General features: G+C 37.1%; 3 protein-coding genes, 1 long non-coding RNA gene and 2 pseudogenes across 4 annotated transcripts; 4 read left to right on the forward strand and 2 right to left on the reverse strand.

The window, feature by feature from the left end:
- Nucleotides 1–13663: 13663 nt before the first annotated feature.
- Nucleotides 13664–15619, reverse strand: LOC113279190 (annotated as a pseudogene).
- Nucleotides 15620–15878: 259 nt separating this feature from the next.
- On the reverse strand, nt 15879–17001 carry LOC113277541. The gene is made up of 3 exons (XR_003324975.1): nt 16702–17001; nt 16154–16211; nt 15879–16055 (listed from the first exon to the last, which is right to left on the reverse strand). It is a non-coding gene; the product is annotated as an uncharacterized LOC113277541 (long non-coding RNA).
- A 4772-nt stretch (nt 17002–21773) lies between these two features.
- LOC113281945 lies at nt 21774–23739 on the forward strand (annotated as a pseudogene).
- Nucleotides 23740–27291: 3552 nt separating this feature from the next.
- Nucleotides 27292–31649, forward strand: LOC113281946 (ribosomal RNA small subunit methyltransferase nep-1-like). The gene is made up of 7 exons (XM_026530861.1): nt 27292–27663; nt 27768–27860; nt 29503–29647; nt 29779–29889; nt 29962–30044; nt 30169–30226; nt 31334–31649. The coding sequence occupies exons 1-7, from the start codon at nt 27373–27375 to the stop codon at nt 31411–31413; spliced, it is 861 nt and encodes a 286-aa protein (XP_026386646.1). The 5' UTR covers nt 27292–27372; the 3' UTR covers nt 31414–31649.
- Nucleotides 31650–35529: 3880 nt separating this feature from the next.
- LOC113279191 (amino acid transporter AVT1J-like) lies at nt 35530–40751 on the forward strand. Its single transcript, XM_026527894.1, has 5 exons — nt 35530–36033; nt 36124–36607; nt 39058–39164; nt 40234–40518; nt 40605–40751. Exons 1-5 carry the CDS (start codon nt 35545–35547, stop codon nt 40749–40751), a joined length of 1512 nt encoding a protein of 503 aa, XP_026383679.1. The 5' UTR covers nt 35530–35544.
- An 11287-nt stretch (nt 40752–52038) lies between these two features.
- LOC113277542 (amino acid transporter AVT1J-like) lies at nt 52039–53520 on the forward strand. Its single transcript, XM_026526611.1, has 2 exons — nt 52039–52336; nt 52497–53520. Exons 1-2 carry the CDS (start codon nt 52120–52122, stop codon nt 53216–53218), a joined length of 939 nt encoding a protein of 312 aa, XP_026382396.1. The 5' UTR covers nt 52039–52119; the 3' UTR covers nt 53219–53520.
- The last annotated feature ends 18569 nt before the right edge of the window (nt 53521–72089 follow it).

A 72089-nucleotide genomic window follows, 5' to 3' on the forward strand; every position in this document is an offset into this window, starting at 1 on the left:
TTTAATGCAAAAACCAATGAGAGACTGGCTCAATGAGTGTTTTTCTGACCATGAGAAGCTAAATTAAGGAACTAAGCGGCTGGTGTTTATCCGCTTGGAGAAAAAAAAATCTCTCCAAGCGGTTGAACATATGCCTCCCCGCATTTTTTTTAATAATAAAACCTAATTGTGGGTCTCGCTTTCAAGAGTTTTAAACTAATAAACTCCAAAAATAGGCTTGTGCGGCAAATTTTCAGCCGCTCAAGGGTGTTTTTTTCCAAGCGGCTGATTTTCAACCACTTAGTGTCCACTGCCGCCCACTCACTCGATCCAGTGAGTGTATGAATGATTATTGGTGAATGAGTGTGTGTTCTCACTCCATAATATCACCTAATTTGAGCAAATCCAGTAAGACTCATTCATATTGAATTAAAACCCCCACTCCGTAGCTCTTTGAATTTGAGTAAATATGTATTTCATACACTGATATTTTTGCTCATCCTACTACGAAGGCACCTGTCATCTATTTACGTCGGCCACCCACCGCGCGCAGTCATATAGTATAGTCTAGTGCTCCATTGTAATAGGGGAATCACATGACAATAAAAATAAATATGAGGCACATTTTCCCATTTGTGGTCAAACTATGTTGAATTGGTCAAATGGTTAAAGGGGCAATCTTTCGGCGTCTACTTGGGCATCTTTAGTGTCAGAGTAAGCTCTGCCGATAACCTTGTAACTTGAAAGTGAGAGACTCTACTGAAAGTTAAGACTAACCGACTGTTAGTATAAATGGATTCTTCTTAAAAGCTAATTTGGTTGTAGTTTTGCCATCGACAAAATTGCAAAATTAATAAAAAAAAAGAATCTGATAAACAGACAGAGAGATTTAGGGGTGCACATATCCTACCCTTACACGCCACCCTATCCTAACCGTCACAATTTTTACCCGTATCCTATCCTACCCGATAATTGACGGGTAGGGTGACGGTTAAACTTTATCTTATCCGTCGTCAAATGGGTAGGGTGACGGATAAAACCCGAAATTATCCTACCCTACCCGCTTACCCGCCTGATATATTTAAAAGACCAAATAATCCCTATTCTTTATTTTGTCTCGTGTCCATTGTACCGTTATTTTAAAACAAACAAGGGGTAAAATGTTAACTCCATTTCTTTTGTCAAGTCGATCTAAATCTAAACAGAAAATTATCATTTCTCGTTTTCTCCTTCAACCATTTCTTCCACCCTGTTCTTTTTCAATAGAATCTCAGGTAAATCTTTGAAGTACCCGAAATCATCCATGGCTTTGAGATTAATAGATAGGGTTTGAGGATGATTCTTGTGAATTCATAACACAGAAGCATAAAACCCTTTTTTGCTACACCTCTCAAGTTACATATCAAATTCAAAGTTGTTAACGGATCTCGTTGAGAACCCTATGCTCGGTTGATTTAAGGTAAGATCTAATTTCAAAGTTGATTTTGTTCATTTATTTTTTTGTGTTAAATTGATTGACAAAATCATAGGGTTTTACGATTTCATGCATGTTGCTGGATACGATATTAGGTAATCTTAATTGATTAGGACAGTTCATATATATGATTGATTGGAAATAGTTCCAATCATAGCTAATCTTAATTGAGATTATCGATGTACATTGTTTGATATGAATTTGTTGCAGAATACGATGAATCTGAGAGTGCAAAGCTAATGAAGGGTTTAATAAGTGGTTCTTCCTCCTCCTCCTCCTCGATTAATTCCTAATTTGAAATCCAAACTAATTTTCAGGTGAAAATTCACTAAACCCAGATTTCCTTTTCCATTTTTACATAGAAAATCGATCCGGGTATCTTTAATTTTGCATTTTGATAACATTACTTGTGGGAATTATGCATCTTATTTTGATTTTAGGAATTTTGGGTAGAAATGCTTTTATTATTATCAATTACCAATATTTCTGTAACTTACCACAATCAATATTTCTGTAGCTTTGAATGTGTTGGCAGGTTTCTGCTCATAGTTGAGAACCCACCTCCCTATTAATATCTTGCATTTTCCTCCCATGTTGAATGTGTTGGCAGTATAATCTACTAGTTTAAGTGTAGGCTAATATTGCAGTAATTCTTCAACTTCAATACAGGTTCAAGTTCAATCGGTGTTACTTTTTAAGGTCAAAGTAGTCTATTTGTGGATTCTTTTCTGCGGAGGGTCCTTATTAGTTTAGTTTTTCGATTACCATGTGTAACTAGTATAGGTTCAGTTCAAGAGTTGACAGGGTCTGCTTAAACACTAAGACTCAAATAATCGAGCTGGAGTATGTGTTTGAATCATGTTATTGTTACATCATTTAATAATCCTGTTATCATTTGCCATATAGTACCTGTTATTAATTGTTTGTTTCGATATCAAATATGTACCGAAGCTTCAATAGAGAATTTTAAGTGATTACATTTTGGTGCTTCAAGTATTAAGCTATACCAACTCCTACTTAGTTGTGATTCTTTATTCCATGATCAGGTATATCCGGAAGCAGCAGTTAGTAGATGTAACTGAGATCTTCAACTTACTCAACTGGTAAAAGAAGCAACGGCTTGTTAAGTCTATCTGGTTCTTGTCCTCTTTTTAACCCTATTTTGGTATGTGACTGACTCGCCTGCTTTTCAGATAGTCTATACATATTGCTCATAACTATATGTGATTCCTGGAAGAACAAGGGGTTTTGTAGTCTACTTCAAAGTTTGCTTACTCACTGCACTCTCTACAGTCTACATCACCCCAAACAACTGCATGTGTCTAGAACCCATCTCACTATGAGATGTGATTGCTCATAAATATGTCATATGTAGTCATCTATGTCCAACTTATTTTTTATTTTTTTTTGCCTTATCTTGAATTTGATTTGTTCAGTATGGATAGTAATTACTTCTTTTTTCCCCATTACTTTTGGATAAGTAATAACTTGCTATTATTTGAAAATGATCTCTTGGTTTTTTCATCTACATTTTGGATGGAGTACAAAACTACAATGATTCTGAAAATATAATTACAGATTGCAAGCATGTGAATACACACTAAGGCTTAGCAAACCAAAGCTTGAGTTTATTTGAGATTAGTCCCGCTGTTGATTTCAGAAATTCTAACCCTTATTAAGAACTCTTTCCTAACAACAGTATTTATTAGGTCTCCATAAGTTAGGATCTTTACATTTCCCATCAGCAGAAAGAAAGCAAGATAGACTAGATTATAATTAAAACGTCATTTATCATTTAAAATAAATCCAAGCTACTGCAACGTAATCCTTACTGATACATTTTATCTTCCCCGGGTTTGGCAATTCTCATGATGTTATGCTTTTATTTGTAAAGCTGTGTGCATTTGGAATTTCGTAATTTGTTTAGAGCTCGATCGGTGTGTTCTGCTGCGTAAGGCTGATAATTTTTCTTCACATCAGGAAAAGTCACTAAACATGGTTTAGTTTGTGCAGGCTTAGTGTGAGGAAACATGGTTGAGATTACAGAAGTGATGTCAACGAGACCTCTTATTCCCTCTTAAGTTGCATCTCAATCTGTGCAACGAAGGGCCAGTGCAGTTGCATCTCTTCCACCTCCACCTCCACCATCTTCTCAAACTGAGGTCAGAGAAAGTATGAGGCGGAAGAGAACATCTTGGGTATGGAATCATTTCGAAAAGAATGTTGATGAAGTTTGTATTACATGGGGGAAGTGTAACTACTGTGAAGGTGGTAAATATAAGGCTGGTGGTAAGGAGTATGGAACATCTAATTTGAACTGGCATTTGACTAAGTGTCAGAAGTATTTGGATACACTAGAATCTGCACAGTTGGGACAACACTCTCTCGGTCAGCCTAGCAATCTGGGAGATAAGGAACGTATGGTTGGGGATACATTTTGTCAAGAAGCATGTAGGAGAGCCTTGATAAATTTCATAATCACAGATGAACAATCTTTCCGGATGGTTGAAGGTGAAGGGTTCATAGCATTTTGTAGGTATCTTGAGCCGAGGTTCAAACTTCCATCTCGGATGACCGTTTATCGTGATATCTGCAGGCGGTTTGTGAATGAAAAGGCAAAGTTGGTAAAATATTTCAAGGTGAACAAGGTTAGAGTTTGTCTCACAACAGATACTTGGACGTCCATTCAGAACTACAACTACATGGTAGTTACTGCCCACTTTATCGATAACCAATGGAAATTACACAAAAGAATTATATGTTTTTGTTTAATCACTAGTCATGGAGGTGAACATATTGGAAGTACATTGGAGAAGTGTTTGATCGAGTGGGGTCTTGAGAGAGTGTTCACCATCACTCTCGATAATGCATCTGCAAATAAAAAAGCAATAGAATATGTCAAGGAGAGAGTTGTAAGTTGGGGATCATCAATTGTTGGAGGTAAACATTTGCATGTTAGATGTGATGCCCACGTATTAGCTTTAGTTGTTAAGGATGAGTTGAATAAGTATAATACTTCAGTAGCCAGAATCAGATCAGTGGTTAAATACGTCACAGCCTCTCCTGCTAGGATGAATAGGTTCTTAGAAGCTGTATTTAACGAAAGAATTGAGTATAAAAAGGGATTAATGTTATACGTGAAAACAAGATGGAACTCCATTTATTTGATGTTGGAAGCTACGGAAAATATGAAAAGGCCTTTATAAGGCTAGGACGGTCGGATAAAGCATTTCGTGAGAGGTTTGTCTTCGATATTCCCGGTGAACCAGAAATGGGTGTTAATATTGATGATATTGACTGTACAGACGTTCCTGATGAATATGAATCTAGTTCTTCTGATTCTGATGCTCCTGAAGAACCCGTAGATGGTCGGAGAAAATCCAAGAAGAAAAAGCCTCGCGTGCATGCTCCTGAAAAGTATGATTGGGATAATGCTCAAGTCCTAGTTTAGTTTTTACAGGTATTTTATCTTTCTTTATCAACCATTTTAGAACTGATTGCATGAAACAAAACAAAGTATGAAACTTAGATTACTAGTCATATGTTTTAGAGTAGACCTTTCTTACCAAATGTTTGGTAGTGACTACTGAAACAAAGTAAACTGACTACTGAAAAATACTCCCAAATTTTTGTGAACTTACTGCTATTTTTCATTTTAGATAATCTGAAGTTAAATTTAAGAATCCAACATATCCAATTGGATGCTGTTCCCTAACCAGTGTGGTAGGATTTCATTCTAGTCCTCTAACCGAAGTAAAGTAACGGAGTGGTGGGCTAATAATTGTGCAACATTATTTTGTCTCTCTTGGAGTGAAACTGCACACCCAATAATCAAAACATTTTAGAACTTGAATATAATCTTATATATGTTCTTATGAATCCAGTTCACTGCTTCCATACGACTATTAAGAGCAATTACATTTTTGTTGTTACTCTGTAGTATTTGTACATTTGTTTGGAATGACGCAAGTCAAGTAGTTAAGAAATCAAACTCTCGTTGTTATGAAATCCAGTGGGAACATAGTTCATAGGCTACTAGTACTTAAAGGTTCAAACATGGAGAAGTATTGTGCTACTCTCCTATTTTCTTTATTGTTTTTCAATCTTAATTAGTTGTAGTATTTGAGTTTTCAGTACTTGCTTGGTGTTCCGAGCTATGTTGATGATTGAATTCACAGACTCTGTTAGAAGTACCGTTTTATCTCATATATGTGTATTCTTTACAAGTTGTTGAATGAGATTGTCCAGACTTTGAAATATGCATCGTAGATATTACTCTATTGGAATTTTGAAATTTCGAGAAACTTACTTAGATAACAATTAAAACTGTTTCTACAGGTATTTTTTGAAGCCACTGTTGAGTTTTCTGGTTCTACGTATGTCACTTCGCATACATTTTTGGAAGAAATTTGTGATGTACGTGGAGAGTTAAATGAATGTCAAAAATATCATTATGATCCTCACTTAAGCCATATGGGTGAGAAGATGTTACTTAAATAAAACAAGTATTGGGGTGAGTATAAAGACATGAATGCTTTATTGTTTATTTCTGTGCTTTCTTGATCCAAGAGAAAAAGAACGTAGAATGCAAGTAATACTAAAAGACTTGATTATACATGATATTCCTTGAATGAAACAAAGATTGGTAAAAAATTGGTTAGATAAAGTGAAAGAGGATTTTAATGAAATATATACAGCTTACAAGGCAGAATATTCAGGTGTAAGAAGTGTGTTAGCCTCGTCAGAATATGTAGGTGAAACTGGTGGTAGTCCTAGTCAAGAGAGATCTAGTTCTAGTTCTACGTTACAAGAAAGAAGCTTCAAAGTTTGATATATTGACTTGGTGGAAAAGCAATGCTGCAAGGTTTGATATTCTGTCACTTATAGCAAGAGACATACTTGTTATTCCCGTCTCTTCAGTTGCAAGTGAATCTGCTTTCAGTACTGGAAAGCGAATACTTGGTCATTTCCCTAGTTCTTTAAGACCCCGAACTGTGGAAGCATTGATTCTCCTACAGAACTGGTTGAGGACGCCGATTGATATGGATCCATCTACACTAGGAGCTGAAGAGAAGGAGGATGACGTCTTAGAGTCAGGTATGGAACTTGTTGTTAGTATATTGCATGAATAAATGTATGAATTTGAGTGCATTCAATCATATTCATTGTCAAATGGTAGTTTCAGGGTTTATCAAAGATACATATGCATCAAGTAGACTCGTACATTTTTTCTCAACTGCTCAATTCATCCATTCAAACCATCTGTTTCACATTGTAAATCAGATTAAAAACTCAAATAGGTTTACTTGGAATGTTGTTATGAACTGAGTTCGCCTAATATTGATCACTGTAGGAATATAACAGGTATTGGCTTTCTAGGGTGTGCACAGTCTTTGACCCTTCTTGAAGCACGCGGGTGCGAACTTACACCAGAAGGGTTTCATTTTATACATCTAATGAATAGTTGTTTTTCTGGATTTTAATGAATTGTCACAGGGGCTTTACCCCATACATTTAGTTAAACTTTCCCCCTATGCTAGTTTAGCGTACAGCAAGCACCAGGCACATAGTACAATTTCAAATAGAACATTGGTAAACATTAGTCTGCAGTTCCTGTACCTCCTTGAGAAGTTTTCAGGTCTACCTACCTTGTCAAAATTACTGTCTCAAATTTTTTTTTTGCAATTTGTACAATTAATCACTTCCACATTGTGTTTCATGCTTCCCTTGCTTCAGCCTCTTGTTGTTGATGGTCTTTGGATAAGCTGTAGTGTATACAATGCAAAAAATTAGAATCTCCCTTAACTATGAATACTTAGCCTTAACCACTCATGTTTCAACTGTTGTTATGCAGATTTATTTGGTGATCTTAGTATGTATTCCATCCTCGTAGATGATGATTGAAGAAGAAGGTCATATGAAGAGCTTTTGGTGATGATACTTCTATATGAAGAACAAGGTTATGTAAAGAACATGAAATTATGCTGGGATTCATCGTCGACTTTGAAAAGAATGGAACTCTTGTTTCTTGAGACTACAAATTGATTTGTGCCTGGCAGGATGTTTTTGTCTGTTCATTTTTCCCTAGTTAGATTGGAAGTACCATTGGGTACATATTTAGATAGGCTGTTGCAAGATTATTCTTTTTCTATTTTGCTTTTTGGGAAACACTTTTTGTATACACAGTCAAGGTAGTAACTATGAACCACAAAGTCCAGAACATAGTAGAAAGTAGGAACCATAACATAGAAGGAGGAAAAAAACGATTATACCCGCTACCCTATCCTACCCGACCCGCCAAATAATGGGTCGGGTAGGGTCTTACCCGTTTAATGGCGGGTAGGGCGGCGGGTAAAAAATTTCTTACCCGCAATTTAGCGGGTAGGGTGGCGAAATAGGCCATATCCTACCACCCTACCCGTTGTGCAGCCCTATAGAGATTTGGAAGAGTCATGTAGTTTCTTCAGAGTTTTACTACAACATGTAGCGAAGTAGTTGCAGTGATGCAGTACATGGGTCCCACGAAAAAGTCATGAGTCAAAATGAAAATTTTGCTACCTTACTTCACCTGCCCAAATTGAAGTCCGAGATCATTTTGAAAATATATTATTTCATGTAGAAAACACGAGTAAGAATTTTTTTTCCAAGAAAGTAGGAAGTGATATTATGGTTTCCATTTTCATTTGACGGCACGTGAAGAAACTAGAAACAAAATGATTTGCTTTCCTTACCTTAAAGTGGGTCCATTTAATTGGAAAGTACCGTGGGAATAAAGAGACAAAACAATTTTGTTTGCTTTGAGAAGATTTTATTTCCATATGAGACAATGGCAGAGGATTTTAAGATTGACTTATGATGTCGTCATGGTTTTTGGAAACCAATATAAAAGATCGAGCAGTAGAAAAGGAAGGGAGTTAATTTGTCTAACGACCATTTTTTGTCCGAGTATGAGCAGTAGACAGTTTTTCTCTTTTCTTTTGTAATGAACTTTATTTCTCTCTAGTAGTGTCGAAGATGAAATCATATTTTGTGAGAGAAATTTTACTAGTTTTAATAATAATTATTCCTTGTCCTATATTCATCTCTTGTCATGATAATAGTTCTTCTTCATGTGTCCTCATACTTTTTATAATTTATATTCTCTTTCCTAGAAGACAGTATTTTTAAGTGAAGAGAACTATTAGTATTTTGAAAATACATAGAATAATATAGCACGACGAGTATTTACATGTTACAAGTTTATAGATAGATGTTTCAATAAACCAGCTGATAAGCTAGCAAAACATGCTAGATTTTTTAAAATTTCTAAAGACTGGGAATCAAGTCCACCGGGTTTATTATTTCGGCATCGCAAGCTGATAGAAACGGTGTAGCGATCTCCAATATCTAATAAAATAGCTTTCTTTTCTAAAAAAATAAAAAAGAAAAAGAAAAAAAATGTCAAAAAGAATGGAAAAGGAAAAAATAAACATGGTTCGGCATTAATGACCAACATCCACGGGCTAAACCCCGTAAAGTGAAATATTATTGATCTTATTATCTTGTTTGACTAGGTAATATATATCTGTAATACTATTGCATAACTATCTAGATAATCCAAGACTTAGTCTTCATTTACGTACAATAACTGCACAGTCATTCAATCATTTCTTCATCTGTACAACCTTCACGGTCACCTCGGATCACTGCTCGATCCTCGTCGTATATGGATGAGATATTCCATAACCTAGAGACTTAAAAGTGAGAGACTCCATGGATAAGACTAGCCGAAAAACAAGAAATAAATGGAGAAAGAAAGAGATTAACGTGGTTTGACACTAAAGACCTATATCCGCAGACTAAACCTCATACGATGAAATATTATTGATCTTCAGTACCGACTGAGATGAGTTGCATTTACAATAAAAATTCTTATTTATAGAGTTTTTTTTTTTTTTGATCAGCGATTTATATAGTTATTAATAAACCTAGATCTTATTATTTTGTTTGACCATGTAGTATATATCTAATAATTTACATTACTATCCATATAATCCTTGATTTGATCTTCGTTTTACGTACACCAACTAGACGGTCATCAAATCTTTTCTTCATCTAGATTTCCTTCACGGTCACCCCGACTCACTGCAGGATCAGTTGTATATGGGCGAGATATTGTAATAACCAGTGTCGCACTGAGGCGAAGTACCCAAAGTACATCTTTGGGAAGCAACTATTTGGGGCTTCAAAAAAATCTTTTTTGTCCGTTCTTAAGTACAAAAAATCAACAATATCAGAGTTGGTACAGTTCATAATACTTATCTCTGGTACAGTTCATAATACTTATCTCCCAGCGTAACTTACAAGGGTCTAAAGTAGTACAGTGACCTGAGTACAGTGGTTAAGCTTTTGGGTGATGATACTAGTGATCTTAGTTCGAAACTCGCCAGCACCAAATTTTTTACCGATCAAAAAAGAGATTTTTTTATAGAAGTGGCAGCAAATGGAAAAAAATTTCCTAGAGAGATCTAGGTCGAGACCGTGATCGGTTTTTGAGTTTTTGAAAACCGTTCAAATTTTTTAAAATAGTGATTCTTTTGACAAATCAAGGGAAGGATGTTATTTTCTTGTTTTAAATAATTAATGAGAGCAAGGGATCGGAATGAGTGTTTTAAACACTAATTTACGACCAAAACCGATGAGAGACTGGCTCAATGAGTGTTTTTATGACCATGGGAAGCTAAATAAAGGAACTAAGCGGTTGATGTTTATCTGTTTGGAGGAAAACAATCTCTCCAAGCGGCTGAACATATGTCTCCCTGTATTTTTTTTTTAAAATAAACCTAATTGTGGGTCCCGCTTACAAGAGTGTTAAACTAATAAAACTCTAAAAATAGGCTTGAGCGGCAGACCTTCAGCCGCTCAAGGGTGTTTTTTTTCCAAGCGGCTGATTTCCTGCCACTTAGTGTCCATCGCCGCCTACTCATTCGATCCAGTGAGTGTATGAATGATTATTGATGAATGAATGTGTGTTTTCATTCCATAATAGCACCTTATTTAAGCAAATCCAGTAAGACTCATTTATATTGAATTAAAACCTCACTTCGTAGATCTTTGAATTTAAGAAAATATGTATTTCATATACTGATATTTGTGCTCATCCTACTACGAAGGCATCCGTCATCTTTTTTCGTTGGCCACCCACCACGCGCAGTTATATATTATTGTCTAGTGCTCCATTGTAATAAGGAAATCACATGAAAATAAAAATAAAATATGAGGTACATTTTCCCGTAGTGGTCAAACAATGTTGACTTGGTCAAATGGTTAAAGGGGCAATCTTTCGACGTTTACTATGGACATCTTCAGTGTCAGGGTCGGCTGTGCCAATAAACTTGTAACTTGAAAGTGAGAGACTCTACTGAAAGATAAGACTAACCGACTGTTAGGATAAATGGATTCTTCTTAAAGAGGAGGGATCCCCTCACACTTTTATTATTACACTATCTCACACGTTGGGTGTCATTTTTGCGAATTAAAACCAAACCGTAACGGATTTGAAGCTAACATTTTGAGGATATGTTCCTCTTACCAAGTTATACACGCCTACCAAAAATGAGCGTATTCTGAGGCGTATAACATCATCATCTACTACTTTGAAAATGAACCGTTGAAAATCTACGGATTTCTGACCGTCGAAATTAAGACCGGTAGATCATGAGGTTTATATTTCGGAATGTGCTCATTTTTGGTAGGCATGTATAACTTGGTAAGAAGAACATATCCTCAAAATATTAGCTTCAAATCCGTTACGGTTTGGCTTTAATTCGCAAAAATAACGCCCAACGTGTGAGATAGTGTGATAATAAAAGTGTGAAAGGATACTTCCTCATTAAAAGCTAATTTGGTCGTAGTTTAGCTATGGGCAAAATCCCAAAATTAATAAAAAAAAGCATCCGATAAACGGACAGAGAGATATGGGAAAAAAAAAGAAGAAAAAAAAAGGAAAAGAAAAGAAAGACATAGTGATATGGAAGAGGCGTGTAGCTTCGTTCAGAGTTTTCTACAACATGCAGCGAAGTTGGTGCGGTGATGCACGTGCACGCTTTCCCTAAACACTTACTCCGAAGAAGATACGTGTAGATTTAAATAGTAAGCCGCCATGACATGACAGTGACACGTGAAGATAAAGTGACCTGGCTTCACCTGAAATCAATTTCATCATGGCGCCGACATGTGTGGTCTTGGCGTTTCTTATTTAATGGGGGTGCTTACCCTGAACAAAGAACTTGCTAACCTAAACTCATTTTCTCATTTGAAGTTCAAAGCTTGGTAACATTACAATGAGCCCTCATTACTACTACCATTTCGTCATTCTTCTACTTGTTTTTGCTACAACTTTGTTGATGCTGTTACTGAAACACAAAGCAAGAGAAGGAAAATGCAGACTACCACCAGGTCCGATGAGTATTCCTTTAATTGGAAACTTGCACCAGCTAGGCAATGACTTGCCACATATATCACTTCAGAAGCTTTCCAATGAATATGGTTCTTTAATGTTTCTTAAACTTGGCTCACTTCCGACTCTTGTTGTCTCTTCAGCGGATATGGTTAAACAGATCCTCAAAACGCATGATCTTGCGTTTTGCGACAGACCCATGTTTTATGCTCTCACAACTCTTTTATGGTTGTTCTGATATTGCTTTTTCTCGTTATGGTCTATACTGGAGACAAGTCAGAAAGATAGCAATCTTGGAACTCTTAAGTGCCAAGAGAGTCCTGTCATACCGTGCAGTGAGAGAAGATGAGGTTGCCTCTGCAATTCATTTCATGCGTGCATCTTCTGCTTCTTCAGTTCCTATTAATCTGAGTGAGGTTCTGGTTTGTCTTTCAAGCAACGTAATTTGTCGAGTTGCTTTTGGTATGAAGTATGAAGCTAAACAAAAAATAAGGGTGAGAATACATTTTACACGATGCTTCAAGAAACACAGAGCTTGCTTGCTGGATTCAGTACTGCCGACTTGTTCCCGTGGATGAGGTGGATTCACAAGTTGATGGATTGAACACAAGATTACAGAAGAACTTTAAGTATATGGACGAATTCTTTGATAAAGTAATTGACGAACACATCAACCATGGTAAGTTGTCGAAAACCGGCACAAAAGACTTTGTTGACGTTCTGCTTCGTGTTCAGGAAGATCCTAGCTACGGTATCAACCTCACTAGAGATAATATTAAAGCCATTATCATGGTTGGTTAATCTTCCCTTAACTTCATTTTTTAGTCTTTCAGTTATCTCCCTCTTGCACTTTGATCACTATTAACATACGTGTTCTCCCCAATGGATTTTACAGGACACGTTCCTTGCTGGAACTGATTCTTCTGCGGTAACACTGGTTTGGACTATGACAGAGCTTATTAGGAACCCATCAGTCATGAAGAGAGCACAAGAAGAGGTCAGAACAGAAACAGGAGCCAAGGGTATGGTAGAAGAAAGTGATCTTGATAAACTAAGTTATATGAAATTGGTAATTAAGGAAGCATTGAGACTGCATCCTCCTGCACCATTGTTAGTTCCCAGGGAAACCAGAGAGAAGTGCACCATCGGAGGATATGACATTCCAATCAAAACATGTATTCTCATTAATGCAAAAGCAATTTCGACGGACCCAAAATATTGGAAAGAACCAGACGAATTCCGACCAGAAAGATTCTTAAACAATAATATCGAGTATATGGGTTAAAACTTCGAATTCATACCATTTGGGGGTGGACGAAGAGGCTGTCCCGGTATTAATTTTTCCGCGGTGCTTGTTGAACTTGTTCTTGCAAATTTACTGCATTGCTTTGACTGGAAACTGCCTTCCGGGATGAAAACTGAAGAAGTTGATATGACTGGAACTTTTGGACTTGCAACGCATAAGAAGATTCCTCTCTGCCTTGTAGCTGATATCCGTAAATGATAAGCGCAAAACTGTTTCTAAAGAAAATCGTGAACTTTTTTACTTCTATGTATTTGTAGTTTTTCTGTTGTTGATGTAAATAGTTTCCGAAGATGGGAAAATGTTGAGAAATAATCCCACACGGACAATAAGAGCCTAGTAATATTATACTACTTTGTATTATTATTTCTAGGGAAGAATTGGTCTGCCAGACCTCCAAATGCAGAAAACGAATTACAAAAACTCAGAAAAAAAATTAAAATAAGGGGGCAAAAAGAGGGAGACGAAGGAAAAAAAAAACAGGATCAGACTACAGATTTCTTAGCTCATCTGCCGAGAGAGTTTTCAATGAAAAGGAAAAAACAGAATCACTAGGTACAAATTCTTTTTCACACATCTTGCGAAGAAAATGCAATGCCCTGTCAGTCTCCTTGGCTATTAGAAAAGCCTGAATGATGATATCATATGTTCTAGCGTTTGGTAAACAACCCTTCTCTTCCATTTCGAAGATTAGTTTTTCAGCTTCCAATGACATCATGTTGTGAAAGAGGCCATTGATCATTGTGTTATATATTACTACTCCTTTATTAGGGATTTCATTAAACAGTTTTCTTGCATCTCCCAACTTGCCGGCTCGGAAAAAGCTATGCATTAGAATACTGTACATATATGCATTAGCCAACATACCTGTATCCTCCATGGATTCAAACAATTCCACTGCCTCCTCCACCTTTCCATTCTTGCAGTACCCATTTAACACTGTACCGTATGTGACAGTATCTGGAGATGGACCAAAAGCTTGCATCTCATCAAACATATTATTTGCAGCCCTAACTTTTCCATCACGGTATAGTCCCCCTAATAGTGTATTGTAAGTGACTGTTGTTGGTTGCAATCCATTTCGTTTCATTTTCTTGAATAGCTGCATAGCTTCATCCATCTTACGATTCTTGCAATACCCATCGATTAACACATTGTAGTTAAACACATTTGGCTCAAGGCCCGTATCCACCATCGAGTCAGACAGTTTAACCGCTTCTTCCAGATGACCTGTCAAACACAAACCATCCATCATTGAATTATAAGTAATCTAATCAGGTTGAATGTTCAACTTGTCCATTAGTTGAAATAACCCCCAAGCATCTTCCATCATCCCATCTTTACAATGTGAATCTATTAATATATTAAAAGTTACCGTATCAGGTGAAATCCCCCGACCCATCATTTCATCAAAACATTTTCTTGCTTCTTCATGTTGACCATGTAGGCAATGACCATGGATTATAGAATTATAAGTTGTTAAATCTGCAGAGATTCCTCTATCAGCCATCTCTTCAAGGAGTCTCTTTGCCTCATTTAACCGTCCTGAATTACAAAACCCGTTAATCAAAGAAGTGTAAACAACCACATTCGGTACAACACTCGGATCGTCAAGCATTTCAGAGAAGAGAACCACAGCTTCATCAAGTAAACCTCCTTTACAAAGAGTATCTATGATTACAACATATGAAACCACATTTAGTCTGCAATTCCATTCCGACATCTTGCTTTTTAACTGAATAGCAAGACCCACTTTTCCAGTTCTACAAAACCCATGAATCAGAGTATTACATGTGAAGGCATCAGGTTGAATACCTGTGTGAGCCATTTTAGCAAACACATCAAAGGCAGTTTCAATCTCATCCTTAATACACAACCCTTTAATCAATATAGTAAATGTGACTTTATCAGGATGATAACCTCTCTTTAGCATTTCTCCAAACAAACAAAACCCATAACTCAGTTGGCCTAATTGACAGCAACAGTTGATCAAAATGCTGAATGTATAAATATCTGGTTTTACTCCCACCAAATTCATCCTCTTGTAAAACAACATAATGACATCTGAATAACATTTAATTTTCGAAACTGAACTCAAGAGATGATTAAATGTTCTTGTAGTTGTAGATGGTAATGGCCTTTCTAGAATCAATTGATCAAAGTATTTCAAACCATCTCCAAGCTTCTTAATTCTTCCAGATTTACACTCATCCTTCACATACCTCTCAAGTCGTGATATGTTATAATAGTTTCTCACAAATATTTCATAATTGGATATTGGTCTTGTGTGCAGTAATCTCTGCACCAAATTCATTTTCTCAGTTATTACTTGAGAGAATATGTCCCAGTTATTACTTGAGAGAATATGTCCCTTGGGAACGTCATACAGATTTATCTGTCTATGAGTAGAGCTAGGGCTGCACATGGGTCGGTTTGGGTCGGTTTTGGCCTCACCCACCACCCGACCCACTGATGGCGGGTAACAGAAGTTGTCACCCGCAACCGACCCAACAACACAATGGGTCGATTGTCACCCGATCCATTGTGACGGCGGGTTTGGTCGGGTGGGTGGTGGGTTACCCACCATAAAATAAAATGACATTAGTACATTACATTAACAAGGAACAGAGTTATTGAGTATAAGTGTATAACTGTATAACAGTATAAGTGTATAACAAAGTTGATAAAGCTAACAATAAAAAGGAACAGAGTTCAATTGTTCAAAGCTCAAAAGATAAAAGAGTGCATTACTATTGAGTATTGCGTACTATACTAAAGCCTAATATCATATAAAGCGACCAACAGCGAGTCGCTGCAAGCCTGCAAGTTTGTGGATGTTTTACCTCCGAATGGCTGAAAGCCTGAAATAAAACGAAGTCTGTAAATTAGTTACAGTAACAAAGATGAACTCAGAAATATCAAGCTACTGACAATGACCCTTGGGCCTTGGCGTCATTACCTTGTCTATGAGTCTATGACGATAGAAGAAGAAGCAAGGTCACTGAAACTGAATAGCTCTGCAAGCGAAATGATTCAAATGAACAATTAAACTGAATAACTCAGCTTCATCATAATCTCAACATCCAAATTCAACTATAAGAACATATAAAATATCCTAATACTAAGAACATCAAGATAACAGACAATATACAGATCAAAGCAAAATTTGAAAAGCCAAATTTCAAGATTCTCAAACCATAGAAAACAGTATAACAAACATCAAACAGATAACTGAATTTAAGAAATCCAATTGATATGAGGTACACGACATTGTGACAATGCCTCTGACATGTTGATATAGAGATAACTATGAGTGATCTTCGGATTTCAAAAGATTTTTGTTATAGATTACTAACATAACAGGGCAGTTAACATAACAGGGCAGTTAATCTATTCACATAGCATGCATTATGTTTAGTAAACCATGTACTTTCATGTAATAAACATGCTGCAGTAAAACTCACAGTGTCATGAACAACAATAGAGCCAAGGAAAATTTAGACATACCAGACTCAGCAATATCAATCTCCTCCTCCTCGACTCCAAGGGTAGATGAATCCATGTCTATTGGTGTTCGTAACCAATTTTGTAACAAAATTAAGGCCTCAAGTGTCTTGGGCTTTAAGGAGCTTCGAAAAGGATCCAAAATTCTTTTTCCGGTACTAAATGCTGATTCTGAAGCAACGGAAGAAACGGGAATAGCAAATATATCTTTAGCCATAAGTGGCAAAATGTCAAACCTCGCAGCATTTACCTTCCACCATTGTAATATATCAAAAGTAGCATTTTCATTTGTGGGTGTGTAGATCGGTTCAGCCAAGTACCTTTCTACCTCAGATCTCCCAATGTCCTCCACATTACTCAATTGATGCTTTCGTTTATTCCTTCCCGCCATATACTTGGCCTTGCTAGAAATAGTACTTCCAAAACTCGAAGAACTTTGAGTAGAAGTGGAATTAGTCTCGCCCACAGATTCTGATGAAGATACTGCACATCTAACATTTTCTACTTTATAAGCTGCAAACAGCTCCACAAAATTTTTCAGAACTTCTTCAACCCATTTTTCTACAAGTTTTTTCTTCATTGCTGGGTCATAATGCACAATTAAATCTTCAACAGTCACAAATAATCCATGTTCTTTCTCTCGTGGATCAAGAAGTACAGCCATAAACATCAACGAATTCATTTTTCGGTATGTTCCCCAATATTTGTTGTACTTGAGCAACATTACAGCACCCATGTGGCTTAAGAAAGGGTCCTCATGTGTATTTTTCCATTCTTCTAATTCTTGACGAACAGTGCCAAGTTCCAATAAGAAAGAATGAGAAGTAACATAAGTAGAAGCTGAAAATGCAACAGTTGCTTCATAAAATACTTGTAGAAACTTAATCAGAACTCTCGCGTTGCACCAATCGTATCATTCAGGAGCATGCACTTTTGGCCTGTTTTTTTTCTTGGCTTTCCTGACAGCAGCAAAATCTTCTTCTTCAGTAGTATCAAGTTCTTCTTCATTGTCTGATTCCAGATCATAATCAACATCAAGATCAACAGTGTCATCACCATCACCTATAATATTATCTGGTACTGGAATATCAAAGCAAAACTCTTCACAAAATGCCTTATCCAACTCACGTAGCCTTTCAAATGCCCTTTCATATCTTTCAGCAGCAACAAGCATTAAGTAAGTAGAATTCCACCGCGTTCTCACATCTAATATCAGACCCTTTTTACAATCTATTCTTTCCGACTCAGCAGCCTCCGTAAACCTTTTATATCTTGCGGGAGATTTCGTGACATATTTTACCACTGCCCTGATCCTGAGAAGTGATGTATGATACTTCTTCATACCGTCCTTCACAACAAGTCCAAGTACGTGAGCCGCACATCGAACATGTAAATGTTTAGCTCCGAGTAATGCAGAACCCCAACTCTGAACTCTCTTCCTCAAATAGTCAACAACAACTTTATTTGCAGACGCATTATCAAGCGTCACAGTGAAAACCTTTTCAAGTCCCCAGTCTAGCAAACATTTCGCCAAAGCCTCTCCAATATTTGTACCTTCATGGCTATCAATCAAGCAAAAACAGATAATTCTTTTATGTAGTTTCCAATGATGATCAATGAAATGCGCAGTCACTACCATATAATTGTAATTCTGCGATGACGTCCAAGTGTCAGTAGTAAGGCACACTCTTATCTTGTTTGCTTTGAAATAACTTTTCAGATTAGCCTTCTCTGTCAAAAACAGCTTGCACACATCACGGTATACTGTCATACGACTTGGAAGCTTAAATCGAGGCTCAAGATACTTACAAAAAGCTATAAAACCTTCACCTTCAACAATTCTAAAAGCCATTTCATCGGTAACGATAAATCTAATCAGCGCTCTCCTGCACGCATCTTGAGAAAAAGACACCCCAACCAACTGTGGTTCCTCTCCAAGCTTGCAAGGCTGGAATTCAAGTGTTTGTTGTCCGTCAGCTCTAGCCTCATTCATTTTATTCTTATACTTCTGACACTTATCCAAATGATGTTGGAGATTAGAAGTCCCATGTTTCTTACCATCCAAATTTTTCTTACCAATCTTGTAATTAGCCTTTTTGCAATATTTACATTTCGCTCTCTCACCATTTTCATAAATATCATAGTGATCCCATACCTTTGATCTCTTCACACCAGCATTAGGATTATTATCTAATGTTTCACCTGCGGCACAAGCATGTGAAGGTTCAGAAGCTGGTGTAGATGAGCCAGCGGTACTCCCTGTCCCTGCTGATGGTCCATGCACTTGTCCAGAACGCGGTGGACGTGGAGGGGGAGGTCCCATTTGTGATGCCACTCCATGTATAATTGGAAGATTAGAAGCAGAATCATCTTCTGAGATTTCAACCATGGTAACCTGCACAAAAGAAACAATTGAAAGTACTAACACCATACTGAATTGAACAAAATACTCATGACTTAGTTCAAATACCAAATAAATTAACTAGGTTGTACTAAAGAACTGAGATTGATTTAAAAAATCAATTAGAACTTGCTAGGTAATCAATTCAGTCCATATAAACTAGGTAATTCTAACATGTAGCTTCAACTGAGTCCTAGCGGTAGGGTTGCCGAAGGCCTTATGTTAACGACAGAAACATCCTCTCAACAAAGAGAGAATGAGCTACAAGTAGCTTTTGCGATTCACCGCTAGGACCATTTTTATCATGCTCAATGAGATTCTATCAAACTTCACCTAAACAATATAAAAGGAACCAAAATAAGCAAAACAGTTGGATATACCTTCTTAGTTTTCCTAAACCAACTCTGATTAGTTGAATTTGTTACATAAGTCACTACCCCACTGACACCTTACAGCATAGATACACAATACAAAAATTCTTAAGTTCAGACCATACAACTTATAAAAACTTCTAAGTTAAGAGATTATACAAAATTTATTGAAGTACACCAATTTAATTCTAACATGTAGCTTCAACTGAGTCCTAGCGGTAGGGTTGCCGAAGGCCTTATGTTAACGACAGAAACATCCTCTCAACAAAGAGAGAATGAGCTACAAGTAGCTTTTGCGATTCACCGCTAGGACCATTTTTATCATGCTCAATGAGATTCTATCAAACTTCACCTAAACAATATAAAAGGAACCAAAATAAGCAAAACAGTTGGATATACCTTCTTAGTTTTCCTAAACCAACTCTGATTAGTTGAATTTGTTACATAAGTCACTACCCCACCGACACCTTACAGCATAGATACACAATACAAAAATTCTTAAGTTCAGACCATACAACTTATAAAAACTTCTAAGTTAAGAGATTATACAAAATTTATTGAAGTACACCAATTTAATTCTAACATGTAGCTTCAACTGAGTCCTAGCGGTAGGGTTGCCGAAGGCCTTATGTTAACGACAGAAACATCCTCTCAACAAAGAGAGAATGAGCTACAAGTAGCTTTTGCGATTCACCGCTAGGACCATTTTTATCATGCTCAATGAGATTCTATCAAACTTCACCTAAACAATATAAAAGGAACCAAAATAAGCAAAACAGTTGGATATACCTTCTTAGTTTTCCTAAACCAACTCTGATTAGTTCTTCTTCAAACTCTAATGAACTGAATTTCAGTTCTTCAATCTTGACAAACCCTACCATGGAATAAAAAAAAACATTAGATTCAGATAAACAACAAAGTGAACAAACCATAAAATGGAAAGGACATATAAAAGGAACCTAAATAATCAAAACAATTTCATAGTTGGATATACCTTCTTAGTTCTTCTTAAACCAACTCTGAGTCTCTGACCAGTTCTTCTTCAAGCTCCAATGAACTGAACTTCAGTTCTTCAATCTTGACAAACCCTAACATGGAAAAATAAAATAAAGGGTATTAGATTCAGATTCAGTTCTTCAATCTTGACAAACCCTAAACACATAAACATTCAAGAATCCTTTGAATCTACTGATTAAACTCTTCATTACTGAGTTCTAACATAGTAACATCATACCAATTCATTCCAAACTGAAATTAAAAAACAACACCCTAAACAGATAAACCCTAAATTGAAAATTACTGAGTTCCTAATCTTACCTTCCGTTATTGGTTTGCTTCTGGTGATGCCGATGATCCACAAAGAGAATCTGAGACTGAGAGAAGAAAAAAGAATGGAGTTGGAGACTTGGATGGAGATGAGTCTGTCTGAGAAGGAGAGAAGACTCAGAAGAGGGAGAGGCCGCAGAAGAGAAGAGAAGGAGATTGCGATTAGGTTAGGTTAAGTTAGGTCTTTTATACATCAATTCAACGGCTCTGATAATCCATCCTAGGTTAGATCTAAGGGTCAGGATCCTACGTTAGTTTTGGGCGGGTGGGTGGGTCGGTTCGGGTGACGGAAGTTTCTACCCGCAACCGACCCAAAATAGGTGGGTTCTGGCGTGCCTCACCCATAGTCGACCCATGCCTCGGCGGGTTGGGTCGGGTGCGGGTATTTTTGGTCGGGTACGGGTTGGGTCGGGTATGTGCAGCCCTAAGTAGAGCCACCCATATGTGTGCTGGTAATTTTATTTTGGGGTGCCAAAATACTTATCCAAGTACAATGTGTGGTACACACAACCCAATCAAGTATCATGCAATATGCATTCTTATTTTTGGATTCAAAGACTCTACGTCTAATATAAAAAAAAAAAAAACAGTACTACTTCAACTTACGTAACCTACCAAGACACACGCACATTAAAGAGTTTGTGATGTTGTGCTGCAACTATGTTCATCCCGAGTCCCGACGGGAATTCCTTCTTCAGAAAACAGTCCATCTGCATTAGCTGACCTGCTAGTGAGCACGAAGTTGTCTACGTCTGCCATATTGTGTTACACATGGGGGAAGTTTAGGAATCAAGACCAGAATTCTTGCAGCCACAAGATTTGATCTTTCCAAAAATTTCTAGAAATGGTCCTCGCGTAAGGTAACTCTAGGATGTGTGATTGGGTCACGCAATTTCTTTTTTTGTTTGTTTGTTTGATATTTTCGTATTCCATCCAACAAATTTCTTTATATAAGAAGTGGTGTAGCCTGTGATCAAAGAAAAGACACCAATCTGCTTCTTTCTAGTTCAAATGTCGACTACTACAGTAAGATCTCATCACTACTTTTACTACCATTTCATGATTCTAATACTAGCTTTTCTGTTATCTTTAACGGTGTTGTTGCTCAAACAACAAAGAAAAAGTCCGAAATGGAGTTTGCCACCAGGACCCAGAAGAATTCCTATAATTGGAAACTTGCACCAGATTGGCAGTGACTTACTGCACATATCACTTGAGAAGCTTTCTCAGCAATATGGTCCTCTAATGTATCTTAAACTAGGCTCAATTCCAACTTTGGTTGTTTCTTCGGCCAATATGGCGAAAGAGATAATGAAAACACATGATCTTGTGTTTTCAGGTAGACCCACATTATATGCTGCAAAGAAAATCTTTTATGATTGTTATGATATTGCTTTTGCTACTTACGGCGAGTATTGGAGAGAAGCCAGAAAGATAGCAATCCTGGAGCTTTTAAGTTCCAAGAGGGTTCTATCATATCGAGCTGTGAGAGAAGAAGAAGTTGCCTTAGTGATTGAATTAATTCGTAAATCTTCTTCATCTTCTGTTCCTATTAATCTAAGTGAGATTCTGCTTTGTCTTATGAACGACATAGTATGCCGAGTTGCTTTGGGTGTGAAGTATGTTTCTGTAAAAGGTGAAGGTGAAGATACTCGCAAAAGCGATCGAGTTTTGCTTGATGCTTCAAGAAACACAAAACCTGATTGCTGGATTCAGGATTGCAGACTTCTTCCCATGGATGAGTTGGATTCACAAGTTTGATGGATTAGACACCAGACTAGAGAAGAATTATAGGCAATTCGACGAATTCTTCGACAAAGTAATTGAGGAACATATCAACACCAGTGAATCACGGAAACCTGACGAGGAGGACTTTGTTGATGTTCTGCTAAGAGTTCAGAAAGATCCAAGTCAGAGCACCAGACTCTCTACGCACCAAATAAAAGGAATTATCATGGTTTGTCTTAGTATCTCTCATTTTATTTTTTCTTTAGTAATATTTTGCAAATGCTTCCTGTAGTTACTTTTCAATAAGCGCATAACCTATGGCTTGCCTTGATGCTAGTCAACCTGTTTCTAAACATTTTTGGTTTGCATTGATCTTACAGGATATCTTTGTCGCTGGGACTGATACATCTGTTGCAACACTGGTTTGGACCATGACCGAATTAATAAAAAATCCAATAGTAATGAAGAGAGCACAAGAAGAGCTTAGAGAAAATATCGGAGCTAAAGAGTTGGTACAGGAAAGTGATCTTAATAAACTGAGTTACCTGAAATTACTAATAAAGGAAGTAATGAGACTTCATCCTCCTGCACCATTACTCCTCCCAAGGGAAGCTAGAGAGAACTGCACAGTCCAAGGTTACAACATTCTTGCCAACACAAGGATTGTCATCAATGCAAAAGCAATTTCTATGGACCCAAAGTATTGGGAAAACCCGGACAAGTTTCAGCCGGAGAGATTCTTTGATAATGATATTGATTATAAGGGTCAAGACTTCGAATTGATACCATTTGGGAGTGGAAGAAGAAGCTGTCCCGGTATTCATTTTTCTGCGGTTCTTGTTGAACTTGTGTTGGCAAATTTACTGCATTGTTTCAACTGGGAATTGCCTTCGGATGGAAATAGAGGAAGTTGATATGAAAGAAGCTCCTGGAATCACAACACATAAGAAGATTCCTCTCTGGCTTGTAGCTAGTAACCACAAATGATGTTTGCAATATGAATATAAAAAAACTCAATAGTCTGAAGTGAAAATGGATTCTGTAAGCGAGGGCAAACGAGAAGAAAATAGTGTCAGTCATGTAACTAATAAAAATCAAAACAATTTGAATGCGTCTGCCAGGAGTCGAACACTTGCGTCATTGAGTTGTGCTTGTGTAATTATGTAATCTCCCCCCTCTTTAATGCAAGCAAGCTAAATCAAAAATCCTTACCCATTTTTGGTTCACCTATCGGATTTTGGTTCACCAAACGGAATAGGGACCAAAATGCTTAACGGAATACGGACCGTTTGGTTAACAAATCTCAATATGGACTGAAATGTCTAACAGAATAGGGACTTAAAAATAATAATATGTGAAATCGTTTATTTACAAAAATGCCATTTTTATAAAAATGATGATAAATATTTTAAAAGTTCGTATCTTCCATATGGTACGTCGGATTTTTGTGAATTTTATATATTTGGAAAGCTTTTTGAATCACCTACGCAACGAGTATAAATAACTATATCAAATTCTTAATTTTTAATATATTTGTAGTTCTCCAAAAAAATAGCTATAATTTAAAGGTAAATTGAGAGAGCCTATATACTTTTTACATGTTGCTTATATGATGCTCAAATACTTCATTGATATACTATAAAATTACTTATAGATTTAAGTTTCGGATACGAAAGATTGCCATTGTTTCATTAAAAGTGATATTTTTATTTCTTTACCATTAGATGAAAACCTGATTTAGATTTAAGCTAATATCTTTCAACCGTTAGATCGAAAACTAGCTTGTTACGCACAAATGAAATGCACGTTTCTAGGCTTGTTTAACCGTACCCAAACTTGTACATCTGTTGGTTCAACAATAATCAACCAAATGGTTAGCCATATGATCCCTTTCATATCAACCATATTCTTCTTCACCATAACTAGTTCAAGTGACTCAAATGAACTAGTTAGAGAGTTGTTCAATTGCAAGGAAATCTTATGTAACCATACAAGACAAAATCGAAGCAAAAACGATTTGATTCACTCGAATCGGTTCATGAACTATATAGCCACGTTTTGCATTTGCATTCCTTAGTTTATATAAGAATAAGTTCACAAACATCGTTTTTAGATATAACCTACTCAAGTTCGCGGACTGGGTTCGCGGACTTAAGTTCCCGGACGGAGTTCACAAATTCGAGCAGAAATTCCCGGGACAAGAACTTCCGCCAGTTCGCGGAATGAGTTCGCGGACTTGGCTCACGCCACCATGCCGGTTCTCTTGATCAACAAAGTTCGCAAAATTCGGTTCAAGGAATAAGGACTTATACATATATGTGTTTCCACAACAATTCTTATATCCTCCAATGGTTACATAATATAAACTCTCATTTCAATCATTGGAACATTCTTAGAGGACGTTGATATTCTATAGTTGTTATTCACAAACTATTTTTCGTCAAAGTAAGCAATTTCCAAAGTGATTGAAACTTGTCATGACTTTCGTCACTAGGTAAAGATGAACTTGGTTAAAGCGAAAGCTTACCAACATCTATTTCGAGAAATAGATAGGCGAGATAAACTCGGCTCAAAATAGCAGATGTGTATAATCTAAGTCTATATAGCAAAACGACTTTTGTCTCAAGATAGGAGATAAATTGACTTTTGAGTGATAGATAAGTTCAAGTCTCCACATACCTTTTAGTCGATGAAGATCCACCGGTTCCTTGAGTAGTCCTTCGTCTTGTATGATGATTGCCATGGATTTCTTGAGCTCAACTACACTTTCTATCCTAGTCCGAGACCTTAGCTATAGTAGACTAGAAATCAAGACTTATAGTTTTGATCACTAACATTGACAAACATGCTTGAGATAGCAACGCATGCGAGTTCGACCGAGCAATGCTCCAACACAACTGCATTCCGTTTAAGTCTGATAGTAGGATAGTGTCTATAGTGAGTTAATACAGTTTAAACCTAATATTGTTAAGGACCTATAATTATATGAACATCTAATGCTTAGATCATATTTGGCAATGTTTAACAAGGCTAGATTGACTCGTAATTTCTTTTTTTCACTAAATTTACTAGAAGCCATACGACACAGTCTCAAATAGATAGAATGGTAAAGCTTGTGAGTAAATAGAATGGTTCAGTCTTCACATACCTTTTTTATGAAGTTCTCCAAATGCCTTCGTCGATCTTCAGTCGTCCACGGTGATGTTTGACACTCAACCACCAAATTTTATGCCTGTTTGAGGCTTAAGTTAGTACACTAGAAATCAAGATATAGTTTTGTTCATCTAACATTGACAACAAATTTGAGATAACAAAAGTTGTGGGTTCAACCGAGCAGTGTTCTAACAGTTTGTAAACCTTTTTTAACTTTTGAGTATGTTTCCTGCTATACTTCATAGCCTTTATTAGGCTTGTGAAGATCCCATGTTGTCGTTTGCTTACCTCTTTGAACTTGTTTTGAAAGTCGAAAGACAATTTTTTTAATCCGCAAGACTAGTTTCAGTTCAAAGTGTTGGCTTAGTTTTGTTGGTGGTATCCTCTCTTATTAATTTCATCCCATTGCCTTATTTACTTTTATTTGTGGTGCAAAGTTCAGTGTGATTTTAATTTTCGGAATTATTTGCGATGATTCATTTGATTACTTATTCTAGTTTTATTTGTCACAGTTCTGGTCCTTTTTTGTAGTTTGTTTTCGGTTATTGATTGAGTCCTTTTGGAGGCCTTTCATAATCCGGTTATAACCTTCTTAGTCTTTGGGAAAAATAACATCATGTTTTCATGCCTCAACATATTTTCACTTCTGCACCATTAATCATTTTACTTAGCTAAAGGATTTCAGTTCCCACATTCAACTAGATTGATAATACTTATCTTCATCTTCACAATTAAACTCATATAAACTTTAGTGCATTATTAGTGAAACTAGTGGCAAGCCATACTCTCACTTTGATCCTCTTTTAGATTTTTCAGTTCATCGTAAGTATTGACGAAGGTGACATATCTATCATTGCAAACAACATAATCATCACCTCCACATGTTGAAATCTTTGATTGTCGAAATCTTAGGATTGTATCACAACTTCACCTTCACTCTATCTATCAGCATAAAGCATAAAACCTAATTGGTATGTGAATCGACCAGTAAACTCGAAAAGTTTTTTTCTCAATTTAGTGTTTTTTTACTTTTCAAGCAAAGTTATCCTCTTTCAATCACCTTAGTTTAAATTAGTTTAGTTTGTAGCCCATGTTGTATATATATTCATTTTTAGTAATTGCAGTAACTTCAGTGCTAGTAGTGATTATCAACCACACTCAAATATAAAAACTCAGTTTGAATTTATGGATAGAGCCGTTACGCAAGAAGATACACGAAAATCATTTGAGAAGTACTCCGCAACATCTGGAGCCAAATGCCTAACTAGTATTGCGGATCAATTTCAATGAACCACATCATCAATAACTAAGTTCTTATGGATACTGCCATGTCCATCAAAAGTACAACTTCTTTTGTGGAAAGTTTCGCCGAAGCCCCGCGGAGAGCCTTGGAAACCTCATCCCGATCCACCTCGCCAATTTCAACCACTACCCGGCTGCAATTCGAATCCGGATAATACTACTCGCATTTCGCTCCGATGTCATGTTACTGTAATTTATAAGCCCTACTATCGGGTGCCTGTTGAGTATTCGGGCTGCCCATTGAAAAACATAGCCCATGGCCCCCTTACTTAACAAACGCTATCGGGAATTCCCCACCTCCATTTCAGTTTTTTGCCCTAATATTTTTGCTTCCTTCCTCCATTTAGTGCTCAGGAAACCGCTGCTTCTTCGGTCGGCAAAGAGAGAAACAAGATGGTAAGACCTTACGCAGTGAAAGGTGGAGTTAAGAGGAAGAAGAGGGAAGAAGTATACGATGATGAAGATATTGAAGCAACAATCTCAACTTTAGAAAATAATACTTACAAGGAAGAAGAAAAAGAAAAAGAAGCAGAAAAAGAAGAAGAAATAGATAGAGATGAAACAGGAACGGAGAGTGAACTTGCTGGTATTCCAATTGCACCTTCTTCTTCTGTTAAAAAATCAAAGTCTGGGATTGTTTTCGTTCTTGAAAGAGCTTCTTTGGAAGTTGGCAAAGTTGGAAAGGTAATAATTTGGGGTTTAACGGGGTTTATTTACTTATTGAGTTTTAGGGTTCAGTGTCTATTTTTGTTTATCTGGATAAACTGAGTATAATTTTTTGTTCGCAGACCTACCAGCTCTTAAATTCTGATGAACACTCTAATTTTCTGAAGAAGCATGGTAAAAATCCAGCTGATTACAGGCCTGACATCGCCCATCAGGTCAGTGAATATCTCCATTTTGCGGTTTCTGATGATTTAAATTTTTTCTGCCGTGTTATTATTTATTTAATTTTTTTGTAAAAGGAGATTTATAGTGAATCAATCAGAGCATACATTAGTCTTACATCTGTTTGATAGATTCTGTACATGTGAGACATTTACTCTATTTAATTTTACGTTTACCTTATCAGCGTATCTATTTAAGTGTCTATGTATAAACATAATAGTGAAGGAATGGAAAAAATCCTTCAAATCCTCATAATAGCTTAAGCACTCCATGAACAACAGTTAGAGACTTGTCCTCACACATGTTGAACTACATCCTTGCTATCACATAAATTAACTTGTCCTTCCTTCTTGTGTTTATCCCACTGAGTAACCAGTTGAAGAGCCATTGCTCCGGTTACATCTGCACCTGTGGCAATTCCTGAATCAAAAAGAACATTATCAATAATCCCATTTTTCCAGTGAATGATGCCAGTACCATATTCGCCTGAACCTTAACAAAGAAGGCATCAATCTGAAAGCAATTAGTCTTAGAATGAGTAAGCTCAATACAAGCTAGACTGGTTTTTCTAACCCTATTATGCTGCTGTCCATTTCTAGAAAGGAACTCCTCAAATCTTCCTCCCACTAAGGTTCTTCTTGAGTCTCCTAATTAGACTAACAGGATTTGGTCTAAAGAATCAAATATCACCCTGTTTCTATACTTCCAAATCAACCAATTTTAAGATAAAAGCAATTCTGACCGCAGTTTAATAAATTTCCTTGATGAACTGGCATTGGAACACCAATTCCAAGCCAAACTGTCCTAGTCTTACGACAATTTGTGAACAAATGGCTACAAGTCTCTTGTTCACCAGAATGCAGAACACGCATACACATCTGTCTTGGAATAAGTAGCAATTTTAGCTCTGGTGGGGAGAACATCAGTAAACAAATTCCAGTTAAACGTGGCAATTCTATTTTTGAATCTACTTTCCATAACCTTTTCCAGAAAATTCCATCTTGTCTGTTATTATCACCAGAAATCAGGGAATAAGCAGACTTAGTTGTCAAGGGGCCTTGATTCGTACCTGTCCACTTTAGCATGTCACTACTAGCATTAGAAATGTAAACAGAGTTAATTCGACGAACAATGTTATCATCAAATAAGGAGAGTTACTTTCGATTATCCCATTTCCTTTCACTAGTCATGAGATCCTGAAAATACATTGCAGGGTCCTGCACAATTACAGACAATAGGATTATTACCTGGACCTAATTGCCAAATGCTAAAATCTTCTATTACATGAATCCTTTTAACTATACTTTTCCTACGATGGATTATGAACTTATCTTTATGTGATTGATGACTGGTCAGAAAGTATTCTCCTTTCAAGAATTTAGCTCACAACTGATTAGGGTTTTCAATAAGTCTCCAAGCCAATTTGGCTAGTAAAAGACTTGATAAACATACAGGGTTTTAGAATACCTTTGATTGGATGGTGACATGGTAGGCATAGTTAATAGTTTATACCATTGCTGCTAGACACAAAAATCCTTAGTCAAATCAGTGTATAGCTATATCGACCCAAGGTTTGTATGTAGATGACATGTTATTCTCTGTTTAATACTAAAATCCTCATTTGGCGATCTGCAGGCACTACTTGCAATATTAGATAGTCCACTTAACAAGGCTGGGAGGTTACAAGCTGTTTATGTGAAAACGGAGAAAGGAGTGCTTTTTGAAGTCAAACCTCATTGTCGTATGCCAAGAACTTTCAAGAGGTTTTGTGGTATCATGTGTAAGTAGACAGGTTTTATGGATTTATATAGATGCTTCTGTTATTGTTATTGTTATTATTACGTATTTTTTTCCTTTCTATGATTGTTCAAGCTGAGTTTTCTAATGTGCTTGTGTTAATGACCACTGCAGTGCAGCTACTACAAAAATTGAATATAACTGCCACTGGAAAGCGGGAAAAGCTTTTGCGTGTGATTGCGAATCCAGTAACTCGGCATTTACCGTTTAACTCTCGTAAAATCGGTGAGTTCATTAGATGTGGTGCTTGCCATTTTTATGGGTTATTGGATTTTTACATTTTTTTTTCGGTTTCAGGTCTCTCGCATAGCTCATCAAAGTTGGTTCAATTAAGGGATTACGTTAATGCTGCTAGTGATGATATGAACCTTGTGTTCGTGGTATGTACCAGCCTATTTTGTATTGGGTGTCACCTTTTTGAGGGCAATCTTTTAACGCAGATTTAGTTATTTTAGTTTTTGAATCTGATTCCAGTATCCCGTCTTGTAATGTGTATATATCCAGGTCGGGGCAATGTCTCATGGGAAAATCAATAATGACTATACCGATGATTTTATATCAGGCAAGTATAATATCTTGAACTGTGGATGTTATGTACCACTTTAGCTTATAATTTAAAAACAGTGGGAGAGAAGGCTGAATGGCTTTCTCAGGAAGAGTATTTCAAATCTTGTTAATATCATGATATAGTCAGATTGGGTATTCTGCTTCTCGTTATCTTGTCTCGTTTCATATTGTTCATTCATCTGTTCTCATTCCTCACTCGGAGATTTTATAATGCTCACTTGATTTATTAACTGATGTCAATTAAGATGTCTTAGTTGTCATATTTAATTACACAAGTACACGTGCTACACCAATGAACTGTTCTCTAAGTTTGCAGCTAAGCAGCTTTTAGTAGTTTCACAGCATTTTCTTCTAGCTTGAGTGTTTCATTGAGGTACTAAATCTTAGCATACATTTGTATTACGGATTGCCTTTTATGTTGTTGCATCTACTGCCTTTCTCTTGTTTCAGGAATATTATTAGATCCTTTGTATATTTAATTTTTTTTTTGTGGTTGTAATTTTGCGCTTGAAACAATTTTTATGTTACTATAGATTGGACCTAGCCTATAAAAGTTTTGCGCTTGCAACAATTTCACTCCCAGTTTAGTATACAGAACTGCTTGCCTGCTTTCCATTGAGTTTTATTTATCTGTTTGCTTTGTGCATGTGATGATTCAATAGTACTTTCTATGACGAGCCTTTTTTTTTGCATCCATTTGGTAAAACTAGGATGTACTGATTTTGATCCAGTTAGGTATTGAATTGGTTGGGATAGAGATATGTTTGACATCACTATCTTGTGGGTTCTTACCTACTTTATTAAGTGAACAATCCCTTTATGGTAAAATATTTTTCTTTATTTTTGAGGCCAAGATGATGGAGATATTACCTTCTCATACTGCAAGCTAGGAAACTTTGTACAAACTATATCACGTTGATAATTACTCTTTGTATGACCACTTGAATTAGTATTCTGCAGTATCTATTCTCATTATGTGAAAACTGTTGTAGTTGTATCAACTAGCACACGATATTAGTCTGCCTTGCCTTTTAAGCTTGTTTTGTATATTATGCTTCCTGATTATTAATCTTTATTTTGTTTTTTACTCTGGGTTTTACAGTTTCCGGATATCCTTTGAGTGCTGCGTGTTGCATTGGTCGGATCTGCAACGCCTTGGAGCTGAAGTGGAAGATTTTGTAAACGTGCTCCAGAGCCAGGGGGCTATATTTTTTGATCATGTAGTAGTTCTAGGTAAGAGTGATGTAGATCCTGATAGACAAGATGTTACCAATTTTCATCAGCAAAGGCTATAAGCTCTCTATTTCTATGAGCATGCTGTGAACTAATGGGGAGCTCGTGTAATATCTGGTAGGGGTGAAAATTATACCACTTTTAAGTAATTTGTTCTATTAACAGGAAAATTTTGATATTTGCTAGGTCTAGTCTATCCATAATGTATCTGGTGCCTTAACCAAACCCTTGTTACGATGTGAAAAGCCCAGCCCTCATTTGTCAATGTTGCTGCAGTTGCACCTTCTAGTTTTGTATGGCGCAGATCTCTTGTATCCTTTACAAGATGGTTCAGAAAAGGGCCGACCTTTCGTCAAAAAACAGGTGTACTGTCTAACTTTACCAGCCTGGTAAACATTAAACAATTCATAGCTGAAACAGGTTCATCCATATAAGATTGACGACTTTTCATTACTCACCAACTAATACTGTATTTTTAAACAAAACACATGTTCACCACCACTAGTTCTTTTTCAGTTGATATCAAGTTCTTGTAGCACGAGTAGATTGGGACATCTACGACATTTTCGGATTTTCTTTGCGAAGTGTCCATTCACTATTACTTTATTAGTATATGTCCGAGCAAGGGAAACGAGCCTATATAAATTTAAGGCATTTGACCCCTAAATGAATCTGAATACACGGATATGAATCATATGATTATTTAGTATAAAATTTTCCACCCTCTTACAAAAAAAGTCAAAGAAAACATAATAAGTTTTTGTATATCATCTCAGAATTGAGGAGTTTTCTAAAATCTCCTCATCATTGTTATCGTACTATCCTCTTATTCTAGATCTCATTACTGAGTTGTGCGCTCATTTAGCTAACAAAAATGGAAGAACATCGCGATGCATTGGTGAATGAGAATAATGCTATGTTTTCATCATCACTTGCGACTCCGCTTGTAATCGAAGTTGACGGTGATTACTGGAGCCATGAGGAGCATATAATTCCGATTAACACGAAGCAGAAAGATGACGAGTCGGTACTGGACAATAACTATAAGGAAACTGTAGGAACTTCAACCTTCTTTAAGACTTGTTTCAATGGCATTAATGCTTTATCTGGTGAGTTTCACTTTTTCTTTAATTTTCTTTTATGTGATTTGATTTGCATAGCTAGATTCGGTTTGTTTTGATTGCCAGAAACTGAAAAAGTAAGTATCAAATGCTCAATGAATCATATAAGATGGAGCAGTAAATGATTATGTTGGAATATATGGCAAGTTAGGATACTGGAGTCAAGTATGTGCACATAAGAAGACCAAGTGGGTAACAAAAGAAGACCAAGTCGGTAACAAATCTAGCATGTAAATCTCTAGATAAGCTTCACCTAGTCAACACAATAAGTTTGTTCTAGGTTTACTCATTCTTGTTTATCCTATTACTCATATAAATAGGAATTACGATGTAAATGTAAGGTATCTCAGAAAAATCATATGAAGATCAATAATATTTCACCCTACGGGGTTTGTCAGTGGACGTAGGCCATTAATGTCGAACCACTTTAATACTTGTCTCCTCCATTTGATTTTGGTATGTAGGTTAATTTCTTTATGATTAATTTATGTTTATCATTGATTTAATCTTAATAATGTTTTTGTAATCAATGATATTCATCTTAGATTTGATCTGCATATCAAAATCTAAGATGGTATCAGAGCAGAAATGCTCTCGATCCAATCTCTTCCGCTTCCTTATTCTTTGATGGAGTTTTTCAATGTTTTTTGCTTACGTTCTGTCACTTTGTGTGGATTTCCTAACACTACAAAGTTTTTTTTTTTTTTTTTTTTTTTTTTTGATTTTAGTCGATCATCCAAAACTAAAATCATTCTTTCATATGAACAGACGTATAGTTTGCTTCACCACTTAACTGGTTTCTGGCAACTCTGTCTTCATTATCAATTATATTTCTTGTTGTTTTTCACTGCGTGATACTCTCGCATGATACCACTATTCATGATTTTCTTCATGAAAGTCAATGGTGTTATTTCCTTTTGAAAGTTCCGGAAATAATTAACATTTTCAATTCCAAAAAATAGGAATTTCTGAATATCAATATTCTTGCCATTGTTCACCGCAAGATCCCTATTATTTGTCCTTGGGTTGCACTTTGTGCAACTAAACAATAATCATCCATTTTTCAAAATCAATGAAGTTATTTTTTGTTTCCTTATAAAATAACTTTCATTTTCTTTAGATTTAAAGATCTAAAATCTTCGCATATCTTTCTATTCCAGGAAATCAATTCTGTTTCCATTTTTGTTCAAAATATATTTCAAGAGTATATCTAATATATTCTTTCTCCGAAATATGTTACTTTATTTATGAGAAAGTATATCAACATAGTATATCTTGTTTAATCCGCAGTCATCGCCTTCTAGTACTGCTCTAATCTCTTTTATTTACCTACCTAAATCAAAGATGTAGTACTGATCTTCAGTCACTTGATCAGCGAAATCATATTGAAAATGGGTTTGGTATATATTAAACAACAACTCTAAACTGTTGTTCTCTCTCGACATAATCAAAATCAATATCCTAAACATTGATTATTTGATTAATTCATTCCCAAAATCACAATATTTTGGTGATCTAATATTTATCTGAAAATATTTTCCATATTTTCTATAGTCCACCCAATATATCTCTCATGTTTAGTCAAATATCCTAAACATTGATTATTTAAGTCTGATTATGATGTAAATCAAATCCATTTTCCCTCTCTGGTCACTGAATCTTTTGTGTCCATGAGATATAATCAGATCTGATTTTTTATGTCCTTGATCAAATCTTTTTTTTTTAATCAAAATCTGTTTTGCATCTCATCCAAACCGTTTTTATTCCAATAATTGTTTATCATTCTTGTTGGTATAATCTCTCGTCTTTTCCACTACAATCACAAGTAGTTTCTCATGGTTGATCCCATAATCACAGCAAACCTTATTCAAAAGGAATGAGGTCTCTTACGTATGTTAGGGTAAGATGAAAACAAAACTTTGGGATTTGTTTACTTATTCAGTCAAACCCATTTACAATTGTCTTACCCTTCTCTGGTGCTTATTAGGCAAGTCCAGATGTTTGGTCGATTTGGCATTAATAGCCGTTTATTTTCTAAAATATTTCCCACATCACGGGAGATTTGACTCATTCCAAAATTTTCTTATCATGAAATATTTAATTTCAATCTGTCCTACCTTCTCGTATATTTCGTAAGGCTTTTCATGAACTCCTGTGGAAGAAGATATTTAAGAAAAAAAAAATAAAATCAAATTGCAGGCTTTAAGAAAGCCCAAGGTTCGTGAATGAAGATCATAGCAAGGTCCGTGAATGAAGATCATATGCCATGGTCGAAGTACATTATACAAAGTTTGGTTACAAGGTTTCTTTTCAAGTTGCACACTTCAGTTCCCTCCGTGTCCAACTTGAGGGGGGTGTTGGAATATATGGCAAGTTAGGATACTGGAGTCAAGGTATGTGCACATAAGAAGACCAAGTGGGTAACAAAAGAAGACCAAGTCGGTAACAAATCTAGCATGTAAATCTCTAGATAAGCTTCACCTAGTCAACACAATAAGTTTGTTCTAGGTTTACTCATTCTTGTTTATCCTATTACTCATATAAATAGGAATTACAATGTAAATGTAAGGAATCTCAGAGAAATCATCTGAAGATCAATAATATTTCACCCTACGGGGTTTGTCAGTGGACGTAGGCCATTAATGCCGAACCACTTTAATACTTGTCTCCTCCATTTGATTTTGGTATGTAGGTTAATTTCTTTATGATTAATTTATGTTTATCATTGATTTAATCTTAATAATGTTTTTGTATTCATCTTAGATTTGATCTACATGTCAAAATCTAAGAGATTATGTGAAATACTATAATTAAGTAGCCTTTATGTAATGTAGTGCTTTCAGGAGTAGGGATAATATCGGTGCCATATGCGCTAGCATCAGGAGGATGGTTAACTTTGATACTTCTTTTCATTGTTGCGGCTGCAACATTCTACACAGGGTTACTAATACGAAGGTGTATGGATGTAAGTCCAAAGATAAGAACATATCCAGATATTGGCGAGTATGCTTTTGGGAAAAAAGGAAAAATGATGGTGTCTAGTTTCATGTACTTAGAATTGTATGTGGTTGCAACCGGATTTTTGATACTAGAAGGTGATAACTTAAGTAATCTGTTTCCAGACATGAGTTTCACAATAGCTGGTGTTACCATGTGCGGCCAACAGGGATTCGTTATACTCGTAGCTCTTGTAATTTTCCCATCAATGTTGTTGACTGACCTGAGCAAAGTTTCTTACGTATCTGCAACTGGGATTTTAGCTTCTGTTCTCATCATTCTTTCTGTCTTTTGGGTTGGTGCTGAAGATACTGGTTTTCGTGCAAAGGGCAGATTTTTTCATTTGAATGGAGTTCCCACTGGTGTTAGCTTATACACCTTCTGCTACTGTGCTCATCCCGTTTTCCCAACATTATATACTTCAATGAAAGATAAAAGACAATTCTCAAAGGTGTGGCATAAAGATATACTGTTTTTACGGTAGAACCGGCAAAGAAGTCTTTGTAAGTACTAACTTTTACCTGGTTTATGTTCGTTGCAGGTTTTGCTACTTTGCTTTGTTCTATGTACGATTAGCTACGCTGCAATGGCTGTTTTGGGTTATCTAATGTTTGGTGAAAATATAAAATCTCAGGTCACACTGAACCTACCAACTGACAAACTCAGTTCTAAAGTAGCAATCTACACAACTTTGGTGACTCCCATTGCAAAATATGCATTAATAGCAACACCAATTGTAAATGCCATTGAAAGCTCTTCGGGGATTAACCACAACAACAGGAGTATTAGTATTCTAATAAGAACCCTTTTTTTAGTTAACTCTGTTATGGTCGCTCTAGCTATTCCATTTTTCGGGTATCTAATGTCTCTTGTTGGAGCATTTCTAAGTGCCACAGCTTCTATTATTATTCCTTGTTTGTGTTACTTGAAGATCATGGGAACATATCGAAGATGGGGATACGAACTGGTGACTGTCATTGGGATTATTTTGATGGGTATTTCAGTTGTAGTTATAGGTACTTACAATCTCTTGAACAGATTGCAAGTGACTTCAATGTGAGCTTTTGATTTCTCTTTCTTTTCAAAATCAAAAGATACTATAGATTGACGAGGTTCCGTAAGTGATTTCTGCTGCTAACCAATGAAGAGCTCTCCATTGAGAAACAACCCACACACTGTCCTTTTGTGACATTGGCAGTGTTTCTTGAGAGGTCTGTAAAATAGTGATGAGAAGGAATTTCTTGTACTCAAAATAGAATGATGTGGGCAGGAATGGTTTCAAACCATATTCTCACTGGACTGCAGATTTCTTTCTGTATGTGTGCCTAACCAGTGGAGTAGGATAGTCAGAAATGGGAGATTGCATTTTTTGGGTGTTACTAAATTTTGATCAAGCCTTGTAGATTGAGTTAAAAGAAAGATTTGGTATGTAACTATCCATTTTCATCCTGTTTTATCTACTTATCCTTGCAGACATACTAGTGTTGCAGATATCTTGAAAGTCATAATAGATGATCTCATGCAAATAAGTATTATAAATGAACTACAAGTCGAAGACTTGAATGTGTAATCTATTCCAGAAACAAGCTCATCGCTTATAGAAAATTTTCGTGGCAAGTGACCATGGTAAAATTGCTAATGTGTCCTATGGTGCAGAAACTGTGCAGTCTTTCATCTTTGACATCTTTTTGTACTGTACCTGTCATGCATTTCCGTGCTACATACACCTAGTCTTTACAAACAGAATCCTAGTTGTCTGGATGAGATAAAAGAAAACCAAGAAATCTGTATTAAGATTACAAGCAAATAAGAACACCTGTACTGTTCTTGAGCACCATGGAAATGAAAACACAATGAAGAATCCCAGGCTTACAATTTCCAAATATGTTACTAGTTTAGTTGGGATTGAAAATGTACGGAAAATAACACACAGAGGAAACGAAAAGTAATGACACAACTGATGTATGCAGTGCAGGTTAAGCTATTATGCAGTGCAGGATATGCCAGTTCTATTTTTCAACAGCTTTATTAGTCTCACGTGTTCTTGTCTGGTAGTTTAGTTATCCGCATGTGTGTGATGTACGTGTGTTTCATTAGTTCGTTGTTAGCAACCTCTTCTGTATTTAGGGCAATTCCTATGGCAATGAACAAAAATCTTTTTTTGTCGAACCACGTGGATAAACAAACTGTGTTTTCCACTAGAGCAAAATAAACAGATTTGGTTTTCCAGGGTCCCACTAACATTTCTTTTTAATATAAACTATTTTGTATGATAAAGATAAAATATAAAATAATATATTTGGTGAGATAAAATAGGATAAAGTGAGATAAAAAAAGATAAAGGGAATAAAAAAGTAGTAAAGTAATTGTTGGGAATCTGAAATTGTATTGGACGAGAGAGGAATACTCGCCAGCGTTTTTTCTTCCAACGCCCGCGATTTTCCTTCCAACGTCGGTCTTCCACACTCGCTCGACCTATCATCACGCGCGCGCTTGATCATCCAACTCAATGAACAAATGTACAAATTTGTTGGTTTGAACATCCATTTTTCATGTTTGTTGAGTCCATAGCGGAAGCAAAATGAACAAACACCAAGTTTGTTCATTCCATAGGAAATGCTCTTACGAATTAGTAAGTCTCGATTAATAGCAAGCCCAGTCTATAAATACGTGTTTCTTGGTCACATTTATATTAATACTGGACTTAAGTTCTAATTTTTCATAGTTTCTTGAGAATTATGGAGTAATTTTATAGTGTTGTCCTTTTTACTGTTTTAATTTTAACATCAAAATATATATATTTATTCTCATAATCTACAACATAGTTATTATTCTCATAATCTGCAACATAGTTATTATATTATGTCACAAAATACTTCAAATTGAAAATAAAATCTCTTTATTTTGTAATTATATAAAAATGATGTACACAATTATTTTGAAATAAAAACTTGAACTTAATATGCTCTGATATAGTAATAACTTGTTAATTTATCGATAAATTAATACCTCACTAAATCAATACTTCACTAAATCGGTAGAAGTTAGTAGTCCCCTAGAGTTAGTAATCCTCGTTTAAATGGGCCCCTAAAAACTAATTAGGGGCCTCCCCATTTTATTTGCACTCCAAATTTTTCAGGGGCTTATTAAACCGACTGTGAAAATATTTTTTTACCCTTGACTAAACCTAAATCTTAATCAGTTAACCCTTAATCAAAAATCCTAATTAGGCCCCCAATTCATTTTTATTCTAATCCTAAAACAAAGAAATCAGTTCTCTTTCCTTTCATCTTCTTCTCATTCCCTTTCTCTTCTCCACCACCATTGATGACGACCCTGTGAAGAAAAAAAAATTCTTCAGCCGATTCATCGCGTAATCGTCGATGCGAAAACTTTAATCGACGATTAACTTCTTCTACAAACATGGCTCGTACAAAACAGACCGCTAGATTATCGATTATGCATCCTAATAACCCTAATGTTGTTGAAGTAATAAAAAGAATGGAAAGAAAGGTTTATGTGAGGAAAACCAAAAAAATCAAATCAATCGAAACCAGAGGAAGAAATGGCTCCAATCAGAAGGTACGAGAACTTAAACCCACCTTCTATTCATTTTTTTCTTGTGTTTTGATTGTGACATTGAGTTTGGCAAATGAAAATTTGCAGTTCAGTGAATGGGTCGTTAGTGTCGTATTGATGTACCCTAACGATTTTTCATTTGCATGTGGAATAATGAAAAATCGTTAGTGTATTATGTTGAATATGACGACCCTAATTCTGCCACTTCAATATTTTTTGCCCTAGAATAGAGTCGTTACTCTGTAATAGTAGCGCCTGGCGATCCTTATTTGATGACCCTATTTAAAAAATGATAATGTCGTCATCTTAGGTCCCATAGAGTCGTCATTTAGCTATATGCCCAAGTATCGTCATTCCATTTATGTAGGATCGTCATTGCATTTTTGACGACTCATTTTTAAACAATAACGACTCTATAAGATAAATAACAACCTCTATGTCCAAATAATTAGAAGGGTTGTCATCTAGAATTGGTAGAGTCATCATTATATGTTATAGAATCGTCATTAGCTAACTTAGAGTCGTCATTTTGTCTTGAAGTGTCGTTTTCTTTAAAGATTATCACCTTGATGACCCTTTAACAGATACCATAAAAATGATATCTTATTGGTTTATTTTTGTGTTTGGACTATTGTAGCAAGACCAAAGTGAAGTTTCCCATGATAGGTCCTCCTTCAATACCTCCCCGCCACGAAAGATATTTAATTTCCGGTCCATTACGTGGAAAAAGACGAGTGAGGTACCCTTTTTTTTTATCCGCGAACTAAGAGACAAAGATAATGAGTCGTCGGATTCGTTAGATTCATCCTCTCATGTTGTGTCTGCTACTGGAAGCGATGAAGAAGAAGTTGCGGAACATGAAGAAATTCCTTTAGGAGGTGAATATGATGTTGATGATGATGATGATGATGGTAACGGTGGTTCTGGTCGAGGTGATGGTGGTGGTGATGATGAGGAGGATTTGGAGATTGAGGAGGAGGAGGATGAAGGTAATGATGATGAGGAGGAGGATGAAAGTAATGATGATAATGAGGAGGAGGATGTAAATGGTGGTGGTAGTGGTGATGATAAGGATGATGATGATGATGGTAATGATGCTGGTGATAAGGAGGATGAAGAGGATGAAGGTAATAATGGTGGTGATGATGATGAGGAGGAAGAGGATGAACATCCGAAGCCGGCACAGAGGATACATAAGGATGGAAAGGAAATTACACCCAGCGCGAGACACATTCCCCCCATTCATTTTCAACTGGAACGTCTTCGCAGTGGTAAAGCCAGAGGAGAACCTAAAGATGGCTGCAAAGTTCTATTTGGATATCCCGGATCGTGGGCTCATACCATCTATGAGACAATCGTAACAATCCCAACTTTGTTTGTTATTTGATTAGTTGATGTTAGCTTTCTATTTTTTTCTTATGTTTACTTGTTTCTTTTTTGTAGGATCATAAGGATGTCGCACGTCTATTCAGGCACGAACCTTGTTTTAAGAAAATGGAACTATGGCCGCTAGAAGGTGCAAGAGTTAGAGAGTATATTGAAAAATTCTGGTTTGTATACTGCCGTTCTGAACTCTATGATTGCGTATGACAAGGTCGCAATATCTAGTTTCTGTGAGAGGTATTACGGTGAAAGCTCAGGCCGACGCTCTTCCCAACGAATCTCAGATGGATAGAGTAAGGTTTTCAATCAATAGGCCATTCATCAAAAATTATTTTGTTAGAGCATCGCTCGGTTGAACCCACCAAGCGTTGGTATGTCAAGTTTGGTTGTCATATTTTAGTGAACCAAAACTCATTTAAAGAGTCGCTTGATTATATACTAGTCAACATCGTATAGGTTAGCTTCAAAGTATTAGGATGTGAGACATTACAAGTATTGCGAAGACTTGAAGAAGTGAAGAAGTAAGGAGCTACAACGACAACATCATCCTTCCACTTGAGATTAGTGATATTTGACTTGAACTGTTTCATTCCCTATCATATATTTCAAGTCGTGCATATTGAAAACATAACTGTAAAGCATGAATGATTACACTCTAGTTAGACGTAGTATTAAGGAATACAATACGAAGTATAACGCTTATCTTTTGAACTTCGTATATAAGACATCGGCATAATCATTTGAATACTATTGTGATTATGTAATGGTATGAGGTGAAGATTTCATCCTAGGAAATAATGTTTTACATTAGTTTAAAGGAAGTAAATTCATGAACTTGTTTCGTGTATCGAAAGGGAAATCACTAGACTTATTGGTATTGTTATCTATTGCATATCTTTTGAACTACCAATATGTGTGATTAGTATAACTGCTCATGACTTGGTTATGTTTTTGGTAAAACTATTCGCAAGGCCTGACTTTTATTAATGAAACCGATCTTAAGTAATTACCTGATATGGTATGATCGATTTAGTATTATTGGTATGACCAACTCTAGGCAAAGGGGAACCGATCCTATGAAGAGGTGCAGCCGATTGCAAAAGGGGAATCGATCCTTGTAAGAGGTGCAACACGTTTTTAGTAGATTGGGGAACCGATCCTATGAACATGTGCAACAAGTTTTTAGTGAAAGGGGAACTGATCCTATGGACATGTGCAACAAATACAAGCAGTTACCATAAGTATGTGGGGAACCGATCCTAGTACGTAGTCAACCGAATTTTTGGAAATCTAGTGTGACTTTGCACAGTACTCACATGGAGGTAGAATCGAAACTTGTTTTGGTAGAACCGTGAAACCCATGATTTGTGATTGAGTGTTCTTAATCAATCACATATTTCATGAAAGTCAGATGAACCAATTCTAAACTCGTTTGGAAGTGTGGCAAATCGGTTTCAAGATTGTAAGTATGAAAGAGGACTTACAAAGTATTGATGTCGACAAAATTTGAACATGTGCAATAACGCTTATCTTTTATTGTTCAAAGATATTCCTTAATAGCTAAAGAAAAAAATCTCGGATCGAAAAAATAAGTTGAGAATCTTTTAATTAAGGTTTTTAATTTTATTTTTGAAAAATGAAAATTGGTAATGTGCATTTACTAATTAGAGATTTTCTAAGAGATTTTCGGTCAATGTTTGGACAAAGCATTTCCAGTAATTATGAAAACCGAGTCTGGAATATATTGCATATCTTGAGAATATTTTCGGTTTTGGAAATTCCTTGGTGTCCAAACTTCCTTGGTCTATAAATACCAAAGTTTGCATTTCTAGCAAACTAATCCTCAGAGCCAGCAAAACTAGCTAGTTGTGTTGTTACTGGTGGAATCGCCTATTCGGATAGGAAAGCAACCTAATTAGGCGAAATCTCTTACAACCGCTCAATTTAAAGACTTCTTTGGGATTGAGAAGCTTTATTAGTACCGTTGGTGGGAAACTAGATAATTGCGGTTTATTATTAGTTTTAGATTGATTTGATTGACTAACGGTTGTTAAACTTTGATTGCACCTAGTTTGTTTATGCTTGAGCATCTTCTCGTCTGATATAAGATTCACTCAAACTAGATCGAAGTTTTGACGGGGATCTTTAGACTGTTTGTAGTTCTAAATAGGTCTTGTGATAATCCATTGTTAACAGACTCCGTTCTGTGCGTGATTGATTACAAGAGATTCAAGTTGATTGTGTGCAGGTGTTTATTAAAGATTTAAGAAGATTTGAAGATTTCTGATTTGGGTTCATAATCTTTGGTGTGCACAATACTTGTTTCGGTTAAAGAGGATCCGAATATAATCAGTTTATCCTTGTGGTAGATTGGATTGATTAGTTGAGTAGATCGGCATCAATACGTTTCTTTGTGATTCAAGGTATTGATTGCAAAATCTAGACGATTACTTCGGTGATTGTTAGTAGATAGATCTAAGGACCTGACAAAGGAGTTTATTGGGATAATCAGAAGAGCCTTTTGTCGAACTCACATCACTTGGTTGAAAATAGTTGCTACCAAACAGATTTGTTGTTCCTTTATTGTTTGGAATACGAACCAAAGGAATTGTTCCAAGTACGTGACTTATTTACAAGTTGGAGGCGTGGGAATACAGACGGAACTAGGTGAACTATAGGTTTAGTTGCTTGGTCTCAACTATACGAAGTTGATTTGATTTTGTATAGCTGCTGAGAGTATTCAATTCTGGACAAGGTACCGGGGTTTTTCAGCATTTGCGGTTTCCTCGTTAACAAAATCTTGGTGTGTTTTTTACTTTTCTATTTCCGCAATTATAATTGTTTTTATTATAATTAGAAGTAAAATACACAAATGTTAATTCCTATTTACTTGATAGTAATCCTATTGTGTTTGGTTAATTCCTAACCTCTTATCAAGTAAACATACTTCATTGTTGTATTGTCTCGATCCCATATCTATAGATGATCACACGAAGTGTGAACCGATTAGTTGTATTGTCTCGACTCAGTCCATAGAAAATCACTTTCTGAGAAAGGATTTATAGGTCGAAAAGTTTTAGATTGAGGTATATTTGGGTACCCTCGTCTTTTCAATTGGTATCATAGCATGCAAATACGAAAAGATCTAACAATCTGTATTTGGTGCGATCCAACCTATAAGAAATTGAATCTATGTATGATTCAGTTAACGTTATGCAAGAGTATGAATACTCAAAAGTTGAAGATGTTACTACTTCGTTGACTCATGATCCAGGGGTTGCGAAAACATCTATGTCTATCTCTGATGAAAGAGAAGATGCTGATAAAGAGTTGATAAAACTCCTAAAGACTAAAAAATCTTTGTCTTCTAAAGTGCTGATAATGAAGACAAAATCAAATCTTCTTAAAAAGAAGATAAGAGATAAAGACATTCAACTGAATAGTCTGGCCAAAGAGAATATGGATCTAATTGTCAAACTAAAAGCTCTTGGTAAATCTCTTACTTTAGATAAAGAGACACGTCCTATGACTCTGACTAATGATGTTGTTGTGATTTCTTCTGATAATGAGGAAACTAAAAGTCCTTGCTCGACTTTTACAGATTGTCATAAAACCAGTTTAGTCACGTCTGAAAAAGATCAAGATGATGGTAGTTTGAAAGAAGTTTCTTGTCTTAAAAAACTGAAAGATCATTCCTCAGTAGAAAGACAGATTATACCACTACCAGATAAGATCAACTCAAAAGAATCAGAGGAAAGAGTTGATAGTCACTTCTGGAAAAAGGTTCCTCCTCACCCATATCGAAACAATTTTTTTGTTGAAGAACAACTCCAAAAGAAAGGGAAAGAGAGAATCTCTGCCAAAAGAAGCAATCAGGAATTTCCGATAATTGTTTCAGATTATCACTCTAATGTGGATCATAAGGAAGTCCTTAGAATGAGAAAATCATATGAAAATCTCATTGAAAGAATTAAGAGAGATTTATCTATATATGAGAATTCTCACATCAGTACAGTTTCTCCACATGATCATATCTCTAGAGTTAGAAAAGATCATCATCTTGGGAGAAAATATTTTGGGCAGAAATTCCCTAAGAGAAACATGAACTATGTTTCTGATACTCACTGTAAGCTAGAAAAAGCTTACTCCGATGCAACTTAGTTGCATCAAAATTGTGCACTCTCATCCTTTTTCGTGCTCTTATTCATGGATGGGAAAGGCACAATAAAACTGGAACACATTTGTTTGTGTAGTTGTTTATCAGAAAAGTTGTGACACTTTATGGATAGCTGCGAATCCATGGTTGTCTGAAAAATGTTCATGATTAACATGATCTTCCAAAAATAGGTTTTATTTAGAATTTTCGAATTTTAATAAACCTTCCAGCTTGAGAAGTACGAACAAAGTAAACGAAATATATTCTTTAGTATTTTCGGATTCTCCTGCTATCTTTCAGTCAGAAAGTTGTCTCTTATTAAAGGGAAACTATCTCTTGCCTGTATTCTGATACCTGATCAATCCTTTTATATATAACCGAGCATGCCTCCAATAACTCGCAGTATCTCAAAGGATAATAAGGATGAAGCTCAAAAGGTTAAAGATTGTCAAGGAATCAATACAGAGAGGAAGAAGAAAAACATATCAAATATCATGTCTGATTATGATTCTGATAGTTCAGTTGGATCACAAGATGAGTCATGTCTGTTGGTTTACAACCTACAAGATCCAACCAAAACCAAGTGGATTCGTTCTGATAGTATGATTGACTATATCCAAGGTTTTGAGGAACTAAGAACCAATCTCATAATAACGGTTCGAAATCAAGTTTGGCTCAAAGATAAGATTGAGGAAACATAAGATGATATTGCTGATATGAAGGTTCAAGTTGAAAATTTTGAGAAACAAGAAGTGGTTGCAGATAAGTCTCTTGAGACATGCTTCAAAAGTTTGAACACTGAAGAAACCTCAGTGAACAACAAGAACACCACTAGAGATTACGTTATATGCTGTAATACTTAATCCAGGAAAATAGACATCATTTTTTGATTTCTTTCAATGGTTTTATTAGGTCTATTATGAATAAAACTATCTTATTATGAATAAAATTATTTGATTTATAATTTTTCTTTTGATAGTTTATGTTTACATAGCCTATGCTTGAATGTTTTATCTTATTGCTATGTATGTGTATGGGATGTTTGATTTCGGTTTTCTAACCTTGATATTCGATCTCATATGTTATGAACCCTTATGGTTTGGGTGACTTTTTGGTTTAGCAGGATTAAGTTCTAGCCCATGTTGGTAGGCTTTATCAAAGGATCGTGAGGGGTTCTGATTGAAAAAATATGTGAAAAAGTCACAATATGTTGAATCGTTTGGTTTAGCATAAAAGCTTATGTGTTTCGTGGTTTCAACTTTTGCTTGCAATAGTTAAAACCGGTTTTCAACCTTTCTCTGGTAAAGGTTGATTGTTGTTATTCTTTTTTTTTTTTGCATAAGGATGACAACATAATGATATTTCAATATCAATTCTCCTTGGAAGAAGATGCAAACATATTGGAGAAGATGATGCGAAATTCGAGATAACGACTTTGTTAGTTAATCGTTTTCCTGTTTAAGAAAAGCCTGAGTGTATTGCGTATATTTATTGCTTTTGCTTAACAAAATTTCGGTACAATTGATGTTTTATTCCATTATTTGTGTATGGATGTGTGTGTGATTCAATTGTTTCCGGTTAAGAAAAATTATTGTTATCTTGCTTTATTGTTTGCTATCAATCGTTATGGCTTACAAAATTTCGGTGCAATTGCGGTGCTTTAATGTCTATGTTGTTTCAATTGCTTCCGGTTGAGGTGAATAATTATGCAAGTTGATTTATTTGGTTTGTATGAATTTTTTATGGCTTAAAGAAAGAAAAGGTTTACGGGATGAATTGTTTAGTCCAATTCGATTCCGGATAAGAGAAACTAAGTTAATTCTGATCTTAGTTAGACTTATCAAAGTGGAGGTTTTGGTTATTCAAGTCTAACCGAATTCCTTAACAAGGAATGCTAGTTAACAAATCTAGTACTTGTCTTGTTTAAAAGTTAAAGGTCTAAGTTATATGGTTAATTAGAACCTGATGAGAAAAATAGAGTTATATTTATTTTGGTCTTATCGAACAAGCGATTATATTTGAACAATCGGTTTAGCAAAGGAACTAAGGTGCGTAGTCAATTTTTGGTTTGTTAAAATATTAGGGAAAATTGCTTCGGGCAATTGTTTCCTTGATAACATATCAAAACAAAAGTACTTTGTAGTTTCGATTTTGATATTGGTTATCAAAAAGTGTGTGGAACCCTCATGCTTAACTCTTATAGGTTTGTAAGTCTATTTTGAGATTTGTAAGATCCTTTGGGTTTGTCCTTTATTTGCTCGTACCTTTGTTATTTTGTGACAAAAAGGGGAGAAATATATGGAGTAAACAAGTGATACTGGTATTATTTATATTGATTGGTATCACTAAGGGAAAGGACATTGGTGCTTAAACGTTTATCTAACAAAAGAGTAAAAGCATAGACTAAGGGGGAATATCATATGATACTTGTAGATATATGAACTAAAAAGGAATAACAAAGACGTGCGGATTGATAAAATCTACCTATCTTACCTTTAAGGGGAGTATTAGCTTTGTTATTATAATGTCAACAACCGCATTTATGGATTGAATGTATACAGGTTATTGTGTTGTTGAACTTTGGAATCAAGCGTATGTGTAATAAATTCTTGTAATTTGATTATCCATATGATGTAAGAGTTTTGTCACTAAAATTGACAAAGGGGGAGATTGTTAGAGCATAGCTCGGTTGAACCCACCAAGCGTTGGTATGTCAAGTTTGGTTGTCATATTTTAGTGAACCAAAACTCATTTAAAGAGTCGCTTGATTATATACTAGAGTCAACTTCGTATAGGTTAGCTCGAAAGTATTAGGATATGAGACATTACAAGTATTGCGAAGACTTGAAGAAGTGAAGAAGTAAGGAGATACAACGACAACATCATCCTTCCACTTGAGGTTAGTGATTTTTGACTTGAACTGTTTCATTCCCTAACGTATCTTTCAATTCGTGCATATTGAAAACATAACTGCGAAGCATGAACGGTTACACTCTAGTTAGACGTAGTATTAAGGAATGCAATACGAAGTATAACGCTTATCTTTTGAACTTCGTATATAAGACATCGACATAATCGTTTGAATGCTATTGTGAATATGTATGGGTATGAGGTGAAGATTTCATCCTAGGAAACAATGTTTTACATTAGTTTAAAGGAAGTAAATTCATGAACTTGTTTCCTGAATCGAAAGGGAAATCACTAGGCTTATTGGTATTGTTATTCATTGCATATCTTTTGGACTACCAATATGTGTGATTAGTATAACCGCTCATGACTTGTTTATGTTCTTGGTAAAACTATTCACAAGGCCTGACTTTTATTAACGAAACCGATCTTAAGTAATCACCTGAGATGGTATGATCGATTTAGTGTTATTGGTATGACCAACTCTAGGCAAAGGGGAACCGATCCTATGAAGAGGATCAACCGATCACAAAAGGGGAATCGATCCTTGTAAGAGGTGAAACACATTTTTAGTAGATGGGGGAACCGATCCTATGAACATGTGCAACAAGTTTTTAGTGAAAGGGGAACCGATCCTATGGACATGTGCAACAAATACAAGCAGTTACCATAAGTATGTGGGGAACCGATCCAAGTACGTAGTCAACCGAATTTTTGGAAAGCTAGTGTGACTATGCACATTACTCACATGGAGGTAGAACCGAAACTTGTTTTGGTAGAACCGTGAAACCCATGATTTGTAATTGAGTGTTCTTAATCAATCACATAGTTCTTGAAAGTTATATGAACCAATTCTAAGCTTGTTTGGAAGTGTGGCAAATTGTTTTCAAGATTGTAAGTATGAAATAGGACTTATAAAGTAAAGATGTCTACATACTTTGAACATGTGCAGAAACGCTTATCTTTTATTGTTTAAAGATATTTCTTAATAGCTAAAAGAAAAAATTCCGTATCGAAAAAATAAGTTTAGAATCTTTTAATTAAGGTTTTTAATTTTATTTTTGGAAAATGAAAATTGGTAATGTGCATTTACTAACTGAAGATTTTCTAAGAGATTTTCGGTCAATGTTTGGACAAAAAATTTCCAGGAATTATGGAAACAGAAACTGTTATATATTGCATATCTTGAGAATATTTTCGGTTTTGGAAATTCCTTGGTGTCCAAACTTCCTTGGTCTATAAATACCAAAGTTTGTATTTCTAGCAAACCAATCCTCAGAGCCAGCAAAACTACCTAGTTGTGTTGTAACTGGTGGAGCCGCCTATTCGGAGAGGAAAGTAACCTAATTAGGCGAAATCACTTACGGCCGCTCAGTTTAAAGACTTCTTTGGGATTGAGAAACTCTATTAGTACCGTTGGTGGGAAACTAGATAATTGCGGTTTATTATTAGTTTTAGATTGATTTGATTGACTAACGGTTGTTGAACTTTGATTGCACCTAGTTTGTTTATGCTTGAGCATCTTCTCGTCTGATATAAGATTCACTCAAACTAGATCGAAGTTTTGACGAGGATCTTTAGACTGTTTGTACTTCTAAATAGGTCTTGTGATTATCCATTGTTAACAGACTCCGTTATGTGCGTGATTGATCACAAGAGATTCAAGTTGATTGTGTGCAAGTGTTTATTGAAGATCTAAGAAGATTTGAAGACAAAGAAGACTTTGAAGATTTCTGATTTGGGTTCATAATCTTTGGTGTGCACAATACTTGTTTCCATTAAAGAGGATCCAACTATAATCAGTTTATCCTTGTGGTAGATTGGATTGATTAGTTGAGCAGATCGACATCAATACGTTTCTTTGTTATTCTAGGTATTAATTGCAAAATCTAGACGATTACTTCGGTAATTGTTAGTAAATAGATTCTAAGGACCTGACAAAGGAGTTTATTGGGATAAACAGAAGAGCCTTTTGTCGAACTCATATCACTTGGTTGAAAATAGTTGCTACCAAACAGATTTGTTGTTTCTTTACTATTTGGAATACGAACCAAAGGAATTGTTCCAAGTACGTGACTTATTTACAAGTTGGAGGCGTGGGAATACATGCGAAACTAGGTGAACTATAAGTTTAGTTGATTGGTCTCAACTATACGAAGTTGGTTTGATTTTGTATAGCGTATTAATCCTGAGAGTATTCAATTCTGGACAAGGTCCCGGGGTTTTTCTGCATTTGCGGTTTCCTCGTTAACAAAATCTTGATGTGTTTTTTACTTTTCTATTTCCGCAATTATAATTTTTTTTATTATAATTAGAAGTAAAATACACAAACATTAATTCCTATTTACTTGATAGTAATCCTATTGTGTTTGGTTAAGTCCAAACCTCTTATCAAGTAAACATACTTCGTGTTGTATTGTCTCGATCCTGTATCCATAGACGATCACACGAAGTGTGAACCGATTAGTTGTATTGTCTCGACAGAGTCCATAGACAATCACTTTCGGAGAAAGAACTTATAGGTGGAAAAGTTTTAGATTGAGGTATATTTGGGTACCCTCATCTTTTCATATTTCTTTGGTTATTTTTATTCAACAACGGTAATTTATAAAAAAATTGTTTTTCCAGTACTCTTTGGGTCGCAGCCAATACGAATTTAAGTACGAAAAGAAGTTTTTGCACGAAGGCTGCTATCGTCTCTTGGGGGAAAGTACCTGGCAATTCTCCGTTTAGGTGTTCAAGCGCAATGTAGTGAACTATGTAATGTCTTTTCTTTCTATTTTATTTCATAGTACATATATGGTTTTTTCGGATTCAATAAATGAGAACAAATATTTATTCAGTAAATATTCCCACAAAGGGTCGTCATGGTTTGTAAATACACTGAGTGACGACGCTAAAGATCATTTGAAATTTTTGGTATGAGTTGTCACTTTTGGAGAAAGACATTTAACGACTCTAAATGTTACTTAACACAGAGACTTTTTTGATAGTAGAGTCGTCAGCCAATAAACATAATACATGACGACTCTTTTGATCTGCAAGAGTCGTCACTTCCATTATATGTCCGGTAACGACCCACTTAGCAGTTAATGTGAATTTTAAATTCACCCAGTGTGGTTGAGTCGACCAACGATTAAAAATTCAAAAAAATGATTGTTGGGTCGTTCAATTCAATAAATAGAGACCCATATCTCACTCCTTCTTCACCCAAACCATAATTCTCAACCTTCACATTCATTCACATTTATTTATCATCCAAGAGGAAAACAAAGAGAAATTACCATGACTACTCCCTACACTTTCGAAGAGAATGACACCATTGTGAGATCTTGGTTGACACTCAAAGACCACTTTGAAGATCTAGGAAAATACATTGATCAAACATCCGATGCTTGGTGGAACCGTGTATTCATCGTTTTTGTGGCGTTAGACGGAAATTGTAACTCAAGGTCTTTGAAACTCGTCAAGGAACGGTTCGAGGAGATATTCGTAGAATGTGAAGCTTTCAAAAGAGAATTGAAAGCCGTAAGGGAAGCCTTACCCAATATGTTGGGTGCTATAAGAGTAAGCATTTAAACAAGAGGTAAAACTGATCCCAAGTTTTGAATGATACTAACTGAGTATATTATTTTCGTTTTGCATTTTTCAGTTGAGGAAGGCGTATGCCCGATATGAGGTGCTTCGTGGGAAAGAGTTTGAGTTCGACGAATGCTACTGTATCTTGGAAGGCACTATCTATAATTACAACCTATATGGTCAAGTGTATAAGTGCACCATTATCTATTGTATTTCATTTCCTTCGATGTAACTCTATGAAAGACGTATGCCTTTTACGATTCAATGAAATGATTATATGAAAAATCATAAAAATCAACACTATCGGTCGTTAATGTATAAAAATATCGAAAGCGACGACTCTAACTAAAATTCTTAATGGTTTGTCCAAGTTTTACTGCATTTTACATTCAGTTATATGTTTTTTTTTTCTTTATAGGCGTACTTGATGTATGCAAACTTTATGTGCTTTGCTTTATAGGCGTACTTGATGTTGATGTATGCAAACAAGTAGTGGTATAAATGACCACAAGTTGTAGATTTGTACGGGTGATAGATTTCAGAAACAAACTCATCAATATAAGACTTGTGAGATTGACGTGCATGTTTCAACAAATGAACGTGTAAAATTGGTCGACCTTTTCTTAACTGATAGGAGTACTTTTTAGCACATGTTCATCAACTTTAAGTTAGCTCTTAAGTTATATCAATCCTTTTTAGCAAGAGTAGATCGGGACATCTGGGACGTTTTCAAATTGGTAATCTTATCCGGCATCACTACAAAATGTCACAGCTACTATTTTTATCATAAAACAATCAGCATATTATCTTGAAGTTTCAATTCATTATTAATAGTATACGGCTACGCAAGGCAAACGAGCCAATATAAATTTGAGGCATTTGGCCACTAAATGGTTCTGAATAGAAGGATACGTTTGTATTTATCCAACAAAAATGAATGAGAATAGTGCTATGATTTCATCATCACTTACCACTCCGCTAGTAATCAACATCGACAGTTATCGTCACCGGAGCCATGAGGAGCAAATAATTACCATTAACACAAAGCAGACGGACGAAGAATCGGTGGTATTGGATAATACCTCTAAGGAAACTATAGGAACGTCTACCTTCTTCAAGACTTGTTTTAATGGCATTAATGCTTTATCTGGTGAGTTTCGTTTTTTTTCTTTTTGAAATTTTCATTTCCGTGATTTGATTTGCTTAGCTTCGGTTTGTTTTTGATCGTTGCAAAATATGAAATATTTGGAAGTATCAAATTCGATCTGTTATGAAGTTAACAGTAGTTATATGTAATGTGTTGCTTTCAGGAGTAGGGATACTATCGGTACCATATGCACTAGCATCTAGAGGATGGTTAACTTTGATACTTCTTTTCATCATTGCGGCTGCAACATACTACACAGGGTTACTAATGCGAAGATGTATGGATGTAAGTTCAAAGATAAGAACATATCCAGATATTGGCGAGCATGCTTTTGGGAAGAAAGGGAAAATGATAGTATCTAGTTTCATGTACTTAGAATTGTATGTGGTTGCAACCGGATTTTTGATACTAGAAGGTGACAACTTAAGCAACCTGTTTCCAGACATGAGTTTCACATTAGCTGGCGTTACCGTATGCGGCCAACAGGGATTCGTTATACTCGTAGCTCTTGTAATTTTCCCATCAATGTTGTTGACTGACCTGAGCAAAGTTTCTTACATATCTGCAACTGGGATTTTAGCTTCTGTTCTCATCATTCTTTCTGTCTTTTGGGTTGGTGTCGAAGATACTGGTTTTCGTGCACAGGGAAGGTTCTTTCATTTGAATGGGGTTCCTACTGGTGTTAGCTTATACACCTTCTGCTACTGCGCTCATCCCGTTTTCCACCACCACCACCACCACCACGCCACCACCATCACCACCGGCACCACCACCAGGTCCACCACCAGCACCACCACCGCGGCCACCATCACCACCACCGCGGCCACCATCACCACCGCTGCCACCACCAATACCACCGCACCACCACCACCACCTGAACCCTAAATCCTGAACCCCAAACTCTGAACCCTAAGTCCTGAACCCTAAACCTGAATTTTAAACACTGAACCCTAAATTATGAACAATGTACCCCGAAGGGCAATTTCGAATACTTAACTCTCTCTAACGGAGAATCTAACGGATTGGGGCATTTTGATCTATTCCCTAACGTCCGGGGAATTTTCACAAAGTTGGGATCGATTTTGAGGCTTTTTACCATTTATCCCTAGAAAATTTTCGTGGCAAGTGACCACGGTAAAATTGCTAATGTGTCCTATGGTGCAGAAACTGTGCAGTCTTTCATCTTTGACATCTTTTTATACTGTACCTGTCATGCATTTCCGTGCTACATACACCTGTCTTTACAAACAGAATCTTAGTTGTCTGGATGAGATAAAAGCAAACCAAGAAATCTGTATTAAGATTACAAGCAAATAAGAACACCTGTACTGTTCTTGCGCGCCATGGAAATGAAAACACAATGAAGAATCCCAGGCTTACAATTTCCAAATATGTTGCTAGTTTAGTTGGGATTGAAAAAGTAAGAAAAATGACACGAAGAGGAAATGAAAAGTAATGATACAACTGATGTATGCAGTGCAGGTTAAGCTATTATGCAGTGCAGGATAAGTCAGTTCTATTTCCAACAACTTTATTAGTCTCACGTGTTCTTTCTGGTAGTCCGTTGTTAGTGCAAGTATAATAGAGGTTTAACCTTTTCTATACAGAGAATCATCTCTGCTCTATCATTGAACATGCTCTGAGTCCTGCAAAGTCCTGCATAAGTGCATAGTTAACCAGTGGGAGTTAGAGGCACGTAAATCTTACCTAGTTGGTTATTTTCGTCACTTACTCTCGCTGTTCTTCGTCATGTTCACCTCCTTGCTACCTCTAAGGAAGTTTGGTTTTCTCTTGAAGATCAATATGCTTCTAAGTCTGATGCTCAGATCCATCATCTTCATTGTGAATTAAGTACTTCAAAGAAAGGTTCTCTAACTATGCGAGCATATATAGATCGTGCTCGTGATAATGTTGATAGTCTTGCCGCTGCTGATACTATCGTAACTGATAAAGAATTTCGACACTGTCTTCTTGCTAGTTTAGACAGTTCATATGATGCCATTGTTACTTGTCTTACTACTACTATGAGTTCTCTGGACAAACAAGACTTCCTTACGTATCTTCTTACCTTTGAAATTCGTATCGAACAACAAGCGAAACCTCTCGACTCCTAGCCTGTAGCTAATATGGTCGCACCTACATCGTCTCACCCACCTACATCATATTCTTCCTCTCAACCTCGCAATGGTAACAGTAGACCATAGTCTCAACGTGGTACTAGCCGTCCAAATATAGTATGTCAGTTATTGGTCGTAAAAATTTTGAAGCTTCTGAATATTGGAACCGCTACGATCGAAATTTTCATCCGCCTCGTCGCCAACCGCCTTCGACTACTCCTCGTACTTATGTTGCTCAAGCACCGAGTTCGTTTTCCTCTTCTAATTGGGTTCCTGATAGTGGCGCTACAGATCATCTTATTAATGATCTCTCTCCTCCAATTTCACTCTGAATACACGAGCACTAATCAAGTCAAAATGCGTAATGGTTCCTCTATTCCAATTTATAATGTTGGCTCCTTTATCTTACATCTTCGTAATATTCCTTTTTCTCCTCAAATTTCTCAAAATCTCTTATCTGTTTTTCCCCCGTACCACTGATAATAATGTTTTATTTGAATTTCATCCTAATTTTTATCTTGTGAATGATCGACGTACGGGGAAGGTTCTTCTTCGCAGCTGTATGGAGTTGGTCTTTATCAACTTGATGTTTCGTATATATCTCCTGAAGTTTGCATAGGTGAAAGTGCTAGTTTACATGACTGTCGTACTCTAGATTGGAGCATCCCATGATGCATATAGTTCGCAAAGTTATTTCAAATTCTCCCTTCCGGTTTCAATTCAAACTAGTATCAGGCTTTGTTTCTTATGTCATGAAAATAGGAATTATAAGTTACCTTTCCCTTCTGGTAAAACTACTTATTCAGGTCCATTAGATTTAATTGTCTCTGATGTTTGGGGACCTACTCGTATTTTATCTAATGAAGGCTACATATATTATATCATATTTATTGATGCGTTTAGCCGTTTTACTTGGATATTTCCTATGTCTCAATAATATGATGTTTTTTCCTATATTCTTTTTGTTCCAAAAGCATGTCGAAAATCTTTTTAATCATAAGATCAAAAAATTTCAATCCGGTGACGTTGCCGTATAACGTAAGCTTACTCAACACCTTCAACAACTCGGAATTTGCCACCGATTTTCATGCCCGTATACTTCCCAACAAAATGGTTTAGTCGAACATCGACATCATCATATTCGTGAAACTGGCCTTACACTCCTAAATATGGCATCTGTCCCATCTTCATATTGGTATAATGACTTTTACACTGCATGTTATTTAATGAACCGTGTTCATGTATCCTTTCTTGACAGTGCCTCCTCTTATGAAGCTATTTTTGGTTTATCACCGGATTACACTTCTCTTCGTGCATTTAGTTGTCTTTGTTATCTCCACATCCGTCCGTATTGGTCTAACAAAATGGAGCCTGTAACACTTAATGAACAATGCATACAGATATTGTGAAGCTTGAAAATGCAACAAAGAAGGTTACCACCTCATCCATATGTAAACTCACCCATGAGGTTGTTTGGAATACTAACAACACCGAGTGTGGAGCCCATCAGAGTATCATTACACCAGAGGTGACCATACCAAGTGTGTATGTTAGAGCATTACTCAGTCGAACTCGCATGCGTTGCCATCTCAAGCATGTTTGTCAATATTAGTGATCAAAACTATAAGTCTTGATTACTAGCCTATTAGAGCTAAGGTCTTGGATTAGGATAGAAAGTGTAGTTGAGCTCAAGACTCCATGGCAATCATCATAGAAGACGAAGGACTACTCAAGAAACTGGTGGATCTTGATCGACTAAAAGGTATGTGGAGACTTGAACTTATCTGTCACTCAAAAGTCTATTTACTCTATCTCTTACTCTTGAGACAAGAGTCGTTTTGATATATAGACTTTCATTATACACATTTGCTATTTCGACCGAGTTTATCTCGCCTATCTATTTCTCGAAATGTGTGTTGGTAAGCTTTCTCTTTGGCCGAATTCATCTTTACCAAGTGACGAAAGTCATGTTATGTTTCAATCACTTTGAAAATTGCTCTAACGAAAAATGGTCTGTGAATAACGGCTATATAACGTTCTCTGAGAATGTTCAATGATTGAAATGAGAGTTTAGATTACATAACCATTGGTAGGATATAAGCATTGTTGTGAAAACACATATATGCATAAGTCCTTATTCCTTGAACCAAAGTTTGCGAACTTTGTTGATCAAGAGAAATGGAAGTGGCGTGAGCCAAGTCCGCGAACTCAGTCCACGAACTTGCGGAACTTCTCGGCCCGAGATTTTCTACTGGAGTTTGAGCTTAAGTACACGAACCCAGTCCGCGAACTTGAGCAGGTTATATCTAAAGTCGGTTGTTCTTGAACTAATGTTTAAATAAACTAAGGAATGCTTTTGCAAACCGTGGCTATAAAGTTCGTGAACCGATTCGAGTGAATCAAACCGATTTTGCTTCAATTGTGTCTTGTGTAATTACATAAGATTTCCTTGCAATTGAACAACTCTCTAACTAGTTCATTTGAGTCATTTGAACTAGTTATGATGAAGAAGAATAAGGTTGATATGAAAGTAATCATATGGATAACCTTTTGGTTGACTTGTTGAACCAACAAATGTTAATGTTTGGGTACGGTTCATAAACCCAAAATTGGACATTTCATTTGTGTGTGACAAGCTAAGTTTTCGATCTAACGGCTGAGAAATATTAGCTTGAATCTAATCAGGTTTTCATCTAACGGTGAATATTGAATGCTTTGTTACTAAGCTAACATTGATTGCAAAACCTGATTTGAAAGTGTATATAAGGGAGAACTCTAGCAACTGGAAAACCTAATCCCCACACATTCTGTGTGATACTAGTTGTGCTAAGCTAGAGTCGATTCTCCTTTAACCTTTGGTTTCTTCTTCTAAACCAGGTTAACGACTTAAAAAATTCATTGGGATTGTGAAGCCAGACCGATACTACTTTTATCGTAGTTGTGTGATATGATCTTGCTGTTTCTATCGTACGAGTACAATTGTAATAATTGGCTTGAGATTTCTATCTCCGATAGGAAAGATAAAAAGTAATCACAAACAAACTTCGTCTCATCGTTTGTGATTCCGCAATATCTTTTTTCGCTGCGTCGATTAAGATAATTGTGAGGTGATTGATAATACTAAGCTGTTCTTCGGGAATATAAGTCTGGTACTATTGATTGGTTCTTGTTCACCTTGATTTATCAAAAGAAGGAACAAAACTCGTAGGCATATTCGTGGGAGACGGATTTATCTATTATCGTAGACTTTTCTGTGTGATACAGATTTGTTATTAAAGTCTTCGACTTTGGGTCGTAGAAACTCTTAGTCGTGGGTGAGATCAGCCAAGGGAATCAAGTGCGCAGTATCATGCTTGGATCATAGGCGTAGGAGCATAACTGTACCTTGGATCAGTGTGAGATTGATTGGGGTTCAGGTACAGTCCAGACCGAAATTAGTTTGGAGTAGGCTAGTGTCTGTAGCGGCTTAATACAATGTGTGTTCAATCTGGATTAGGTCCCAGGATTTTTCTGCATTTGCGGTTTCCTCGTTAACAAAATTTTGGTGTCTGTGTTATTTCTATTCCGCGTTATATTTGTTTATATAATTGAAATAATACAGGTTGTGCGTTGTTCAATCAATGAGAATATCCGACCTTTTGGTTTTTGATTTAAATTCATTGACACTTAGATATTGGTCTTTGGTACCATCCAAGTTATCTCTCTTTAATAAAAACTCGCAGATTTATATTTACTTGAGTAAAGATCAAATCGAGAGATTCAGATATAAACTCTTTACTATACTTTTATCTAGATTGAGTCTGACTGTCTAGTTGATTCTCTAGAAAGTATATTAGAGTTTGTCCATACAAATTGCTAAGCGAAATATTAGGTGTGGTTGTTAGACCCCCGCTTTTTCAGTGTCAATCTCATATGTACCAACTTCAGTTGGGACATCTGCACCGGTTATGAAACCTTTTACAACAGCTGAATAGGTGGTACTACCTCCTATCACTCCTTAAACAGTGATGTGACCATAAGGAACACCTCAATCTATCTTAATTAGGTCATCTACCACAACTGAATAGGTGGTACCACCTCATATCACTCCTTAAACAGTGATGAGACCGGACGGAACACCTCAAGCTATCTTAATTAGTCAACTAACACACCTGAACAAGGGCGGCGGTCACCATACCTAGAACTTTGAACACCACACCTGTGGTCCAGATCTCTGGTGACATATTGGAATACTTGTTAAGGTGTATTAGCTTTTTGGTTAAGAAAGTCAACCAAAATGAGACCATCTCAATCTGAGTATCTATCAGCACTACAATTTAGCATCTTGTGAATCAATCACCTCAATATACACTACCTGAGTAGTCAGGCCTTCACCTCAATATACTACCTTTGCCAAACCAATCATTTATATCTAAGACAGAGAACAAGCTGAGGCAAGAGTTTAGAAATTATAGCTCATTAGTTAACCAATGTATGCAAGCAGCAAGACATGTAGTTTTTGAACTAAGACCAGTTGTCACTGTCAACTCAGGTAAGGAGTCAATAGATTCAAAGAATTGACAAGTTGCTTAAAGCACATGAAGATAAATTCAAAATTTTGATCAATAACCCCCAGGATGACCGAACTCACTTACAAATTCGAAAAAAGTCCAATATCAAGAAAAGTGAGAGAATGCCGCCTCGAAGAAAAGTTTCACCTACCAACCTTTAAGGGTTTTAATGGTTGCTCTGATCCTAATTACATATATCTTGCACTATGAGCAGATGATAAAACTCTACTTAGAAATACATTAATAGTGACAAGGTTTTTTCCAAGCAGTCTACAAGAAGATGCTCTGTCGTGATTCAGGTGTCTCCCTCCAAACTTCGTATACATAAATTTGATGACTTGAAAACTCTCTTCATCCAAAACTATCCTGTAACATAAAAAACAAAAAAAAAAAGAAGATGTGATTCATGATATCTGTAAGATAACTCAAAGTAAAGAGGAAAGTTTCACCGACTTTCTCAGAAGATTCAAAACAACATCTTCAGTCTATAGGACAAATGAGAAAATTCTATGTGTGTTATTCAGAAATGTACTCGTAGAAGGCGAAATCGGTTCCTTCACATGAAATGTTCTTTCTTCACTTGAAGAAGTCTATAAAGTCTAGAAAGTTCGTAAGAAGAGAACATGATAACCAAGCTTCCCCCTCTGATCTGTCGTTCATACCTCAGGTGAGAAAAGAACATGTTCTCCAAAATCATCAGGTCAACCAGTAAAAAAGAGAAACTTCATAGAGGAAATAGAGCTGAAAATAATAAATGTATCCAAATATTTATAAATATGAATGCAACACCTATACGATATTACAATTCATGAAAAACAAGCCGTATTTCGTATCTCTTAGAAAGATGAAGCATGAAGGCAGGGGAAAAGCTTAATTAATGTTCAAATCATGAAAAAAATGGGTACCTCACCAATGACTGCAGGAACTTAATAAGGTTCATTGAAAGCATGGCCAGAGAAGGTCGCCCAACATAATTTATACTTCAAGAGCCATGTCATAATAGGAGGTCTCCAGTTGTGTAGGTCGTGGGGTATGCCAACATGATACATTCAACACCTAGAACTAGGCAAATGTTTGTATTATATCGACTAACAGAAAGAGAAAATGTCTAGAAGTTAATGATACTGGTCTCTACCCAAATGTGAAGGTCTGTTCTACCACATGATGGGATTTCACCTCAAAATATCTAGTTGTTTATGGGTAAAACTATTTCCGGTGGTTTTGGTAAATTTGGGTGTGTGGATGAGAAACAAATCTAAACCTAAAATGAATGCACTGCACGGGAGTACTTTATATTCGAGAGATCAATCTGTACAATCCTGACCTAAACCAAGAAATGGCCGTTCCATTCTTGCTTCGGTCACAAAGTGAAGGAGAAGGGTTGGTCTTAGGGAGGGAAGCGAAGAAGGTGTTGAGACCAGAATGGTTAATTCTGAAGGTGTGGCTATTCTATGACTTGTATCAGAATTTGGAACTGGCTTGCGGAATGAAAGCTATCAGTTCTTTGGTATTTTTTTGGATATTGTGTTGTTGTTCTAACCAAAACTTGTTGTTTGGTCGAAATAGGTAAAACCTATTTATACAAGTGTAGATGGTAGATTTTCGACAAGGGCTAAAATCGTGAACTCATAATTATACGAAGCTCTGATCCAGCAACCAGACGTGAGTATTGAGACACAGGTCTCTCATCGAATGCTCAACGGAGAGTACTTTCTCTCGGAGTACATGTAGATATGTAGTCTCACAACTGGACAACGACATATCTCATGAACACTGAACACTTTCAGTGATTATTTCTATATAGTATCACGATATGGACGGCTCCTAGACAGCTTGCTCTGCTAGTATAGAGCGATAACGTCTTTAGGAACAAACAACGAGTTTACCCTGACTATATAAAGGATATGACTTACCGACAAGCTCATATCGGGATAATTAATGCTCCTAGACAGCTTGCTCTGCTAGTATAGAGCCACAAAGTTAATTATTCCTAATTAAGATTAATTCTGCCGTGACATTCACTACTGAATTCCCAGAATAATCTATTATTGCTCCTATTCCATGGTCGAATCCACGACTGGTCCCATGGAATGGCAATAACAATTGCTCCTATTCCATGGTCGAATCCACGACTGGTCCCATGGAATGGCAATAAACAATTGTTCTGATTCTATGATTGAATCCATGACTTGATCTCATAGAATAACAATAACTATATTATCTCATTATTCCGATTTCATGATTGAATCCACAAATGGTCTCATAAATGGTAATAGATAAAACTTAATTACTCCAATTCTATAGTCGAATCTACGATCCCATGGAATGGTAATGCTCACTTTATTATTCTGAATTCGTAGTCGAATCCTCAGCTGATCCTATGAATTAATAATAAACATCTTATTACTCAGTTTTGTGAATTATTCTCCACTGAATTCCACAATTAGTAATAAATAATCAACAACCGGGCGTCTGAGCTACCTCTAAGTAAGTCCCGATTAAAATGGTGAAAGTGTATTCAACGATGATACACTAACAGTCGCCGCACGAACGAGTATTTCAAAATACAACGAAACGATGAACCTATGCAAAATAGGGAAGAAAGTAATAAATAATTAAAAATATTGACCAGGGTGCTGGGAGCACGGACACACGACAGACCGACCGTGTCGTGGTCAATCCCACGCCAGTTTTATATTTTTAATGCATTATTATTTTCCATGATTTGATGAAAATTCTCTCATTTTATCAAATCTCCTTCGTCTCGAGGAAACTCCTCGGTTTCATGGTATTTTCATAAATTCGTAAAAAATAATATAAAATTAAGGAAACAAGTGTGGGGCGTGACCGTTGTCCAACCGGCCATGCCTTGGTCCCAGCCGGCCCCACACCTCGCGGTTTCTCATTATTTTATTATTATTATTATTATTATTATTATTATTATTATTATTATTTCTCTAATTTCATGAAAAAACTCCTTGATTTCATGGTATTTTGCACAAATCATCAAATAATAAATAAAATTATGAAAACTTGTGGGACCGGGCCACTAGCCGGCCGGCCATGCCCTATCCGGTCCCACACGCCCCTTGTTTTATTATTTTATTTTTCCTTGAATTCACCAAATTCCTTGATTTCATGGTATTTCTCTCAAATTAGGAAAAATTCCCTCAAATCATGAAAAATACTTAAAAAATATAAAAAATTATGAAAACTCGTGGGACCGGCCCCGCCTCCACGATCCCACACGCCCGTGTTTTTATTATTTTAATATTTTTTGCTTCCTTGAACTCATGAAAACTCCTTCAATTCATGGAAACTCCCTAAATTCATCAAATTTCTCAAAATTCATGAATTTTTCATAAAATCATCAAAATATTATAAAATTAAGGAAAAGGCACCACGAGACCGTGGCCACGACCGGCCGATCATGCCTTGGCCTCGGCGGTCCCACGCCTCCTTATTCCTTATTTTATAATTATTTTCCATCATCTCATGGTGTTTTCCTCAGTTTCGTCGAAACCCTAATTTTGGCATATTTTCTCGAATGGATGCTCAATTGCACGCCAGAAAATATCAAAATTCTGAGGACTGAGACGCGGACGCCTTGGGGACACGAGCGCGCTATCTTGACCGACCAAGATTGGCTCTTTGGCTTACAGAAGCCGGTCCCATCAAGTTTCACAGTTTTGACCTAATTTGCACAATTGCACGTATTAGGTCCAAGACTCTTCCAAACACTTTGGATTTTCATGAAGTGATCATCAGGAGGTCACGTGACTACCCAGGGCCGGTTTCATGACCCCATGGTAGGTCCCTCACTCTGTCATAATTAATTAGGTTTTCTTACCTAAGGCTCAGACGAGCATTTTCAAATAAATGATTAAACCAGCATTTAGTCATTCTTTCACCAACAAATCGTCAACTCTTCAGGAGTTCTTTGTATTTGCTCACGTGAGCATATGGACACTACATGGTTGATCCACGGTCCCATGGATAAACTTCTGACGAACCATGAATTGATCATGAATTGATCAAATTAGGGTTTCTGAATCCAAGGATCATCATTCCAGATTCCAACCTTAATAATTTTACGACGACCTCATGGTCATTAATTTTATTAATTATGCTCGGTTCAACGACCAATATTCTAATTAATATTTTTGGTACGCTTCCAATAATCCATCAGATGAGCAACACATGCTCAGACGATCAAATATTCAACAATTCATCACATGAGCAACACTTTCTCAGATGATAAATATTTGCTCAAACCAAGGAATATTGGTTCAACAATCAATATTCAACGATCCATCGAATGAGCAATACTTTCTCACTTCATCGTAAGAATTATACCTCTGTCTCATGACATGTTCAATTCATGAGTTTCAGAACATCATGTTCAACTCAACAACTACATGGACTCATCGTCCCATCAAACCACGAAGTCATCAATTGATTAACATGCCACGAGACGTTCATCGTGTCACTTTGGGGGGATATCACTTAGGGTTTTGGTCCGGCGGTCTACGGCACGTGTGTTCAAACACACGATGTAATGTGAGAAAGTCGTGCAATCAGTTGAAGGAATTCACGAGGTAGTGGGTGGAAAATGGACCAAGTATCCACACGTTGAGCAACTGGTTTCAAACACGATCTCCACTTCCCCACTCCTTGATTCCATCAACTGTCACACTTCATGGGATCATGGTGTCTAAAATTCCAGCAATATAAATAAGTCTCCGAATCATGATTGAATCATCAGCATCAACAATATCATTAATCTCACGTCTCATCGACAACACGAGATCATCAACTCATCAATTGAGCAACTGCTCTCAATTAAGCAATTTCAATCATTCAGATCTTATCATATTCAGAATTCATACACCCACAATCTTTGATTACCATTGACTCCACACATTTCCAAGCTTCCCTCCTACAGATCAACCCATCCTCTCTTGTGACCGAATTTACTCTGGAACGGTCATTGTCTTGATTTAGGCCGGAGTACTACAGATTGATCTCTCGAATCTAAAGCACCCCCTTTGCAGCGGTGCATCTGTGTGAGGTTTAACATTTCGTTCGGTTAGAGGAGTCTCCTCCGTACGGTCGTCTCCTCAATTCCTTAAAAACCAGCAAATCGTTTTTCCCCATCTACAATAAGTCATATTGAACGCACCATGATCTCGTAGAAAGTGGGAGTGATTGAGTAATGGAGAAGTGGGATTATGTGTAAATGCCAGAGACCACGTTCCCATCATGGAGGAAACTGGTTAGTTTACACCCACTACTTCTTACCGCCACTCACTACCCTGCTTTCTGAAAATTTCTTATAATGGGCGTTGTGAATACCAATATTTTGCAGAGCACGTGTCACAATCTTAGTGGCCGGATACGTGTCTAAAACTGTATATCCTTCGCCAGACAGAGGAGTCTGAGTAGCAAGGGATACCTCCGCAGATCTGCTTTATATCATCCCAAGAGAAAGCACGTGAACGGTCAAGATAAATGAAGAAAAATGCTAGTCTACATAGGGTCATTTGGCAAAGGGACAGAGGTATATGACGCATCCAATCAGTATTAAATGCTCTGATTCTTATCTACACGCATGACTTAAAGCACGTGGAGAGAGGAAGCCTGTCAGAACCCGATTGGAGGAAGCAAGCGGTGAACGAAGGTAGAACGCGCACTGAGGCTGGGTAGTTCCCAAAGGAACGTGGGTCAGCTGAGGTGGCGAGATACAACTGGAGAAGCATGTGGTAGACGAAAGTACCACTGGTACGGAAAGTATATCAGCAGACGATGGACCCAGAGGCAGCAAAGATATACCAGGAGCAGAAGGGGCTATAAATACCAAGCTTCACCAACAAACTAAAGGCATTCAATATCTAGGAGAGAAGATTTAGTCTTAAGCTTATACCTCTTTAATGTTTAGAACTTAAGTAGTTACTTCAACTTGAGTTCTCTCTATTACTTTGGGAAGCATTTAAGATCTTTGTAACCACCACATACTTAATACGATTTTATAATTCATTACCCCATGGACGTAGAAAAATGTCGAACCACGTTACATCTTGTGTCTCATGATAACTTAGAGGCTTTTACATTACTCTTATGTTCTTTGTTATTATTGTGATCTTAGATACCATTTATTGCTTAGCTTAATCAGTTCAATAGAGGTATCGATACTCCTTAGTATCAGATCCTTTGAGATGTATACATCACGTAGGCTACGGGAAAACGAGTAGTCACAGTTTGGCGCCCACCGTGTTTTGCTCACGCACCGGAGTTTAAACACAGTTTATATTTTTCTTATATATCTTCTGAAACGAAGGGGTCTGTGTTTCAGCGGTGAATTTCACTCTCTAGTGATTCATTCATCCATTTCTTGTGTATGTTTTTGAAGTTCATAGCCTCTAAAACCGTGCCACACTAAAGATACACACAAAACTTTCAAAAAACACACTCACAAAACGCTAAAATGTTTGTTTTTTACTAAAAAAGCACACCACGTTTCAGATCTGAGAACCTTTGACTGACAGAGGAATCTCAGTAAGATTTTAAGGATAATTCTAACGCATTTTAAGGTTGTTATTCCCAAGGGTGTCATAAGCATTTAATACTCGTCTTTCAAAAGCTTTATTTCAGTCCTTTTCTGAAAAAGATGCTTAACAGTCTTCTGTGTCAGAGCATTAATTGCTACTTTTAACGAAGACACCCAAGTAGCAGAAATTTTTCGTCTTTTATGTCACCGCAGGTTACCAAGAATCAAAGGTATGCAGAAACCAACTGATGCACCAACAAACTCACGACCAGTTATCACAAGAGGGAGATCCCAAAAGCCATCTCAAGCAAACCAAATAAATAAAACGGAGGACGACCAAAGTGAAATAGCAAGAAGAACAGTTGCTAACAAATCACATATTCCTGCTGAAGGGATAGGGAAAACATCAGGATCTCAACCAATCTACGGCATGCCGTTACCGGAGCATGCAACTACGACAAAGCCACCTGCGGCCAACTCAGGGATGTCCAGAACCTTAGCCCCTAGGGGACGAGGGTCGGGAAACCTAACTCCAATTCAGATAGATCCAGACGACAACACTCCTCAGGAAGGTGGAGCCCACAATGAAGATCAAATGGCGGCACAAATAGTAGCTTTGTTACTCCGTAACAAGGAAAACGAAGATGCCATGCATAACATGGCTCAGGAGAATCGGAACCTCAAAGGTATGTTAAACACACAGATCGAAGGTCCCCAAACTCACCCCCCGCAACAGAGGCGTGACAACGGAGCTATCTCAGGAAGACGAAGGGTGGATACCAACCCACCAAAGGCGACTCAACCTAGAAGAGCAAATATAGCACATCACGATCCAGATGAGACGGATTCAACATACAAGCCCTCCCAAAGCTACTACGACGAAGCATTTTCTAAAGATGCTCACAATGTGAACATGGTCATGGAACAAATGGACAAATTGCAGAAGGATATCCAAGGCTTAAAAACTGGTCACGCAGGCGCGCGATTGGAAGAGGTACTACAAGAAGCAACTACGTCTCCGCCATCCTTTCTCATTTTGAGGGAGCCCATCCCTCCGAAATGCCCGGTACCTACGTTCCAAGCATACAATGGTACCTCCGATCCCGCAGCACACCTACGGTATTACACTCGTGTTCTTTCCCATTGAGAGAAAAACGAGGTAGTACTTTGCAGATACTTCCCAGCAAGCTTAACAGGATCAGCACTAGCATGGTATGACAACTTACCAGCAACCTCAATTGACTCCTTCGATCAATTGTCCACGGTGTTCTTGGAGACGTACATGTATAACAAATCAACAAAGGTTGGGTTAGATAGGCTATTTTCTTTAGCCATCGGACCACGGGAAACACTGATGTAGTACACATACAAATGGCAAAAGACATGCCAAGCAATTGGGAAAGTCAATCCAGAAATTAGCATAAACTGCTATAAGTACGGACTTGACAGAACCTCAACCATCTTCGTGGATATCCACAACAAAGCCTTAGATTCTGAAGGCGAGCTCAGAGTTGTCCAGGACCGATACATCAGACTCAAAGAACTACATAAGGACAACCCCATGGCACAAACAAAGACAGTAGCATCTCCGCAAAGGACCAACTCTCTGGAACCAATTTCGGAGATACCTAAGCGACACAACGAAGCAGGGGGCAGAGCAAGCGATCCAAACACGGAGATGGAAAAAGAGGCAAAGGAAGAGAATATTTTGCAGATAAAGTGTACACGAAGCTGAACACAACTTTTTCTCACATCCTCAGCAAGGAGGGAGCAAATCCGGGATTTCCTTACCCTAATACTAAGGAAAAGCAGTCTGACAGAACGAAGGAATCTAAGGAGTACTGCGCATACCACCAATATTATGGGCATACCACTGATTCATGCTACCACCTCTGCAATGTGATTCAAAGATTCATTGATTAAGGTAAATTCATGGAGTACGTACAACTGCAGCCAACAGAGACGGAGGACATACCAAAGAAAAGGGTTGAACTACCCCAGGATGAGAAATACATCAACATGATCACCTTCTCCAACGGAGGTCAAGAAGAGATGCTCGAAGATATCCTCGAATTAGCTCGAAATAGAAAGAAGGTCGAAGCCCACGAAGTATTCAAGCTAAGTGGACCACCTTCTAGCACTTGGGAGGACTGGATGGCTACACCATTAACCTTTTCAACAAAAGATGTCAACCAAGAAGTGGAAATGCACAACGATCCACTGGTAATCACCCTCCCAATATATGGATGGAATGTTACGAAGGTCCTCGTCGACGGAGGAAGTTCGTTAAATGTGCTATTTTACGAACCATACCTACGTATGGGACTGACAACAGAGCAGATGGATTCTTCCACTTGCACGATATATGGGTTTAACGGAGCAGTCTCTACACCAAAAGGAGAAATTGTTTTGTAGGTACACGCAGGACCCGTAACCAGCACACACTTCTGCGTGGTAGAAGCACCTTCGCCCTACAATGTGATCATGGGAAGACTATGGGTCCATAGATTACGAGGAACAACTTCAACGTATCATCAGTACCTACACTTCCCCACACCTATGGGAGAAATGGAGATCAAAGGTGACCAGCAAGACGCGAGGCTATGCAATTTAGCAGAAATACGACTCAACGAAGAAAGAGCTGCTGCTCAGCATCATGAAGAAAGAGGTGTAAAGCAAATACTAAGGAAGTTCATAACGTAGCACCCTCCGCACACAAGGACGCCTCCGCACACAAGTATGTCTCAGCACCAGAAACAAACACCGCCACCAATCCAGGTGCAGACGTCTCCACCAAATAACAATTACAGAAAAGCACTCCTCACATTTCCTCGCCAATTGAACCAACAAAGAAAATCAACATCGGAACGGAGGCAGAACCAAAGATGTTAAGCATCGGAACATTGCTTGAAGATGAAGAGGAAGTGCATATACAAAGGTTACTAAAGGAATACGCAGATGTCTTTGTATGGTCAATGGAAGACATGCCGGGAATTGATCCGAACTTGGTCTCTCACCACCTTCGGCTCAAACCGGAGATACCACCATTCAAGCAAGTATACGTAAGGTGGCGGAAATCTACCATGAATGGGTAGAAAAGGAATTGCAAAAGTTACTTAAAGCAGGATTTATACAAGAATTCAAATATCCCACGTGGATATCCAACATGGTCATCGTTAAAAAAAGAACGGAGGCGTACGCATTTGCATCGATTTCAGCAATCTTAACAAAGCGTGCCCAAAGACAGTTACCCACCGCCAAATATTGACCAACTGGTAAATGCAACAGATGGTCATCAAAGATTATCCTTCATGGATGGATACTCAGGCTATAACCAAATAGCCCTTGCAGAAGAAGATCAGGAGCACACTGCGTTCTTTACCCCACGAGGCTTGTATTGCTATACAAGGATGCCTTTTGGACTAAAAAACGCGGGGGCAACATACCAACGATTAGTAGACAAAATATTCAAGCCATGGATAGGCAAGATACTGGAGGTCTACGTAGACGACATGCTTGTCAAAAGAAAAGAAGCAAAAAACCATCTCTCAGACCTAAGGGAGATATTTGAAGCTATGAGAAAATTTCACATGAAGGTAAACCCGGACAAATGTACGTTCGGAGTTACCTCAGGAAAATTCTCAGGCTACTTGGTCACCAAACGAGGAATCGAAGTAGATCCTGAAAGGGTCAGAGCAATAATGGAGATGCCATCCCCGCAAACGCTAAAAGGAGTACAAAAGCTAAATGGAATTTTAGCTTCCATGGGAAGATTCATATCCAGGTCGTCAGATAAGTGCAAAGCGTTCTTCGATACGCTAAGGAAAGGAAGCAGGTTTACATGTACCAAAGAGTGTGAGCAAGCTCTTCACAAGATCAAGGAATAATTAGCATCAGTACCAATCCTATAAAAGCCGGAGCCAGGTGAGATACTCACCCTATACCTAGCAGCAACGAGCTACGCTGTAAGCGCAGTATTGGTAAGAGGCCAAGGGCAAGGAGAAAAGCCCATATACTATGTTAGCAAGACACTCAGTTCGGCGGAGCGTAACTACACCAAGGTGGATCAACTCATATATTCCTTAGTAGTAGCAACAAAAAAGCTAAGGATATATTTCGATGCGCACACCATCAGAGTTTTCACAAAAGCTCATATAAGCCAAATCCTTGACAGCACGGAGAAGATCGGAAGAGTGGCAAAATGGAATGCCATGATAAAAAAGTTCCATATAATCTTCTAAACCAGGAAAGCGGAGAAATCACAATTCTTGGCAGACTTCTTGGCGGACTTACCTTTAAACGACGAAGCGGAGATAGACGAAATTCCAGGAACGGAGGAAGAAAAGCCGGAACCAGAAGACCTCTTGGAACCGCAGAACGCACGAAGGTGGAAAATATTCTTAGACGGCTCCTCAAACGAAGAAGGAGCAGGCATAGGGATCGTCATAACGATCCCTACTGGAGACCGACTCATCTATGCATTCAGGTTAGAATTCGAGCAATACACCAATAACATCACGGAGTATGAGGCAGTCATACATGACCTACGATTGGCACATGAGTTGGGCTTCTCATATGTTCGTTTAACTAGTGACTCGCAGCTATTCATTAAACAAATAGAACTCAAGTATCAAACTTTGGATCCAATACTATCTTCGTGCCTAAAGCTGGCATAGGAGCATGCCGAAAAGACAACAGACACGCAGATGCCTTAACATTCATATCATCAATTCTGAAGGACAAAAATACTACCTCAATCCAAATTGAGAGAATTTATGAACCTTCGATATGCTACCGAAGGTACCTTAGCTATCCAAACCAGGGCTATGAGGGAAGCAGAAAAAGAAAAAGAAGACGAAAGAATGGAGGAACCAGACAATGAAGCCGAGGAGTCTGACGAAGATAAACCCATGTCAGATGAAAACAATGAAGATGAAGCTGAGGACGATTGGAGAATTCCAATTCACCAATACCTCGACAAAGTTACTTTACCAGCAGATGTTAAGGAGGCACGAAAACTCACGTCAAAAGAAGCAATGTACAGCCTGCGAGACGGGGTATTGTATAGAAGGTCATTTCCTGGACCTTTGATGCGATGCCTCTCACAAACCGAAGGTAAAAGGATATTGCATGATATACACAGCGGAGAGGCCGAAAATCATAGCGGAAGAAGGTCACTAGCAATCAAAGCTAAAATGCAAGGTTACTATTGGCTGAGCATGGACGAAGATGCGAAGAATGTAGCAAGGCGTTGTGAAAGATGCCAATGCTACGCAAGAAAAATCAGAGCGCCAGCAACGGAGCTTAACTCAGTCATCAGCCCTTGGCCATTCGCCAAATGGGGTGTTGATATTGTTGGACATTTGATAGAAGGGTCGTCAAAAATAAGATATCTTATTGTAGCTACATATTACTTCACCAAATGAGTGGAAGCAAGGGCTTTGGAAAGAATTAGGGACATGTATGTCTTCAAGTTCTTGTTCGAGCAAATCATCTGCAGGTTCGGAATACCAGCAGCCATAGTCTCTGAAAATGACAAACAATTGGAGGGAAAGAACATAGATATGCTCTTTAACGCCTTCAACATTCAGAAAACAAGTCCACTCTGATATACCCTAAGAGCAATGGACAAACGGAGGCCACTAACAAGGCGATAGCGATGAACTTAAGTAAGAAGCGGGGGGGATACAAGAAGAGATGGTGTGAACAGCTACACAATGTCCTATGGGTCTACCGCACTACAAGAGGGGCAGCCACGGGATAATCTCCGTTCTTACTAACCTACGGAGCTGAAGCAGTCATTCCAACGGAGATAATACTGCCAATGACAAAAATAGAAGTGTGGGAAAAGAACCTAACAACTGACCTCATGCTGGAAAAGCTCGACGACCTCGAAGAAAGGCGGGAAGTAGATTTGAAAAGGATGGTGAATTATCAGCGAAGGCTAGCTCGTGAATACAACAAGCGGGTAATCCCTAGAAACTTTTTGGTAGAAGAATATGTATTACGTCAAACACCACCATACCAAAGGAAGAAGGAATGGGGAAAGCTAGCTCCAACGTGGGACGGACCCTACATCATACACGACATTGCTGGGAAAGGTTCATACTACCTAAGGAACCTCAAAGGGGAGGTATTACAACACCCTTGGAACGCAATGTACCTAAAGAAGTATTACCCGTAAAAGAATGGTTATCACTCAGGAGAAGAAGGGAAGGGGCGGAATCCTACCATGTTTTATCCCTGATCAAAGGTATTATAAACCTAACTAATCAATGAAAGAAACTTTTTGCTAAGAGAAAGTGTATGTTGATTAAAAAAAGTGGGTTGGAATAGACACCCTCCGTCATAATTGACAATGAGACAAGGCACGACATAACTGCGCATATGTCAATCTCGGATCCTAAGGGAAAACGAATCCCTCCAAAAGGAAAATAATAAGCAATATATCCCATAAAGAGAGATACCTTGTCGAAGTAAAGAAGCAATCACGCTGAACGCGTAGGGTTATAGGAAAAATATTGCCCACGTAGGAACCCTCG

The sequence above is a fragment of the Papaver somniferum genome, chromosome 5 (genome assembly GCF_003573695.1).
Source record: "Papaver somniferum cultivar HN1 chromosome 5, ASM357369v1, whole genome shotgun sequence".
Lineage (NCBI taxonomy): Eukaryota > Viridiplantae > Streptophyta > Magnoliopsida > Ranunculales > Papaveraceae > Papaver > Papaver somniferum.

Coding starts and splice junctions, on each gene's coding strand:
- LOC113279191 (XM_026527894.1), top strand. CDS start 35,545: ATGGATGTAAGTCCAAAGATAAGAACATATCCAGATATTGGCGAGTAT. Junction 36,034..36,123: donor ATAAAAGACAATTCTCAAAG/GTGTGGCATAAA, acceptor TGTTCGTTGCAG/GTTTTGCTACTTTGCTTTGT. Junction 40,519..40,604: donor ATACCATCTATGAGACAATC/GTAACAATCCCA, acceptor TCTTTTTTGTAG/GATCATAAGGATGTCGCACG.
- LOC113277542 (XM_026526611.1), top strand. CDS start 52,120: ATGAATGAGAATAGTGCTATGATTTCATCATCACTTACCACTCCGCTA. Junction 52,337..52,496: donor TGGCATTAATGCTTTATCTG/GTGAGTTTCGTT, acceptor TGTTGCTTTCAG/GAGTAGGGATACTATCGGTA.
- LOC113281946 (XM_026530861.1), top strand. CDS start 27,373: ATGGTAAGACCTTACGCAGTGAAAGGTGGAGTTAAGAGGAAGAAGAGG. Junction 27,861..29,502: donor GGCCTGACATCGCCCATCAG/GTCAGTGAATAT, acceptor GGCGATCTGCAG/GCACTACTTGCAATATTAGA. Junction 29,648..29,778: donor GAGGTTTTGTGGTATCATGT/GTAAGTAGACAG, acceptor TGACCACTGCAG/TGCAGCTACTACAAAAATTG.